The 72089-nt window shown below is 34.0% G+C and overlaps 4 protein-coding genes and 1 pseudogene across 4 annotated transcripts in view; 1 reads left to right on the top strand and 4 right to left on the bottom strand.

Annotated features, from left to right (window-relative positions):
- LOC109788799 (uncharacterized) overlaps nucleotides 1–500 on the bottom strand; it is a 1107-nt gene extending 607 nt beyond the window's left edge. Inside the window, exon 1 of the mRNA XM_020347626.3 lies at nucleotides 1–500. This exon is cut by the window's left edge and continues 607 nt beyond it. Within this exon, the coding sequence (XP_020203215.2) occupies nucleotides 1–418 (418 nt within the window). The 5' untranslated portion in view covers nucleotides 419–500.
- Nucleotides 501–25607: 25107 nt separating this feature from the next.
- On the bottom strand, nucleotides 25608–29171 carry LOC145955222 (putative disease resistance RPP13-like protein 1). Its single transcript, XM_083069932.1, has 2 exons — nucleotides 26174–29171; nucleotides 25608–26098 (listed from the first exon to the last, which is right to left on the bottom strand). Exons 1-2 carry the CDS (start codon nucleotides 29169–29171, stop codon nucleotides 25608–25610), a joined length of 3489 nt encoding a protein of 1162 aa, XP_082926058.1.
- A 17037-nt stretch (nucleotides 29172–46208) lies between these two features.
- On the top strand, nucleotides 46209–53600 carry LOC109811976 (uncharacterized). Its single transcript, XM_083067739.1, has 3 exons — nucleotides 46209–47819; nucleotides 48048–51723; nucleotides 53203–53600. The coding sequence occupies exons 1-3, from the start codon at nucleotides 46209–46211 to the stop codon at nucleotides 53598–53600; spliced, it is 5685 nt and encodes a 1894-aa protein (XP_082923865.1).
- Nucleotides 53601–58064: 4464 nt separating this feature from the next.
- LOC145954089 (putative disease resistance RPP13-like protein 1) lies at nucleotides 58065–61817 on the bottom strand (annotated as a pseudogene).
- Nucleotides 61818–64307: 2490 nt separating this feature from the next.
- Nucleotides 64308–69675, bottom strand: LOC109814643 (putative disease resistance RPP13-like protein 1). Its single transcript, XM_020379118.3, has 3 exons — nucleotides 65873–69675; nucleotides 65566–65628; nucleotides 64308–64774 (listed from the first exon to the last, which is right to left on the bottom strand). Exon 1 carries the CDS (start codon nucleotides 69512–69514, stop codon nucleotides 65942–65944), a length of 3573 nt encoding a protein of 1190 aa, XP_020234707.2. The 5' UTR covers nucleotides 69515–69675; the 3' UTR covers nucleotides 64308–64774; nucleotides 65566–65628; nucleotides 65873–65941.
- Between the last annotated feature and the right edge of the window lie 2414 nt (nucleotides 69676–72089).

Here is a 72089-nt window from a genome sequence, read left to right as displayed (position 1 = left end):
GGCACGGCAACGCCGCCGTCGCCTTCGGCTTCCACACGCAGTACGTCCCCGGCGGAACATTCTCCAGCTCGTCCTCCACCTCCGACGACGAGCACGACGGCGAGTCGTCCATCAGCAGCTTCCCGAGCGTGATCTGAATCGCCTCCTCGCCGGAGCTCCGCCGTCCTCCGTCGCCTTCCGGCGCGGCGAGGTCGCGGTCGAAGATCGGAAACGCCGGACTCGCGGCGTCGAGGAATACGCCTTCGGCGACCTTGCCGAACGCGACGAACTCGAAGTCGTCGTCATCGTCGTTTTGGCTGAAACGGTCGTCGTTTCGTGTGACCTGATCCGCGACGCGGTGGAGCGCGTCGGAGGAATAGGCGCTGAAGCTTGGACACACCAACGAGTCCACACTCTCTTCGCGTTCTTCTTTCTGCATTTTCTTTTCTAATTTTATTTTATTATTTTGGGTTTGTTTTGTTGTGGCGAGGAGAAGTGGTATTTATATAGTGAAGAAGATGGAAAGTAAATGATGACGCATTGTTTTTTTTGTTTTGGTTTTGTATTTATTATGATAATTATTATTATTAGTGATTAATTAATTGATTGTTATGTGGATGTTTCTTTCTTGTTCTGGTTCACTTCCCTCTTGACCGATGACCATATGGAATAATGAAACATGTTTACTCAGATCACTGCCTGCATATTGCCAAAGAAAACCTTTTTTTTTTTTTTGGTTTTTTTCTCTCTCCCTATTTTGTCGCCAAACTGTTGTCTCGCAAGTGTGTGTATATGTAATGATACACTTTTGCATAACATTAGTTAAATTTTTAACCAATTTCTCTCCATCTTCGATAAATGATGTGATCAAACATATTTTTTAACTAATAATTATACGATAATCATTTATATAATATTATATATATATATATATTTTTTTTTCTTCATTTATTGCGAAAGAGAAATGTTATTAATGATAAATAATGATAAATACAAAAATTGTTATAAAAGGAAGAAAAATAGAGAGAACAAATAAGACAATGTGAGATGGAGAAAAAAATCTGACTAGTGTAGCGGTTTCGTAGTTGGCCCATGGTTACCCACTGAACCCAGGATCCAGTACCCAGAATCCTTAAGCGCAACTAATTCAACCACCGAACCATTTCATTTTATATTCTTTCTTTAAGCAATCTATTGCTTTTGAAAGCTCTTCAGGAGTTCCAATAATGTTTATGTCATCTACATAAACTACAATTATGACAAATCCATTTTGAGATCTTTTAATAAATATACACGGACAAATTGGATCATTTTTATATCCTTCTTGTAACAAGTATTCACTTAGTCGATTATACCACATACGACCTGATTGCTTTAGCCCATATAGGGACTTATTTAATTTAATCGAATAATCTTCTCTAGAAATTGCATCGTCAGGCAAATTAAATCCTTCTGGGAGTTTCATATAAATGTTAGCATCAAGAGAGCCATATAAATATGCTGTAACTACATCCATTAGATGTAAATTAAGTTTTTCATGTACAACCAAACTAATTAAATATCGAAAAGTGTTTGCATCCACTACAGGTGAATATGTCTCTTCAAAATCAATACCGGGTCTTTGTGAAAAACCTTGAGCAACTAGTCTTGCTTTATATCTCACAATTTCACCATTTTCATTTCGTTTTCGCACAAAAACCCATTTGTATCCAATTGGTTTTACACCTTTTGGTGTACGTAGTACCGGTCCAAAAACTTTTCGTTTAGCAAGTGAGTCTAATTCTGCCTCAATTGCATCTTTCCATTTTGGCCAATCATTTCTTTGTCGACAATCGTTGATGGACTTTGGTTCTTGATCCTCAATATCATTTATTTCATTTAGCGCTATATTATACGCAAACACATCATCAATATTGACATTGTTTCGATTCCATCGTATTCCATTCATGACATAATTTATTGAGATCTCTTCATTTTCAATAATTTCAGGTACCTGAGTTTCTTCTGGAACTGGAATATGATTTATGTCAGAGGAATCTTTTTGAGTTTTTACATCCTCAATTTGGTCATTTTGCTCTTTAGCTCCCTTTTTTATTCGAGGATTCTTATCCTTGGAACCAATTGGTCTACCACGCTTCAGGCGTATTTGTGACTCGTTTGTAGTATTAACTTGTCCAACAGGGACTTCGACTCTTATTGGAGCATTAGCCGCTGGTACATATGACTTAGTCACCCTTTTTGGATCTGTGAATACATTTGATAATTGGTTGGCTAGATTTTGCAAATGAATTATCTTTTGAACTTCTAGTTTACATTGTTTTGTACGAGGATCAAGATGAGATAGTGATAATTCATTCCAACTAATATCTTTTTTCAACTGTTTTTGTTCTCCCCTTAATGTTGGGAAAATCAACTCATTAAAATGGCAATCGGCAAACCTAGCCGTAAATAAATCGCCTGTTAATGGTTCAAGATATTTTATTATAGATGGAGATTCATACCCAACATATATTCCCAACCTTCTTTGAGGACCCATTTTGGTTCTTTGCGGAGGGGAAATTGGAACATATATAGCACACCCAAAGATTCTTAAATGAGAAATATTAGGTTGCTCACCAAAAACCAATTGTAAAGGAGAGAATTTGTGATAACTTGTTGGCCTGATGCGAATTAATATTGCGGCATGTTAGATTGCATGCCCCCAAGTTGACATTGGAAGTTTTGATCTCATGAGTAATGGTCTTGCAATTAGTTTTAAACGTTTGATAAATGATTCTGCAAGTCCATTTTGTGTATGAACATGTGCTACCGGATGTTCAATATCAATTCCAATGGATATACAATACTCATTAAAAGCATGAGATGTGAATTCACCAGCATTATCCAAACGAATTTTCTTAATTGGATAATCAGGAAAATGAGCTCTTAATCTAATTAGTTGAGCTAATAATCTCACAAACGCCTGGTTGCGAGTTGATAATAAACAAACATGTGACCATCTTGTTGATGCATCAATTAAAACCATAAAATATCTAAATGGTCCACATGGGGGTGTATTGGTCCACAAATATCACCTTGTATTCGTTCTAAAAATAAGATAGATTCATGCCCAATTTTTGCTGGTGATGGTCTAATTATTAACTTTCCTTGGGAACAAGCGGTACATGAAAAAATATTTGATTGAAGAATCTCCCGGCTCTTCAATAAATGTCCGCATGAATTTTCAATTATTTTTCGCATCATGATAGTCCCAGGATGACCCAATCGATCATGCCAAACCTCAAATTTATTTTGATTTGTAAACTTCTGGTTTACAATAATATTTGTTTCAACTGTATTAACATACGTGCAATACAGTCCATAAGAGAAAGCAGGTAATTTTTCCAATACTTCCTTTTTATTCAAGTGGATTTTCGTGATATAAAAATATTCTACATTTCCTTCATTGTTGGTTTCAATATGAAACTCATTTAAACGAATATCCTTGAAACTTAATAAGTTTCTATAAGATTTAGAATATAATGCATTTTTAATATGCAACTTCGTTCCTCCCGGTAATAATATATTAGCTCTTCCGGAGCCTTCAATTATATTTGTAGTATCATATAACATTAATTTCTCGCATTATTGAATATGAGAAGACAAAAATTAATACATTAGAACATTCACTTCAGGGAATGAAATAATGCTAGTTAAAATTGTCTCTTGCATAAAAAATCTCAATATTTTATTTTAGTCTTCAAGAGACAATAAACTAACTAAGGATATTTCTTAATCCTTTATTTATATATATATAAAAAAAATATTACTACTTCTGGAGCAAAATAAATGTATGAAAAATATAATACATTTTTCAAATTGAGAAATCATTATAAAAATGACATTCTTGTTATGTATCTTTAGACATCAATTTAATATCAAAATCTACACTAATTTTTTTTTATATCATCTCATGTATATTATCTACAAATAAATGTTTCACGCAAAATAATTTTTTTTTAAAAAAATATATCACTAACACTTTATTTTATCATTTTAGGAAATGAATGATACAACACAATCATATATTCATTTGAAAAAAAAATCATAACTTGTTTATGCCTTTCGTTATAAAAAAATGAATCTTTCTCAATATACTTATTAAAAAAAAATCATTTAATAAAATATATTTATGTTATTGCTAGGTTGACTTTAAAGAGATAAAAAAAAATAATGCTAAAAATTAGGGAAATTATTCTCCTTATAAATGTTGTATCGAAAAATTAAGGAAATAAACATTGATCATAATTTCATTAAATTCTATATTTATGTACAAATCACAATCAAATTATAATTCAATGCTATCTCCATCAATTAAAATAATAGACGCATAACATTATGAAAACAAATAATATCAATTATATCAATAGGATTTGAAAACAAACCCTTTAAGATTCAATAACGTAACACATGAGTTCAATTACATGACAAGTTGCTTATTTCAATCAATTTAATCATGAACAATATCAAATTACAGATGTAGGAAAACTCATAATCTTTTCAAGACATCACACAAAACCTAAATAGGCTTGAAGACACGCTTCGCTAGTCATAATTTTTATATGTGCCTCAAATATCATTCAACATTACAATTATGACATTTACAAAATTATTTCACTTCCGGTGATGACCTCATTTATATCAAAGGATCAAATACAATGTAATATATTTATATCAAAATTTTCACTTCTGGTGAAATTTATTTTATTTTTCACTTTTCATATTATTTTCTCACTTCTAGTGAGAAAATTTATTCCTTCAATTTCATTTTTTTCATCATTTTCCCACTTCTGGTGAGAAAAAAAAATAATAAAATAAAAGAGGTTGAACATTCTTCTTTGATATTGTCTTCTAGACAGATTTCAAAAATGTATGAAGAATTTCTTTATTTAATAGTGTCTTCAGGACTACTATAATGTCTTCAAGAGTACTTTGATTCGTAACAATGTAAACAATACAAATATTTGATAAAATTCTTATTGTAAAAAATGAATAGCTAACCTTGAAATATTTGTCTTGAAAAATATGACTTTCTTCAAGAAAATTCTTCACAACTTTCTCTTGTAGTTGCAACACCAATAGATAAAAGACTATCATGCTGATAACGTGTTATAAAAGGAAGAAAAATAGAGAGAACAAATAAGACAATGTGAGATGGAGAAATGAATCAAACTAGTGTAGCGGTTTCGTAGTTGGCCCATGGTTACCCACTTTGTTATAAAAGGAAGAAAAAGTAAAGAGAAGAAACAAGACAGTATGATTAGATGAAGTGGCTGATATGGTTTGTTTTACAGATCGCCATGAAATGGCTGTATCACCACTTGTGAACAAATATCCTGTTTGTGATTTACCATTATGAGGATCCGACAAATAACCTGCATCTGCATAACCATTTAGTTCTAGTTTGGAAACATTTGAATATAATAACCTCATATCCATTGTACCTCTAAGATAACGAAGTATTTGTTTAACTTCATTCCAATGTCTTCGTGTAGGTGAAGAACTATATCTTGCTAACAAATTAACAGCAAATGCTATATCAGGTCGTGTATAATTAGCAAGGTACATTAGTGCTCCTATAGCACTAAGATATGGTACTTCAGGACCAAGTATTTCTTCATCCTTTCCTTGGGGTCTAAATGGATCTTTATTAACATTTAAAGATCTTACAACCATGGGAGTGTACAATGGATGTGATGTGTCCATATAAAACCTTTTAAGCACCTTTGTTATATAAGCTTCTTGATGCACAAGAATTCCATTTTCTAAGTATTCAACTTGCAATCCTAGACAAAACTTTGTCCTTCCTAGATCCTTCATTTCAAATTCTTTCTTTAAGCAATCTATTGTTTTTGAAAGCTCTTCAGGAATTCCAATAATGTTTATGTCATCTACATAAACTACAATTATGGCAAATCCATTCTGAGATCTTTTAATGATACACTTTTGCATAACATTAGTTAAATTTTTAACCAATTTCTCTCCATCTTCGATAAATGATGTGATCAAACATATTTTTTAACTAATAATTATACGATAATCATTTATATAATATTATATATATATATATATATATATATATATATTTTTTTTTTCTTCATTTATTGCGAAAGAGAAATGTTATTAATGATAAATAATGATAAATACAAAAATAATATTATACAAATTATTGTACAATTTTTAATTGTTTGTATAGACATTACTCTTTTGCATAAGTATTATTATTTTAGTCTCCGTAATTCCTAAAATATATTGTTATAGTTTTTGTTTATGCTTTTTTATCCCTCAAATTTAAAATATATATTTTCAATCTCTAGAATATTAAAAAAAAAGGTAGTATTTTAGTTCCCTACTTAAATGTTATTAACGAAATATTATTTATGTTTTTATCTGTATTAAAATAATATTTAGTCAGAAAAAATCACATCTCATAAACACAGATTAATTATTAATTATCAACTTAAAAAAAATTACGTGAACCATATATTTATGAAAAAAATTCAAGCCTATAAAAATTTAAAATCATTGTTCATCTCTACTTTATTGTCCATCATTAAGAATATTAAAGATATAAATAAAAACAATCAATACTATATTAGAAAGCTAAAATGACATTTAATATTTTTCCTTTTTATCATGATACCACTATTTTGATTTGATTTGATTCGTTAAAACTTAATTTTTGATTAGGTAACGTAACGAGGAGGGTAATGCACATAAACACATTATCTTAGTTTTCACATGAAACAAAGCATGGTTTGTCCTACTAATATTTTTGTGTCTTGGTGCAAGGTGTGTTCCACTAGAAAGGCATAATTATGAAAATAACGTTTTCTTATCTTTGTATTGGCTTAGGGGGAGAGAGACAGGCAAAGGTTGTGTGAAATAAATGTGTATGAGTTCGTGACTAATGGGAGTCCCGATCAAGAGCGGTGCGATATAAATTAGGTATGACACATGAAAATATGGCAAATTTTGGATGGCTGCTATATGCTTTCTAGATATTTTATTTTTAAGGCAAAGCATAAATTTAAGGGGTTGGTTGATGAGGGAACTTTCAATAAATACCTCATGAGATCAAACAAACGAGTACACAAAAATAGCTTGCCATGGCTTCTTTTATTAACAAATGTCATGTATTAGGTTTCTAATTAAGTTAATGTGTTTATTTTGCCAAAAATTTGGTTTAAGTTTTGTGATTGTGGTTGTTGTTAGTAGGGATGGCAACGGGGCGGGGCGGGTACGGGTTTTATGATACCCGTCCCCGTCCTTGCAAGTTAAACTCATCCCCATCCCCGTCCCCATACTCGTCGGGTATAGATTTTCATCCTCATCCCCGTCCTCGTCGGGTATCGGGTATACCCGTACCCGTACCCGTACCCATCAATTTTTATATTTTTTATTTTTTGTAAAAAAAATGATATTTTTAAATTTTTTATTTATTATATTATAATTATAATTAGGTTATTTCTTTATCTCATATTATAATAAATAATCACACATAAAAAAATATTAAATTTTTTTAATATAATTAAATTGAAAGTGAATATTAAATTAAAAATGAGAACGGGGCGGGTAAGTACATACCCATACCCGTACCCATACCCGATTTAATATATCGGGTTCTACCTGTACCCGTACTCGTACCCGGTCAAACCGGGTATTCTCCGTCAAAGTCGGGACAGGTTCAGGTATTACCCGCGGGTACGAGTATATTTGTCATCCCTAGTTGTTAGTTTCTTAAGTGTCCCCATATTTGCCTGCAAAATGTTTTTTTTTTATTAATTGTTGGAATATTTTAAGGTTTAGGAGCTTCATCAATGTTAATATTTTTATTCAAGTTGACTAATGTGTCACAAAAAATATCTTAAATTTTAATTTTTATATTTTATATTTTTCTTTTCTTTTATATAAGACTCAGTTATTCAAATCATTAAGATTAAAAAAATAGTTAATCTAATTGATATTAATAAATATGTTTTATTTTATATTTTTTTTCTCTCAAAATTACCCTTATAGTATCCCCTCTCTTTTTAATTTCTATAATCAATATATAAATATAATTATTATATAACACAATATGAATTCAATCTTATATAAAAAAAAACAAATAGATATTTCAAGCTAAATCTTATAAAGAGGAAGTAAGAACAAATTTAATATATATAAGTATTAAGATACGGTAACTTATGAATAAATAATCAATTTTTACACTATCAACCACCATTAAACAATTATTTTACTAATGATAAAAAATAATTATCCTGCTAAAACCAAAATTTATAAATAAAATAATTAAATGAATATTAGTTATAGAATAAAAACAGTCGAATAAATTTTGATAAATGTATGTAATAAGAGTTTATTTAATATATATAATGCTATACATTTTTTCATTATTTTGAATTATATAATGAAATTAATTTGTTATTATTTCAATTTTAAATTAATTTTTATATAAATTATTTTAGAAACTCTCTCATATTAGTTTATTTTAAAAATTTATTTTAATTATACATAAGTCAATTTTAACTTATGATTTTCTTTTTATATTTTATATTCTGTTATAAGTATTTATCTAAAAAGTCTCTAAATTTGACTATAATTTGATTAGTCGTGTCATGGTATCTTTGTGTTAATTTTCTAGTTGATGTCATTTTCTTTTTTGAAGTTAACTAAGATTATCATTATTAGTTATGCCCATAATTTTAGTCAGCAATCTACACATGCATCCACCCGAGTCCAGCAAATCCACATTTTTTTAATAAAAAAAATTGGAATCAAATTCATTAAACAATAAATTATCCAAAGCTTTTCCACTCCTTTTGCTTTCGGGGGAGGCAATAAGTTTTTCCACATTTGAAATAATTAGATTCATAATTGATCCACCAAACTTGATCGCTTAAGAGTGTATTTAGCATGTCAAATAAATTAACTTCTAACTCACTCAACTAATTTATAAGCTTATTTTCATCAAATTAAGATTAATTTTTAATCTACTTGATCAAATTAACATGTTTGGCAAATAGTCTTATTTTGTTAACTCATAACTAACTAATAAACTATAATCTACTTATTTTATCTAGCTTATATTGCAACACTTTTTCCTTTATTTTTATCTTTACAATTATAACATATGCTTCCTTACTTTTTTAAATTTTAATAAAACAATATTAGATCTTTAAAATTTTGGTAATAATTTAAAATTGATAAAAATAAATACAATTACTTAATAATATACTGAAAATATTTTTGTTCACAAAAACAAAACAAAAATTATAAGAAAAATATATAAGTACATCCTTTTATATTTTGTTAAATTCTAATTTTATCAAACACTTCTTATTTAATAAATCAACTTACAAGCTTTCAAGCAATAACTTATAAATATTAAGTTAATTTGTAAATTATAAACTAACTTCTAAATTCTAAACTAATTTATTAGTTAATTTTGTTAAGTATAACCTAAAAAGTAAAAAAGTTAGCAGCCATGTCACTTCTAGAAAGGTTGCTTCACTTCTGAGCCCACAAGAACTTCGTCTTTGACTGATGTAATGGGATCGAGTCTTTGTACTTTTAAGTTAAGGACCCTTTATCTTTTTTATTTTTTTCTTCAAAACAAAAATGTGCTTTTGTCATATATACAAATATTTTAAGAACTTCTTTAAAAGTTATTATTTTTAAATTTTGAAAAAGAAAAACAAAGTTTTTGATTCTTTAAAAAACATGATTATTATAATTCTCCTTCCTTTCACAAGTTAAAAAAAAATGTAGCTTGAGTACTTAAAAAGAACAAAATGAAGGGAGTTGAGAAAGACAAAAAAAAAAAAAGAGAAAGTATTATATATTTAATTAGTAACGATTTAAATTTGATTTACGTTCGTGTGTAAATTATTAATCGATTAGTTCAGTGACCATTCTCAATAGAGTATAGTTTCTTTCAATACGGCAATGGTGATTTAATTTAGAAGCATGCTAAGTCCGAAAACCAACCAAATTGTAGGTAAAAGGGTAAATTTATATATGAATTTTGAATTATCTCTTAAATTTGAGAGTATTTGATATAATTTTACAGTTTTTATAACATAATATTATATTTATAATAAAATTATTTATTTTAAAATATATTATAAAATATATCTTAATTTAAATTTTGTTTTTATTTTAATTTATAATTTAACTATATATAATAATAAAATTAATATAGTGTATTAAACTTGAATCAACTCAATCTTATCTTATAAATTTTTGGACATTAGTTACCTTAGATTCAAATTTTAAAAAATGACAATCAAGAAATCAAGTATGGTTTTAGATGAGGATAAACTAGCAGATTTTAAATTATCTCTTGATATAAATTTGAGAATATTTGATATAGTTTTACTGTTTTTTGTCTTGTTAATTAATGCAAATGTAACTTCTGTTTTTTATCCTCTTAATTTTTAGTTAAGTCTTGTTACAGTGTTTTTTTTTCTTTTTCCAACAATTCAAAAAATAAAAAACTATATATTAATCTATTACAATTAATCCATCTATATATTATGTATAAGTCATTTTTAATTTAAAAATGTTATTTTATTTTAATATGTTGAACTTGTGTTTCACATCCCATGATTCATTGACACAAGTTTTTTTATATGTTGAATTTGTGTTTCACATCCCATGATTCATTGACGCAAGTTTTTTTTTTTTAATGCTTTGTCGTGTAAAATTGCATCTCTCTTTTCATTTTCGTAATCAATTAATATTTTAAGTAGATATTCTTGAATATTTCTCATATCCCAAATTGTGGGTGACAAGAATATTGGGTAAGTGGGAAAATAAGTCAAAATACTTGGGTAGGATGCAATGATGATAATGAAGTTTCCACATACATACCACCATTACCATAGCTTGAATTTTGAAGTGTTTGATTTTAAGCCTCCAATCCATTGATTGATTCTAGAATCCAGAATGAATGTGCCCATATGGCATGGTGGACTTTCTCTAGAAGAATTAATATATATCCAATGAGTCTAACAATGTATGTACATCTTTTATATAAAATATTAGCAATATACGTCAATTGATGAGAATGAGTGAGTATCATTTGATTATTAAGCACTTGTTGGCATTTTCATATACTATAGATTATTAAACTCGAAAATCAAAACCTCGTTCAGAAAGAAACCAGAAAATTGAATAATGAAGCTAATGTTTGGCCAATAAATTTGAGGAAGGATCGATATTTTGATTTTTGACTGTGTCTATCTAGATAAATATCAAGATATGTATGTGGACACAAGGAGCGATAAAAATACATAAATTTTAACATCTTTTTTTTTTTTTTTTCCTTCTAATTATAAATTATAAAGTTAGAAAAAGAATTATTGTATAAGATATGAGACTAAATTTTATCATCATTAATAAACTTTAAGCAATGAAAGTATTCTAAAGAGTGTGTTATAACAACACTTAATTTATAATTTTATTTATAGTTGTTTTTGCCCTTAAAACATGAAACATTAGCTTAATGTATTGTTAATTTTTTTATTATTACATATATAAACTTATTATAAATAAATAAATCTAATGCTTTATCAAAACTTAAACTTAATTATTATAATATATTTAATTTAAACTCTTGTGTGTAATTTGAACATTCTTACCAAACCTTATTATATATACATATAACTTAAAATAGTTATCTTGGAAATAATTAGTTCTTTTAGGAATCATTATATGACAAGATTATTTTAAAAAAAATTCTTTAATGTTTTTAAGATTTTCTTTAATATTTTTATCTCTTTTAATATATCATTTTTTAATTATATTTCAATTTTTAAAATAAATTAATAATAGTCAAAAATAATTTTGTATGAAAATATAAATTATTTATACATTAATCGAATTAAAGTGTTTATATGTAAAAAATTTTACAACTAAGAATCAATTATAACAAAAATTAAAATTTATAGTATTTATTTACAAATAAAGTTTAAAAACGTACATTTTATTTTATCTTTTTTTCTTATGGTTTAAAAGCTCTTGCTTTATTATTTTATTAGTATCTCTTTAATGCATTAATTAATGTAGAAATTTGGTCATTTTTATGTCGGTTGATTTGAATAACTGATGTGAAAATTTTATTTCTAAAATCAATTTTTTTTTTTTTTTTTTTTTTTATGTTGGTTCAATAATATCAACACAAAATATTTATTTTAATCGATTTAGAGTACTTCTTTTACTATTGGTCTTTATTAGACTAAGATTTGATTATTAAATTGAACATAAAATTTCAATTTAAGATATTATTTTATTTTAAATCCTAAATGAATTAGGTGAGAAAGAGTTGTAACTTATTGGTTACAAATAAAAAAGAAAAATTAAGTTTCTTTTCTTGGTTTGGAACAAGAGATTTCTGAATCAAATGTTGAGCAGTTTCAATGTGCAGCAACATATACCAAAATCTTTCAGCATTGAATTAAAGGGAGAGAATAAAACGTGAAAAAGGAAGCATGGGACATTTTCAGGTTTGGTAAAGCTTGATTGCCTTCTATATCTTTGAAATAGTACTGTTGCAATTAATTAACCACAAGACCTGTGTACGTTCTTCAAAGTCACAAACAATTTAATAAAATTCTATATTTTCAAGCACAAAATTTTTAGAAGTAGATGTATGATAAGGACTTCTACACAAGATTTCACAAGAGATTATTTCTCACTTAACTTCTGATTCAACACATATATAATGACACATAATATTGTAGATAATATATATGAGTAACCACCTAATTTTTGCTATAAGTTTTTTTTTTTTTCTATTTTCCTTTTTGTTAAGGAGAGAAATTGTTGACATACCTATCAACTTAATTTCACAATATATATAATGTTCGAACTAACTAGCATTAAGTAAAAGTAACCGAAATTAAGTGTAAACTAGATTGAACTTCTGTTGAATATACACTTTTGCATTATTAGAACGAAAATTTCAAAGGACCTTCATCACTATATAAATTATAACTTGGGGGTTGTTTATTCTTTAATTCACACCAAGGAAACAATACTATTTTCATTAGAAATGGGATAAGAGTTTGACATGCTTTTATTTATTTATATTGATTATGTTTTCGTCCTTTTAAATTTGGGTTATATTTTTTTTCTTCCCAAATTTAAAACTAATTATGATTTTAGTTTTTAAAATATAAAAAATTATTGTTTTAGTCTTTTAAATTAAGAATAATATTTTTCCTTCCATTTAAAATTTATCTTTTTATTTTCTATAATTTTAAAAAATATTATTTTAGTTCCTAATATCAAAAAATTGATAGTAAAAAATTAAAATAATTCTGTAACATCAATTCATTTTATGTAATATTTTTCATTAACAAGTATACTAATAAGAGAATTTTGTAAGATAAATCCAGTAAGTGAATTTTATATAACAAATTTACTAATGACATTTGAACATAAAAACTAAAATAATAACTTTAGATATTTTTGAAACTAAAAATACAATATTTGAGAGACAAAAAAATATAAGACTAAAATAATATATATATATATATATATATATATATATATATATATATTAAAATTATAAAAATTAAAAATATAAATTTTAAATCTAAAGAATCCAAAAATTATCCTTTAAATTTAAAAGACTAAAAATATAATTAAATATTCACACTGATATTGGGCTCAAACAAAATTTTTTTTGGGTTCATTCGATTCTACCACTCCTCCATGTTTTCGATCTTTTTTGTTTTAGTTTTCCCAGTTGAGACTCAGCATATCACTCTCTCTTGATTGAACGTTAGTCAGATAATAATTTAGCAGTTAAGAAGTTTAATTTTTACCCTTTAAAATAAAATATTTTTAAGGAGTCTCAAGACACTATTAATTCTTCTAGAAAACACTTAATTAATTAAGCATACAATACTTTATCCTAATAAAAAAAAATAGTAAATTTATACGAGAAAGTGATATTATGAATGAATGATGCACTTTCCACGTGCATGCAGCCATTCCCTCACTAATCAGTAATTAGCAATGATCACGAAACAGAGAACGATGATAATCACGATGCAAATTCAACTCCCAAATCTTAAAAAGGGGAACTTTTATTATTTCAGATCATTAGTGCTTAGGTCAATGGCCCTAGCCTGGCCGGTTTACTTGATTAAAGCTTAACCTTCTTAGAACTATGATCTACCTTATATATAGTAAGATCTATTAAATATAACTATAAGTATATTTTTAAGTAGCTTAATAGACTTCCACTTAAATGTAATCATTGAATTTAAACTTTTATATATATATAACCTCCTAATAAATATGTAGTTTCAATTATTCACCAAATAACAAATATGTAATTTCAAAACATACTATAGTAAAAATTTAATAAAACTAATAATAGCAATTATATAGTTATATATATATATATATATATATATATATATATATATATATATATATATATATATATACTATTTTTGTTCATTATGTTGAGTTTTAAACTTTTTAAGTGGCCTCAAACGTGACATTTTTTTTCACTAAGATGATAATTCTCCAATGAGCAGCCTCCAACTTTGGTGGCCACATGAAATAATTTAGTGGGTTGTGTGGATAGGTACAAATTAAAATTAAATGATTATTTACTTTGGCCACCCCATGCTTTTTCTTAACAACCTTTGATATATGATGGCTGCATGACACACAACTTTTCCATGCAGCCTTATTCCTCGATCTTGTGTACTAACCCACTCGTGGAAGTGTGTTTTGTGTGGTATTATTCTAAGAACTAAGTAACATCATCAATGACATAGATCTTCCTATTTTATTCAATTATATTTTCTCTAATTTTTCTCTCCTACTTGAGTCTGATAATATAGAACTATAGAAGGATATTACATCCATTTACACAATTATAAATTATTATTTTTTTCCCATTCCACTCCATTGATCTAGATGATATCATTCCTTTAATTACTCTCCCTTTCGTCATGTACAGCTACACATGGATATTAATTCCTTTTTGTCATAGTGCCTTTATTTAATCTAATAAACCAACAGTATTTCATGACCCACACACTGACACACGATATATATATAAAATATATATTGCTTCTTCCATTAACAGATACATAGGCCTTTTCCGCGTATAACAATTATACAATTAATTAAGCTTTACATAACTAATCAACATCAGGTTAATCCTGTCTTTTCTAATTTTATACACAAAATATTATGTTTAACTCATGTGCACACTCCTTTGAGAATTGAGATGCATTCGTCTTTATGTATAAACTAATTAATCTATAAATATAGCTAGTAATCATATACTGTATATTAACTTTATTTATATAGTATATAGATATTATATATATAAAAGGTGAATTGAAAAGAAATTGATTTGTATATCAATATTTGGATCAGTAACATAATAAAAGCATAAGTCTCGATTTTTTTTTTAATTTTATCCATTAATCAGATATCATAAAAAAAAAAAAATTGTACATGACTTAAAAAAACCACTGATTAATTAACTATTTTTTTTTTTTGCTAAATTACACTTTTCTCTCGATAATATTAAACATGCAATTTTAATTTTTTTTAAATCTATAATTTTAGTTCCTTAATTTTATAAAATTCATAATTTTGGTTTTCTTGTTGAATGCTCATTTGTTAATAGCTAAAATTATAACGTTCACTATGACCTAACACTATATAGATGACATAATAAATAATATTTAATAAAATTAATGTTAAATTACACTTTTAATTCACATTTTTATTTCATTTCCACATTATTTTATAACTTTTATGAGATAAAAATGAGAACTATAATTAAAACTTAGCCTAAATATTATTAAATAATAATTATTATATCATCTACTTAATGTAAAATTACAACCATCATTATACTATTTTAATGATCAACGGATGAATATTCAACGAAGGGATCAAAATTACGAATTTTATAAAATAGAGGGACCAAAATTTTGAATTTTATATTATAAAAGATCAAAATTGTGGATCTTAAAATAAATTTTATTTAATTTATAATATAAGATATGACTTAGAGAAGAGAGGGACTTTGAGGACCTAAAAACTTCTTTTTCTTCTTATCAAAATTTTAAGAGAAGATTTATGTGGGGAAACTCTATTTTCTTCTTCTTTGAGGCTTTTTAGCTAGTGTTGATTCAAAGAAATTTGGAGCTAAGAATCCCATGGTGTAGTTGCGAAGCTCGGGTTGTTGGAGCTTGGAGCCCATTTCCTTCTCTTTCCTTTTTTCTACCTCGAAGTAGCTTAGAGTTCTTCCCCCGATTTCACTCCATTTTGAGGTAAGGAAAGTTGAAATTTTAGATTTTAGTTGAAATGTTGGGTTGTTGAATAAATTAAGAACTTATATTGATAGAATTTCCAAAATTCGTAGCTGTGAGGATGGATTTAAAGTGTGTTGTATGTTAGTTTTGATGTTCTTGATGAAAGGTTAAAATATTGATGATTTCTTTGAGTTGTGGTTGATGCATGTTGCTTTTCCTTTGATTTTTGAGTTGTATGTTGTAAAAATTGGAAGGGTTGAGGTTGCATGAATGGGTTATTGAATAAGTTGAGAGAAATTGGAGATTTGGGATGTTCTTCATTGATGCTGAAAAATCTTAGTTATAGGACTGAGCATGAGAAATTAGAAGTGTCTTTAGAAGGCTGAGGCTTAATGTAACGACCCGTCTGGCCGTCACACTGCAGAACTTCACCACACAGGAGTAGAATATACAAACAAAAAAGAATATAGATATATATATATCTAGCCTGAGGCTCAAAAAGTCAAAGTATATCTAATATTGACAAAATGTTACACCAAGGTAGCCTACACAAAAGATTAGCTCCAGTCACCACCTGTGACACTACTGCTACTCTCCAGCTTATCCCTGCTCTACTCCCATACATAATATGATCATCACAGTCCAAACCACATAGAAACATGCAAGGATAAACTAGTGAAAATAATCAACATATAGATATAAACAACTTACAACTTCAATAAAAGGAACAACATTTTCAACTGTTTAACATTCAACACATAACAACACCCAACTTAATCACAGCTCCACAACATCACAACAGATATGCAACTAAATCAACACAAAATCAACACATCAACAACTTATGCATCGTTACGCATTTCAACTCGGAGATCTCCTACAACATGGGTGAGCAGTCTAAGTGGTTAGGCCCTATCGAACCGACAATAATGCTAGGTAAACAACAAATTTGGCTACCAATCCATAATACGATAACGGTTTCTCAGACTTTGCCACTTAAACAAGGAAATATAGTACTCTGTTAGGATAGGACAGCTGGGTTTAGGCCTACCACGACATTAGCTAGCTTAACTAAGCCACCTATGGGATTAGCCTACTGACTATCCTCCAAATACTATAACTCTCCGATACTCGATTAGGAACTATCTCAAATCCACACAACTATCTCAAATCACCACAACTATCTCAATCCGCACAACAGGATGAGCAACTTCGAAAACATCTCCCCTAGTCCCAGTGATCAACAACTTGTCATCACAGCACAATCAACTTACAACTCAACAACACAACTCAGTTCAACAACTTAAACAACACACAACTTTTTAACTCATCATCTCAATCAACTTTTAACTTAAACAACGACTCACAACTTTAGCAACACAATTTAACAGCACAACAACTTCTCAACAGTGTTTAACAACATGTTTTAGCAATAAAGCAACTCATTCAAATCATACATACAATATTTCTACACAAATACACCATTATGGTTCAACACACAACTATATCTTCTCATCGTACCACATTATTCAATATTTTCTTAATCATGGAATCAAACACATTCACGCCCGGCGCAAGTAAACTCGCGCCCGACCTAAGCCTAACCCAAGAGCTCTAAAGCTCTTTCTCGCCTGGCGTGTGGATAGGCAGAGACTTCCAAGAGTCTCCCAAGCCCAGCGTGCCCAACTCGCGCTTGGTGCCAATCAAGCACTACAAGAAAAATCAAGATTATCTACGGAAAAATCCGTAGATAAACATAAAAATTCGTAGATAAATGTCAATTATCTACGGAAAAAAATCCGTAGATAAAATGGTCGTAGATAACGTTATCTACAGAATTTTCCGTAGATAACGTTATCTATGGAACATTATCTACGAAATTTTCCGTAGATAATGTTATCTACGGAATTTTTCGTAGATAATGTTATCTATGGATTTTTTCGTAGATAATGTTATCTACGGAATTTTCCGTAGATAACTCGTTTCAGGAAATTTTTATTTAATTTTAATAAATTTATTAATGTAATAACCCTCATATTTGGCCTCTCAAGGATGCTATTTCATTACCCTTCACTTTTCAACATGTTTTGTCCTTATTGCACATTTTCTGGGAAACTTCCCAGAAGGTCACCCATCCCTATACTACTCTAGGTCAAGCACGCTTAATTGTGGAGTTCTTATGAGATAGGCTACAGAAGAGCTAATGCATGTTATCAGTATAAGTAGTACAAATTAATTCATTTAAGTACAATCTCATACTTATACTATTTTTGGATCCCTCTCATTTTGGTATGTTTAGACCACTATAAAAATATAAAAATATATATAATAATTATATTACCAATAATAATAATAATTATATTATATTTAATTAATATTTATTTATAAATATACTTACTTGTATAATTAACAATCTACTTATTTCTATTTAAAATTAATATTATGATACAATTTAAATTAATTATTATAAATTTAAAAGTTTAAATAATAATTTATATATTTTAAAATTATAATCTTAAATTTTCAATCATTAATAAAATACTAATTTAAAATCTTATCTAATTATATCCTAATATTTTCATATCAAATTTAGAACCATATATTAGTATGTTATTTTTTTTATCATCAATTAATTTATAAAAATAAAAAATTTAAGATGACAATTTTTAATAATATTTATTTTAAAATATTATAATGAATTAAATAAAATTTTAAAATATATTTTAATCATAAATAATTTTAAAATATATTTTAATCAAAAATATATTTTTGGTCAATACGATAACTAAAAGTATTATGATAAATAATTAAACTAAAAAAATTAAATCTTATAATGATTATTTTTTTAATGATGCTAAATTAAATATTCTAATTATTTTACAATAAATTAAAATGAAAAGATAATAAAATATGTTAATTGATGTTTCAAATATGTAACCTAAGAAATTTATTTACGGGTGAAGTTATCTACGAAAATTTCCGTAGATAACTTATCTACGAAATAATCCGTAGATAAGTTACCTACGGATATTTCCGTAGATAACTTATCTACAGAAAAATTCATAGATAAATTATCTATGGAAATTTTCATAGATAACTTATCTACAGAAATTTCCGTAGATAACTTATCTAATGACAAATTTTAATAATATTTATTTTAAAATATTATAATGAATTAACTAAAATTTTAAAATATATTTTAGTCAAAACTAATTTTAAAATATATTTTAATCTAACATATATTTTTTGGTCAATACAGTGACTAAAAGTATTATACTAAATAATTAAATTAAAAAATTAAATATTATAATTATTATTTTTTTAATGATGCTAAATTAAATATTCTAATTATTTTACAATAAATTAAAATCAAAAGATAATAAAATATGTTAACTGATGTTTCAAATAAAATGTATTACCTACGAAATTTATCTACGGGTAAAGTTATCTACAGAAATTTCCGTAGATAAGTTATCTACGGAAATTTTCGTAGATAACTTATCTACGAAAATTTTCGTAGATAACTTATCTACGAAAATTTTCGTAGATAACTTATCTACGGAAAAATCCGTAGATAAGTTACTTACGGATGTTTCCGTAGATAACTTATCTAATAACTTTTAAAAATATTTATTTTAAAATTATAATGAATTAACTAAATTTTAAAATATATTTTAATCAAAAATATATTTTTTGGTCGATACGGTGACTAAAAGTATTATAATAAATAATTAAATTTTAAGAAAATTAAATCTTATAATGATTATTTTTTTAATGATGCTAAATTAAATATTTTAATTATTTTACAATAAATTAAAATGAAACGATAATAAAATATGTTAATTGATATTGCAAATAAAATGTTTTACCTACGAAATTTATCTATGGGTAAAGTTATCTAGGAAATTTTCGTAGATAAATTATCTACGGAAAAATCCGTAGATAAGTTATCTACAGAAATTTCCGTAGATAAGTTATCTACGGAAAATTCCGTAGATAACTTATCTACGAAAAAATCCGTAGATAAGTTACCTACGGAAAAATCCGTAGATAACTTATCAAATAACAATTTTAAAAATATTTATTTTAAAATATTATAATGAATTAACTAAATTTTAAAATATATTTTAATCAAAAATATATTTTTTGGTTGATACGGTGACTAAAAGTATTATAATAAATAATTAAATTTTAAAAAAATTAAATCTTATAATGATTATTTTTTTAATGATGCTAAATTAAATATTTTAATTATTTTACAATAAATTAAAATGAAACGATAATAAAATATGTTAATTGATATTTCAAATAAAATGTTTTACTTACGAAATTTATCTATAGGTGAAGTTATCTACAGAAATTTTCGTAGATAAAGTATCTACGAAAAAATCCGTAGATAAGTTATCTACGGAAATTTCCGTAGATAACTAAATATTATCTATGGAAATAATTCCGTAGGTAATATTCCGTAGATAACTAAAAATTATCTATGGAAAAAATTTCGTAGATAACTAAACATTATCTACGAAAAAAATTCCGTAGATAATATTCCGTAGATAATAATCATTTTTCTTGTAGTGAAGCAGAGACCTCACAAGGGTCTCACGCCCGACGCACACACTTTGTGCCCGACGCCACCCCAAGTAGAGACCCCCAAGGAGTCTCTATGCCCAGCGCGCGATCTGCCATACCAGCAACCCAAATTTTGGGCCACTATCTGATATCACGCCCAACGTGGTTCTCCCCATGCCCGACGTGATTCATCCAGAGACACCCTATTCTCAATCACACTCGGCGTGATTGGACCATGGTAGTCCCTGATGAATGCACGCCTGGTGCAATTTCAAACAGTCAACTTCAAAACTTTGAATTTTTTTTCAAAACCTGAAAATCAATCAACTCAAACACATGCAATCCATGAAATGAAATGCATAAATTTCATATAACTCCAAAACAACTGCAATTTCAACATGCAACCACTCAATGCATCAAAATCACCAAATTCCCAATTTTTCCCGAAACCTCGAAAAATTAGAATTTCCTCAAATCAATCAATGATTCTCAACATTCTTGCTCCAAATGAGTTCCTAAACTAACATACTACCAAGAAGTCTACAATCTAGCTTTCCTCACCTGAAGACTGGCTCAAAATGGCCAAGAAAAGGAAGGAGAAGAAGATTTTCCTCTGAACTCAACCCACGGGCTTCAATCCTCCAGAACCAGCTTCTCCCCCTGAATTTCAAGAAGGAAAGAAGAAATTAGTGACCTAGGGGAGAAGAAGATTCAAATAGAGAAGTTTGGGAGAGAAATGAGCTCACGGACCAGAGTCTTTCTCTCTAAAACCTCTCTCTAGGTTTCTTTGAAAATGAGCTTATGAGGCTTTGCTCTCAGAGAAAGCCTTAAATACCTTTCCCTCTAGTATCCATTAACCTTACACCAACTCACTACGTCACACTTAATGTGAGATTTTGCATTGAGTATCATAGTCAAGTAAACTCTTTTTCTAATTGAGTTGCTTGATTGCTTGATGAATGATTTGTATGTGGAAAGCTTGTTGTTTGAGTTATTTTATGGTTAAATGTCGATGAATAAATTGTAGGAATGTTGTATGATAAGGAGTTTTATATGTTGAATGTTGATAAGTTGTACGTTGGTGATTATGTGAGTTGTGAGTTGCTAGCTAGTTGGAAGGAGTTTTGTGTAGTTGTTTCATCCTTATATAGATGCGATTTAGTACATATTCTAGTACTTGTATGTATATGATCTTAAGTTAATTATTTTTCACTATTAGTAGTTGTGCCATTTATTGTAAGGACCATAACGAGTGGTTACATATATATTTTAAAATTAGCATTAGGAGCAAAAATAATAATTTTAGATTTTTCAGAGGTTGAAGTCAAAGAAAAAATATTTTATAAATATTAAAACCAAAATTTATTTATTTTACAAGGACAAAAACTATTTTTCTAAGACTGAAAATACAATGTTTATAAATTTTAAAAAGATAAAAAATATTATTTTTTTACAGAAATTAAAACCAAAATAAGTAAATATTACATCAACTAAAAACATATTTTAAAATAAGTATTGTTATAGCCTCCAAAAACAGAAGTCGAAAAACGCTCCAAATATTAAAAAATTATTATTTTTAATAAATTTATTATAAAATAATTATTTTATAATAAATTTATCAAAAAATATTAATTTTTTAATTGTTTGAACAATTTTTTGGTCTCGGAAGATACAACATTTTCCTAAAAATAAACTATCACTTTCAATGACAAAAGAAGGAAATAATTAATTTATAGAAAAAATACTGGTCCAAATATTGACATGTGTCCAATCAAGATATTATTTTAATTAGTTTAATTTATTACTACATTTCGGTATGAAGATTTACTTTTTATAATAAAAAAAAGATAAGAGAATAAAAAAGAGAGTACAAGATGAGAATGTGACAAAGAGAGATAAAAAAAAAATTAAAAATATACAAAGAGTTTCAATAAAATATGTAAAAAATGATATAATTCACTATGTTTTTCTTCATGTTTTTGGGTTTCATTTTTTAAATAGTGATAACTTAGACGAGGCAACAATTTCTAAAGAAAGATGACAGACACGTGCATTTTTTTTCGTTGTTGTTGTTGAGACCCAAGCGTGTTTGTTTCCAAGCAAATACAATTTGAAGTTGGAATATATGTTTAGAAGGATTTACATTTCACAACTTCCTTTGCTTCAATATCTCTCCCAGATGTAGTAGTTTTCCCTGCACTTGTTTAGGTAACTCATCTTCTTCAGATAACCCAATTTCAAGCCCTTCTACGTTAGCACTTGTTTTCTCTGCACAATAATATCTTGCTACGTTAGTACTAGAAACTGACTTTGGAAGGTAGAAACTGTCTTGTTTATAGATCTGCATGTTTAGATTAAAACAGGTGAGAGATCAAACCAATTTCTGATAAATTAATAGAGTTTAATCATATTGATTTAATAACATTCTGCAATCACATAGCCACATAGGATCAGCTATAATTTAGTATGCCAGGTGGCTGGTGTATTTGATGATAAAGCTGGCTATAAGGTTAACTCAAAAGGAGGTAAAATGGTTGAAAACAGTTTTCTTTCATCAAAAGGAGAAAATATTTGTAACAAGGAGAGGGACAGAGATTGGATAAGCATATTACAGACCTAGTACAAGCTAGTTTTGTTAATTAGTAGAAGTCATGTAGGAGTTAAGACACTTGTTTGGATAAGAGGAAATTGAAGGTGAATTTTATATCAAAGTTAAGTTGATACTGCTTTATGAAGCACTCCACAATCAAAGCAGATATATTCAGGCTCACGGAAACAGAAGAAACAAATGCTTAAAAATGATAAAAAGCATCTGGAGACAGTGGTGGCATGTTTGAGCGAAGAGGAACCTCAATGAAAGAACACTCTTTTTGTCCATTGGCTTTAGATGAAGAACCAAGACTTAGAAAACAGGCAATAAATATATACAAAAATAAAAGGTGTCGATCGATTAGTAATTATAGAAAAAGTGTTCATGGTTGAAATGTTACATAATTAAGCAAATGGTCAAAAATAAACTGGTAACATAAAGATCCTATATAGAGGAAATATTCTTTAATACAAAATAAGCAATCTCAAAAGAAAAAAAAAAATTTTAGTACCTTTAGGCAAAGTTTGGCAGAAACATTCTGATTGATAACACCTAGAGCGATAAGTGGAAGTGAAGTCAAGAAGGCATTGTAAAATGGCATGTACCAATCATTGTAAGCAGCTTGACCAGAGAAAGGAGCATATGCTTCAAAACCAAAATAGGGTAAATCTGAATGCAATGCTTTTATAGACAAAATAGCATATCTGCATAAAAAATAAAACAAGTTACCAGTGACAATATTGTGTGGATGAAGTTGCCTAAATTTTTATCTGAACTGGCCTAATGCAATTTAATGCATTCCAAGCACATGTAATGCTGTTAAAAAACAAACAGAAAATCATAAAATCATTTTCAGCAGGAGTTACAAACCAACACATGAAGGATTAAAAAATGAGAAAAAGGAAAAAAATTGAAATATTTTATAGTCTTCATTTCAGAATATTGAGGCAACTAAACTTGGGCAATGAAGGCATTGTGTGGCTGACACTAAAATAGATGGATGCAGGGTTTTACCATCATTCATATTCGCCTGTAACACTGGCCATGTAGTGACAACAAATGTTCCAGATAACAGAATTGAGGTATTGCAATTTGCAAAACAAGTTGCAATTACAACCTGTAGACAACAAATATTATTTTTGCAAGAAAGAAATCAGAATCTGGAATGCCGTCATTCAAATCCAACTAATTATTAGTTTATCATACATTCATTGGCATGTATGCGCAGAAAGAAAAAAAATACTAGAAAGATGCAGCAGAGAATCATGAATGACAATATGATTAGGTGACATTTATGTCTAAATATTAGTACTGGAGCTTCACTCATTAAACAAGTAATAAGCTGCAATGCTGCAACTCCTTAGAATAAATTGAATGCTCTGTAACTAATGACTAAAAATAATGTTATATGATTCCACTAAATTTCTAACCTTTCGACTTATTATCCTCTGTTGGGTTTAATTTTAGACATGACAAAATAAAAGGAAAAGAAGGAATTGTAAGGAAAATCGTGGGCCAGAATAATCAATTAGACTAACTTTATCAACATATTGTTGGTAATAGTTCTTACAATTACACATTAGACCTCGTTTAATAATATTTTCCAGCATTCCTCCTCTAGTTAATGCACAGATGTTATCACATTTAACTTGTTTCAGAGTTCATAAAAATGGCCCAACCAAAAAATTGAGTAAAAAGGATCAGCTAGCAAACCCAATTAAACAAGTACAGCCAACTTTGTTCTCACAAGGCTCAAATTTTCGCAGTTTTTAGGTGCAATCTATACAGCAGTTTGATTGTTATTAAACAACTTCATGAGGGTTTGTCAGCTGAACACACTTATTGTGAATATTCTTAAGGATAGGTGTTTATCCCAATTATAATCAGCCTGACAAATATTGCAGGATTAATCTAAGAAAAGAAGGAAAGAAAAGAGAAACATCTGATGAGAAAGTAGGTGAGCCATCCCTCCTTTAACGAATATTCACCAATTTAGGTGTAACAAGGAATTAAAACATTTGCAACAGACATGTTTTTATTTGAAAATCCACATAGATATTGTGAAGAATTAGCACCTATGAAGAATTGATGCATGTGCCATTTTGAACTTGTGGTTCATCTTAGTAAAATTTGAGGTTTTGAATGTGAGCAATCTTTCCCCAGTCTTCGCCTTCTGGTGTCTGGCAACGCTGGTTGAGCAATGGACAACTCTCAACTTCAAGGGTTGAAATGGATTTAGGAAGACCCTCCTCTGGTAAGTATTGGAGGTTAGGGCAGTCCCTAAACACCAATTTCTTAAGAGAGGAGAGGTGGCTGAGACCCTTGTAGTTCAGTTTTTTAAGAACTGGGCAATTCCATATTTCTAGAGAAGTAAGAGACAGTGGCAAAAAACCTTCATCAGGAAAGGACTCCACATCCACACGGTCAATACACAAGCATTGAAGAGTGGTGTTGGCTCCCAATGCCCCTTTCAATGAGGCCATAAGTTTGAAGCAACCATAGAGTTCCATGCTTCTTAAGTTTGGTGGCAAACCTCCATCTGTGATCATCTCCACTTTTGGGCAATCATCAATCCGTAGGTCAGTAAGAGATGGAAGTAGGATGTGCATGCCTTTAGACAATAATTTCAAATTCTTTGACCCCCAAATTGTAAATTTAGCTAGACAAGGTGCTGATAATCCTTCACTGGGGAATGACTCAAATTGAGGGCACCAAATAACTTTCAGATCCTTAAGATGAGTATGAGTGTGCTCCTGTGAAATCATTTGTAGATTATGACAATAGCTGAGTTGAAGTGAACATAGTTTTGGAAAGGAATCTAGAGGAAAGGTTGTTAGAGAGTCAGAGCCTGAGATCTCCAATGTTACAACGAAATCGTAGCAACATGTCATGGGAATTTTCATATTCGAGCAACGATAAATGCTAAGAGAAGTATTAGATACAGTGTGCCGATTCCTCTCGAGTGAAGCTTCCATGCTATGTCCACTAATAATGAGTCTTTCACATTTACGAAGAAGTACATTCTTTACTTGAAGTTGATCAGATAGCCCTTTCAGCTTGGGACATTCCACTATATGAAGAAATTGAAGACATGGAAAAACAACTTTACATTCCCATTCTTCCCATTCCTTCATATTGTAGAACTCTAATCTTTCCAAGGATGTAAATGAAGAAGAGTTACTCCCATAAAATTCAGCACCAATACTCACTATCCCATCAAGCCCTTTAATCCTCAGCTCCTTCAGAAATGGCAAAACTCCAAAGGGAGGCAAGAGAAAGCAATATTTACAGTCCACCATCCATAAGGACACCACATTCACATTCAATAACCAACTTGGAAATTGTATACCGCCATAGTTACGGATTGTCAAATTCTTCAAGTGTTTAGAAGGTTCTAGATTCTCAAGCACTTCCTTTTCTTTGCTTGGATCATCATGGACGTGGTTCCATTTCCATTCTAACTTTAGCCCCACAAGGTTCGTTTTATTTTTAAAATCTGCTGCTAATGCATGTATTGGATTCACAACATTTTGTAGCTCCTCGATTGATAGCTCTCCATGAAGATTGAGTCCTCCTAGCTGTTGGATACCAAACTCGCTACTTTTTCCAACACAAAATGAGCTCAATACTTGAAGATTCTTCAGTCTTCCCAAATGCCTTGGCATCTTTTTCAGGTAAGTATCTTTAAGTTCAAGGCAACGCAAATTGATAAGTTGATACAAATTCGAGGGCAGCTCCTCCAAATTATCACAATTGTTTAGCTTCAGAATTTGCAAGTTATACAGCGAACATGTTGAATCAGGTAGTTTTTTTATCTTAGTACTTGAAATGTCTAATGAACGGAGTTGTTTAAGTTTGCCTACAGAATCAGGCAACTCTCCAAGGTCAGAACAATCAAACAAAGATAAGACGCGCAAGGATTTAAAATTGGAGAACAACTCATGTAACAATATCTGACATTTCCATTCAGTATATCCCCTTAACCCTGTTGTTGGGATAAAGGTATGCAACCTTTTAGCATTATATGAACTTTCAAACCCGTAAAAAATTGGAACTACATTGATTACAAGTGAAAAATGACGGGTTATTTTTGGCATACTCTTTGTTTTATCAAGTCCAAACCTGAAACAAATGTCTCCACAGACATATTTTGCCAAATCATTGAGAAGGTCATGCATGACAAAACGCGTGTAGTTTGTGCAATATGATTGTTGTTGAAAGAAAGACCTAGATGATAAATCATCAAAATATTGCTCACCAACTTCTTCGGGACTCTTGCTTTGTTGAGGACATTGCAGAAAGTTTTCAGCCATCCACAACTGAATTAAATACTCCTTATTAAACTCGTAATCTTTGGGAAATAATGCACAATAAGTAAAACACCTCTTGAGATGAGAAGGAAGGTGAAGATAGCTCAAAAATAGAGCAGGGATAATTTTACTATCTTCTTTTGGTAAGTCCCATATCTTGCTTATTAAAACACTTTTCCATTCCGTAATAGATGATTTTGTACGTAAAAGACTTCCCATTGTTTTCAATGCCAGAGGCAATCCTTTACATTTTTCAACTATCTTTAGAGCAATTTCCTCCAACTCGGCATTCAACTGTGGGTCATTATCTTGGAATGCATGTTTAGCAAAAACTTCCCAGCAGTGTTCTTTTTGTAATTGCTTCAGCTGATGCACTCTACATGACCGCACAGTGGAAGCAACTTTTTCACTGCGTGTTGTGACAAGAATTTTACTTCCTGGAGCCCCATAATTAAGAGGAGTTTGTACAGCTTCCCATTTCTCTTGGTCTTCGTTCCAAACATCATCCATAACAAGAAGAAATCTCTTCCCTGACAATACTTCTTTCAATCTTCCATGAACTGTTTCTAGGTTTTTTTCGGTAGCTTCTTTTGATTTAGTGATTATCTCTAGAATTGCTCTTGTCAACTTCAAAACATCAAAATAATCCGAAACACAGACCCAAGCTTTGATATCAAATTTAGCCTCTTCCATCTTTGGGTCATTATATACATGTTGGACGAGCGTGGTCTTACCCACCCCACCCATGCCAACAATAGAAAATATTGTTAAGTGGTTATGATTGTCAGTTTCAGATGCAATCCAATTGAAGATAATTTCTTTGTCATCATCTCTGCCGTAAATAATGCTTTCAACCATCAATGATGTTGATAGCAATTTCTGTGACACTTTACTACCTGATCCATCACCAGAATAAGTAGCTTCTCTCAATCCTAGATAACTCCTTTGGTTCACAAGATCTTCCAGTTTCTCAAGGACTTCTTTCAACCTCGAGTCAATTTTCCTGTTAAATGAATTGAAAGTAGTATTGAAGAAATTGGGTACCTTGTGAAAAAAGGTTTGAGGTTGAGATTCAGCTTCCACTTGGCATCTGGCGAGTTCATAGTCTATTTCGTCCAAGAGATCCTCTGCATCATGCACAACATCTTTGACCTCAAAAAGCCAGTCTCTGACAAGTTGATTTTCAATCTGCTTTAGTTCTGCATCATCAACCACAGCAATGATGAATCGCAGCTTCACCTTCAACTTGTTCAGCAGCTTCTCATCAAGTTTCCTTCCACGAAAGAAGTCTGCAACTCGACGAGAAGCCAGCCTGTCAACTGCAGTTTGGAGGAAAGCAGAAAGAAGAGCACCACCAACAAATTCTGCTGCCATGGTAGGAATAGGAAAGGGAGTGGATGAATGGAAATCAGTAATTTAAATTGTATCTTATAGCAATGAATAACTGAGTGTACTGCGAGCTCATAGCGATGGCTTTACTTTGGGGTTAGTGAGCATACTTTTCTGTGATAGCCAGTCAACCAATAACTGTTGAGTCTTTCGGACAATAGAGAAATTCATGGCTGCATTCCATCAATGTATCACGAGTTTTGATTCCCTCATTCACAGTTTATGCTGTCTTGAATTTATATTGTTAGATTAAGATAAGATAAAATATGGGTCCTACGATATTCATCCAACAGTTCTAATTAGATGAATGCATGGATGTGTGTATGGCTTGACTGTAGAGAATTTACATCACTTTCTTTCACAGCTGTATTCCATGAATGAATGTCTCACAGTCAACCGATAAGAGTCTTGAGTGTGTGTCACATCTTTATTTTATTGGTCTAGCACTGTCATCAAATTGTTGTTGGATTTTCTACTGTTTCGAAAACTTCACGTAACTTAAACATATTAGGAGTGTGAATGATTTTGCTTTTATATTTAGGAAACAATACTATATCAGAATAAATAAATCACCTGTGAAATCTTCATTGGTATATTTCCCAAATTTCTAATATGAGTAATATTCAAAAAAAGGAAAAAAACTTTTCTTTATCAAATATAATATATGCATGCAATTTATTGTATGTATTAACATCCACCCTTTATTTACTTAATTGATTATAATGTAATAGATTTCATCTTAAAATCAGTTGGCTTTAAGCAAAATTATCTAACAGATGTATAAACCGCATTCGGAGGATTGAGGTAGGTGATATGAAACTTCTTAACACCCCTCTCCATAGATGCATGCCAAACTAGGTGATGTCCACCAGAATAGATAAACCAAGAAGAGGGAGGGGCTCTAGGCTCTAATACCAAATTAGATTTTATTGGGATTATGGAGATCTTACGAAATCGGGATTATTGAGATCTTGCTGAATCTTCTATTTTATAATTATTAATTTAGTATCTTCCATATTTACTATAATTATCTTGTCATATTTGTTAATATAGGATAGCAATCTGTACAGATTATATTTAGGAATAGTTACCTCGTAATTAACTAGAATTGAGGCAACAATTCCTGAACACTGTGTATACATATATATGTCTGGACAGCAATAAAGCAGAGCAAGAATTGCATCACGAATTCTTCTTTATAGATTTCATCTTAAAATCAATTGACTTTAAGTGAAATTGTCCAACAGATACATAAACCGCACCCCAAAAATTGAGGTAGGCGATATTGGACTTCTTAACACCCCCCTCCACAGATACTTGTCGAACCAAGCGATGCCTATTAGGATACACAAACTAAGAAAATGGATTCTAAGCTTTGATACCAAATTAGATTTCATCTTATTACCAATTGGTTTTAAGCAAAATTGTCCAACATGTACATAAACTGCACTCAAAGAATTGAGGCAGGCGATATGAGACTTCTTAACACAATGAAGTATTTAAGCCAGTTTAGTATGTTTAGTCTGTTAGTAATTTTAATGTGATCAAGATCAAGTATTTTGTTCATCATATGACAATGAAAATAGTCTTTTAGTTGACATTAATATATCATGACCCTTGTAGACAGAGTGAAATGTCCATCATGTTTTAAAAGTTGTTTATGAATATATATATATATATATATATATATATATATATATATATATATATATAAGGAGAGATCTGTTTATTCCAAGAGTAAGTCTACCTAGACTTATTCTGTTCAATAACTCATGTTCTACATCAACTTTCAATGATCCAACCGTTCAATTTAAAGTTCTTAATGCATAGAACAAATCTGCAAATTTTTAGAAAATTTGAAAATCATTTGATACTTTGTTTCATTAATTCAAATCAATGTATAAAATGATTTTATGATTATCCGTCAATTTGAACTAATGAAACAAAGTATCAAATAATTTTTAAATTTTTTAAAAATTTGCATATTTGATCTATGTATTAAGAACTTTAAATTGAACGGTTGGATCGTTGAAATTTGATGTAGAACATGAGTTATTGAACGGAGTAAGTCTATGTAGACTTACTCCTAGAGTAAACGGATCCCTCCTCTCTCTCTCTCTCTATATATATATATATATATGAGGAGACATCCATTTATTCTATGAGTAAGTCTACCTAAACTTACTCCGTTCAATAACTCATATTATATATCAAATTTCAACGATCTAACCTGTACCGGAAGGGTCCTATCGGTCACGTGGACCAACACGTGTCATTCTGTCAAACACCCACGCAAATTGAACCATGTCCACACGAACCTTGACGTCAACATCGGCTCGGCATACAACCGAGGGCTGAGAAGAGTTCGCTAGTAACCTCGGCTCGGTTGAAGACTGATAAGGATAGCACCACGATGCGTCTCCATATGCCACGTATCGGCTCGGCCAAATGCCGGTAGATCTTGAATAACCGAACAACTTCCTGTCAGCCCGGCTAACGGCCGAAGACACCCAACATTCCGAACGTTTACCCGTCGGCTCGGTAATGGGCCGAAGGATAAAGCAGGATTACGGCAATAACCACGATTAACAAGGACAAACACATGATTAAGACATAATCAGCCGATTAGCATCGTATTACCTAATTTGGTAAACCTCAGAAGAGGCCCATCAAAGGTAGTATAAATAGGTCATTTATATCGAGGTACGTCACTGTTCATTTTATTATCCTAGAGAATCGTGTTTGTCCTGACTTGAGCGTCGAAGTGCCTTTTGCAGGTACCTCCCCCTTCTCTGAAGTGTCAACCCGAAGCTCTCGTTCAGCCCTCCAGTTATTAGAAGATTACGAGTGTGCCCTCAAACAAGTACACAACCATTGAATTTAAAGTTCTTAATGCATAGATCAATTATGCAAATTTTAAAAAATTTGAAAACCATTTGATACTTTGTTTCGTTAATTCAAATTGACGAATAATCATAAAAATATTTTACACGTTAATTTGAATTAATGAAACGAAATATCAAATAGTTTTCAAATTTTTTAAAAATTTGCAAAATTGATCTATACATTAAAAACTTTAAATTCGACGGTTGAATTGTTTAAATTTGATGTAAAACAAGAATTATTAAACGGAGTAAGTCTAGGTAGACTTACACCTATAGTAAACAGATCCCTCCTTTCTCTCTCTCTCTCTCTCTCTCTCTATATATATATATATATATATATATATATATATATGTATGCATATATAGGGAGAGGAAGAGGAAGGATCCACTTATTCTAAGAGTAAGTTTTCTTAGACTTACTTCACTCAATAACTCATATTTTACATTAAATTTGAATGACCCAGTCGTTAAATAAAGAGTTCTTAATGTGTTGATTAAGTCTGCAAATTCTTAAAAAATTTGAAAATTAACTATTTGATATTTCGTTTCATTAATTCAAATTAATGAATAAACATAAAAATATTTTATACATTAATTTGAATTATTGAAATGGAGTATCAAATAGTTTTCAAATTTTTTAAATTTTGCAGACTTAATCTATACATTAAATTTTTTTAATTCAATAGTTGAATCATTAAAATTTAATGTAGAATATGAATTATTAAGTAGAATAAGTATAAATAAACTTACACTTTAAATAAGTAGATATTTCCTCATATATATATATATATATTGTAAGATAATATTGTAAGATATCTATTACATTTTTCATTAACAAACACAAGGTCCTTTTTTGGTACAACAGTTACACAATCTTTACCTAACTAATCTACATCAGGTGACTGCTACACAACTCCTGCCTCTGCTATCTTATAAACAAATGGAAAGCGAAGGAGGAAAAATAAAAAATTTAAAAAATTAAAAAAAAGCTATATGCAATGCTCACCACTTCAACGCCACTTCCCAACTCAACAAGAAACCAAATACAATTTCAACCTCTAAGAATGTATGTTTAGAAAAAATTTACATTTCACAACTCCCTTTGTTTCAATCCTCTCAGATGTAGTAGAAATAGGGTAGAAGCACACAAATAACCAAAAGATTACAATCTCTTCTGATTTAGTGATCAAGAAGAAGATGACTAAAGAACTAAGGACTCTGTTCATCATCCGAGAATCTGGGGCCAGCCAAAGAGGTTGCCTCTACTCCATTTAGATATGAAAAGGGATACTGTAGAGAACATAGTGTGATTAATTAAAAGAGGATCTCGAGTTCCAGTTAAATCATTTATTTAAATTCGAGGCCCAAAGGAAATCAATAGACATATCATGCATACATTAGCTTGGGAAATTTTTTAATCATATTGTTTGGGTTAAAAAATGTGAGAGATCAAACAAGTCATAGTTTAAACATATTAATTTATTGACATTCTGCAGTCACATAGGATCAGCTATAATTTGTTTATGCTTTCAAGAGAGGCCTAAGCACTCATTGTATCAAAGATTTATAATAGTGTAATAAAATTAAATGCAAAAAGCTTCCAAGGTCATATACCTTTGTTAGAGACTCCTTGTCCCTCCTTTTTTTCAAGGATATGGCATCTTGTGAATCAAGAATGATCACTATCTATTTCATATCTTGCTAAGTAAACTTACAAGCATACCTGTAAAAATAAAAATGTAAAGAAAACTAGCTTAAACTTTATGAAACTTAGAAACAGAATCCGGAACAAGGCTTTTTTTGGTTATGCCCTATGTTGAAACTTGATTTTTTTTTTCCTTTGCAAGCTTTTCAATACATTCAAGAACCTGTACTGTAATGTAAACAGAACAAACTTTATTAACTAATGAAGAATGTAACTAGTGGTGTTAATAACTGATTTTTTGGGATCATTTTTCCCTGATTTATGTGGCATATTTATGAAGCTTGAGTTTACTTTTTGTTGTCATAAACTTCTATAAAGTAATGTAAGTATGAACTAAGAAGAAAGAGTATGGGTAAGAAAACAAACTTACCTGACAAGCTAAAGCCTAAAGGAAGATGATGCCACCATAACTCCCACTGACTTAGTTTTCTCTACATAATGGATGCCACATGCCGGAAATTTTACACTTCACTGCCTCCTCTATTTTCTCTGTTTCCTAAATATAAGAAACACATTTGGTTGGAACTCAATTTGAATAGTGGATATTGAATACAAAAATTATTGCATGTTACGCAGAATATTAAAAAAAACTTAATATGCACAAAGAAAGTGGTTGATCCATCCTCCATAAACAAATATTCACTACATGGTTTTATTGTGATCAATATAGGGGAATGTATTTCAAAAGCTGCAGAGATATTGTGGAGAATTGGAACCTGATGAAGAGGTAGACATATGAGAGCAGTGCTTGCATGATTTCAAACTAGTGGTTCATCTTACTAGAACATATACAGGATTTTAATGTGAGCAATCTTTACTCAGTCTTTGCCTTCTGGTTTCTTGCAACGCTTTACAAGATTTGAAGACAGGTGTTGGCTCCCAAGGCCCCTTTCAATGAGGCAACAAGTTTGACACTTGAGAATTCCACACTCTCAAGATTTGATGGCAAAGCTCCATCTGAGAATATCTCCACTTGTGGACAATCCTCAATCCGTAGGTTATTAAGAGATGGAAGAAGGATATGCATGTCTTTACTCCCAAAGTTTTAAACCAAAAAATCTTCGAAAGTTGACACTTGTTGACAATCACACTAACTCTATAAAGTTTTTTTACACAGAGAATCAATTATATTTCTTAATAGTGCTATGTCAATTATTTATTTAATGAAATAAAAATAAAATAAGATAATTTAAAAAATAATTAGTTGTCAATATAAAATTTTTTATACTGATAATGTATAGATGGTTAACTCTTTTTTAACAGTAAAATATACATTTAATTAAATTTTTTCCTTTCCAAATTTATCCCTACTCCCACACCCCACACGACCGCATACATCAAAAAAGACTTTTGTTTCTGATCTAACTATCGAAGAAGCCTCTCTCATGGATGAATCAATTGCGAAATGCATAGGGATAATCAAAAGTGTTGAGTCTCATGTGATAATTAGGCCTACTGCTAGTGAGCTCTTAACTTCTATGTGGGTTGAATTTTAAATGATAAAAACAACTAAATTTTAAAATTTTAAATACCAGTTAAAACAAATACTTTAGTTAAATTAAAATTATTCACTAGTGTCAATTCTTTAATGATTCGGAGGATAAGTCCCGCACTTTATTTGGGAGGATACAACATTTCGCACTGTATATATGTTTATTTAGAAAATAAAAAATATATATTTTAAAAATAATAAAAATCGGATGATAGAAAATGATTCGTATTCGGAGTAATTGCAACGGTACACGTGCAAGATTTAGATTTAGGTCTTCTGAGAATACACTTTTAAAATATATATATATATATATATATATATATATATATATATATATATATATATATATATATATATATATATATATGTGTGTGTGTGTGCGCGTGTGAGAGAGAGTTAAATAAGTTAATAAATTTATATAATTAGACTTTTTTATATTATGATACATGTAAAAATTTGGATTATTAAAGTTTTTTTTAGTAATAATTATTCTTTAGTTTTTTTAACTTTTTTTTTTAAATTTTAAAAAATAAAATTTGTTTAGGATCCTAACTGAAATTATAATTAAAAAAATTGTTTATTTTTCTCAATTTCTTTGATGGTATTTAGTGATTCTTTATTTTAGATTTTCTATTTAAACTTTAAACTTTTTTATGAATTGATTGATTTAATAAGATTTTTTTTTTCTCTTTTACGTTTTTTCTCCTCATCGAAAATCGTATTTCTCTATCTTGACTATCTCCAACAACCATCTAACTATGTGGTTGGACAAGGATATAATAATGATAGAATTAATGTAACATATCACGTAACAACATTGCTAATCGAATAAAAAAAATGTATGATAAAGCTAATTTTTTAAACTTTGATAAATTGTTTATTTTGATGGTTTGTTACATGCATGAATAACAACTTTCATTCAATACAGTTAAATATGTTAATTATAAAATGAAAATTTAATATGATATTAGAAATAATAATTTAGCACCAACTAGACATACAATAACTAAAAACAAGTATTGTCGTTATTGACTCTTAATATGTATTTATTGATAAAAACAAGATATTTTTAAGTTGTAAAGTTGTGTTGATTTAAGTTAATCGTTTATGATGATATGTTATTTTCTTCCACAAGTTTACCCATGTTTTTTGATGTGTTGACTACTATGATCATACTTGATATGTGAGCAAGTAAGATTATGTTTGAAGGTGTGCTTTGTGGATGATTATGCTGGAGATGACACCTTTGTTTTGTTGAACTATTTTGATACATGTATGTGGAGACACATGCTTGACTAGTGCTAGTATTTTGTTGTATCCTATACATATAATTATTGCATGAATATTCAGGTATTGTTTGCATGATAACCTTACGCTAGTAGATGTCTATGCTTTTCACTGTATTGTAGTTATGTCGTATCAAGTGTGTGACTTATAAGATCGTTACACAAATAGTTCATCGACATTTTTTCCCTTTACAAATAATAAATATATAATAGAAAAAAAAAATTGTTAATGAAAAGTAACAACCTAACTCAAATAAATATTTGTTCTCCAAAAATATTTTATATTTTAAAGAAATGAGATTTTTTTATTTATATGAGATGTTAATAAGTGTCATTTTTGCTTAGAGTATTTAACTCCTTTAACACTTATTTAACTAGTTTTAAAAGGCCTCTAAAAAAACTAATTTTAAAAGGAATTTAAGTTTTTAAACACTAAAATATTGTAAGAATAAAAAGATGGGTAAATAGGTTAGTTTGTGAAGAGTTGATAGATTTTGGACTAATGAACCCTTATTTTTCATGCAGATTAGATCAAGTCTCAAGGCCTTCAAAATTTACAAAATCGCTCAGCCAATTTAGATGTACTCTGCAGATCAGAGACAGAGAGCAAGAATTTGTTGCAAAGAAAATCTGCTCAAACATTTGGAAATGCTTGAGCGGATTTGGTCTAGAGGAGAAAAAAATTTGGATCCAAAAAGGGCACAGGTCAAACTTTAGTTTAGTGTAACAATTATAACCAGATACATTCAAAGCTTAAATGAGAACCAAAATAATGAGCTTGCCATTCATTGGTATAAAGAACACAAGAATGCAAATTACCCAGTATGCATCATAGCATGACTTTGAAGATACAATCCTCCGTCATATTTTTTGTCAACAGAATAGGTTACTTTAACAGATATAGAATAAACATTTTCTAACCAGATTGAAAGATGTAAAGAACTAATTCCTACTTCCTGATTTGTTGCACTGCAATATGCTTTATATCAGAAAGTAATGCTTCCCACCAATATGGATGCCAGGGGAACTGTGACAATAGACACAAATAGAAAACCTACAACCCATTTCCAACTTCCCTCAACAAATCCAAATGAGGCAATATACCTATCAAAATGTTATTAGTATTTGTTAATAGGAGTATATATAGATCAAATAAGTTCTCACTTTGAAAGAAAAATAAAATAAAGCAACAGAAGTGTTAAGTCTCAATTATTCTCTTTTTGGACAAGACTTATTGAACAATTTCACTTATCCTTTGCACCATTGCATGATAATTGCTCTCTTTTTGATTCAATTTTGTGCAGATATAGCTAACCCAGAATTTAGCTAACAATATCCTAATACATCTCATTTTTGTGCAGGTATTGAGCTAGAGAATTAAGGATTAAAGATCCATAGGATTGGAAATCTAAGGAACTAAGGAGCAGAGAAGAGTGACTGCGCCGGGCGCAAGATGACCCGCACCGGGCTTGAACAAAACAGAGTACCTCACCTCTGCAAGTATATCTGCGCCGGGCGCGAGACTACCCACGCTGGGCGTGATCGAGACAGAGAGTAACTCAAACTCTCTGGAAGACATTGCGCCGGGCGTAAAAGGAAATTGCACCGGGCGTGTCCTGAGGCAGAGAGTGCTTAACTTCCCTCGAAGGTCCTGCACCGGGCGCAAAGACTTATGCGCCGGGCGTGTAACCCTAATCTGACTCTCCAAGCTCGTATTTGAAAAAAATTTTGAGGGCTTCTTCCTCATTCACACATTGGACGCGTTTTAGGAGCTGTGGAAGGAATTTCCGGAGCTTGGGGCCGTTCGTGTGTGGGTCTTTCCTTCGGTTCTTCATTTCTCTCTTCCATCTCTATTTTTGCTTTACCCTCATTGTTTTGAGTGGTTCTACCCATTGATTTGTTGGGTTAGATGTAACCAACGAATTCTATTGTAATCCTTACGTTTTAATGATATATATACATGTTGTTTCATTCATTGTTGTGTATGTTTCGATTCTTAATGCTTGCTTTGGATTGATTCTCCTTGCATGATATAGGTTCCATTGGGTATTGGAAAATAACCTTTGAAACTAGCTCTGAGACAAATGCCTAGTGAGAAATGTATCTAGGAATGGAACTTGACCCATTAGTAGTCTTAAACCCTAGTCCGTAATGCGGGTGTAGATATTGGATACTCAAGGAATTGATATTCAATATCCGCACCTAGGCTCTTGCTCTAAGGGATTAGGTTTGAGTAAACTTATGGGTTGACTAAGCAATGTATGTAACAAGAGATTAAGGATTCATTAGTGTGACGTTCGGTGATATCTAACCCCACAATCTCACAAAATCATAATACCATTTCTACCCTTTTCCACTCAACCAAATATTTTTATAATTAACATTCCACTAGTCATACTCTTCAATTCACATTTACATGACAAACTACAAAATTGGAATTATTCTTTAGTCACGAATAGTCAATAAATGCTTATTTTACCTACTAACCCCTGTGGATGCGATAATTTTACTACTTGAACGGCCGTATACTTGCCGTGTTTGAGTTCGTTAATAGAACAAAAGTGATTTAAAGTGATAAAAAAAGTATTTCAACAAAAATCTCAACAAGTTTTTGGCGCCGTTGCCGGGAATTAGCAAGGCAATTTAGTATTTATAGCTATTTGTGACTTGTTATTGTTATTTTTATGTTAGCAATGAATTCTTGGAGCTAACCTGTGCACTCTAGTCTTTCGCTTTTTCTTGTATGCAAGGTACTATTCGAACTAGATTGACTAATCTTTCTGAGCCGTTGTTGAGCAATCATGAGGTTGAACACAAGGCAAGGAGGAACAATAGCAACATGAGGAAAATGAGAATTAGAGCAATTCAAGTTGGTCACAGTCAGGCTCGGGACAGTAAACAAGCGCTTCCTAGGAGGCAACCCAGAGATCTGAACTTTGTTTATGTGTTTCTCATCCCATTCGTGTTTTAGATTTCAGAACTAATGTTTGTTATGCATAGTTGTTTTATGTTATATGTTGTTTTGTGTTATATGTTGTTTTGTGTTATATGTTAATTGTTAGAATCATGCTTGAGTGGGTAAATATAGGGTATCTATTGTTTGGAGTGTGAGGAATGAGGCAACTCTGTTTCTAGGTGGAGATAAGGCCTTCTCTTAAAGGAAACTTAGGCAAATTGACCATATAAGTGGCTACACGCCGAGCGTAACTCTTTTGTGCCTGGCCAAGTATTCAATTTTTGGTCTCTGAAACCACCACGCCAGGCGCGCTTAATTCACGCCTGGCGCGATATCAAATTTAGAACCTCTCGGACTTTTACTGATACTAAGCCTGACGCATCTGTTTTGCGCCCGGCGCATCTGTTTTGTGCCCGGCGCACAACATCCCTGACACCCAATATTTATCTATTTTCAATCATGTTTCTTTATGTTCTGTTTGTGTGCTTTATGTTGCATTGTCATAGTCCATTTCCGTGTGCATCCATGTTGTGCTTAATTTTGGTCTAAGGATATTCTCCATTTTGTTATAGTTGCTTGGTCATCACTGTGTATACTTTTTTTTTGTGCTCACCAATTTTCATGATTACACTTCGTGACCACTCCCAGTTACCAGTTCCTCTCTACCGCGAACTTTCATGCATATACTGGTTGGCCTGGGGACCAGACCCCTAAGTTTGGGGTAGTGAAGCTGCTGATGCTGATGGCGTTAATGATGGTGGAGCAGCTGCTGATGATGATGACCAGGCTTTGTAGATGGATGTAGATGGAGCCTGCCTTAGTCCATTTTTATGTTTTCGTTGCAGTTTATTTTTCTGTCTTTTATTTGTAGTTGTTTAACTGTTCTTGTTTCAGAACTCTTTTATATTTAGTGTCTTTTTAGTGATTACTCTGTTGGTTCTTTTTGTGAATATTCTGCTTTAGCACGGTTTTTAATCTAGATGATACTTGCTTTGCTTGTGGTCGATTCTAGATTGTGGTTTGCTTGATGTTTGTGGTGCGTGTACCTTAGACATTTTCAAGTCACGTTAGATCTTTAGTTCATGACTAGTTGCATACGGGTTTCAATGTTGATCATAGAATTGAGCTGAGTTTGATAATTTGTGGATGCATAACCGGGTGAGGTTTGAGCCTAAATACTGATGAGTGAACTACGCTTAAGTCGCATGATAGACTTTGCTTGAGTTTCCCTGGTGGTTTGCTTATGTTGTGCACTTATATGATCAAGGCATTCATATTTCCTTATTTTGTTAACCATCTAAGTCAAAAAGTCATCTCCACTTTTCACTTGACCCATAGTTTCCTAAGCCTAAACACCACACCTTCCAATTATCCCAAATTGTGAAAAAAATTAACCATAACCTTTGCTTTGGTTAAGAGAGCAAATTGATGACATCAAACAAGTTTGGGGAAGTTAAAGAATGAGGAATTTTGGGAAGAAAAAAATATGTGGTCAGCCATTCAAAAAAAAAAAAAGCAAAACAAAAACAAAAATATTAAGATGCAAAAGTGTAAATATGCATCACATAAAGGCTATGGCTTGGATCCGGTTAAGGGCATGTGCCAAAATGTTGTATTGGGGTATGGAGAGGGATATCATTGTAGAGATCTTAATTGCTCTCTTAAGCCATAGCATCTTCAAACCTTGAAAAATCATGAGATTGCGACTGCTTAACCCAAATTGCCCTAATAAAGACCTTGTGATAAGTGCTTGCATTTGCTTTACCATTGGTTCTATTAGGAAACGAAGAGCAAAGTTGAATTATGTGGCGTGAGTAGTAGACTTGAGAGAAACACTCACCATGATACACTAGTGTGCATAGAGAGAAATACTTTCCTAGTGAGGATGCATACACAGATAGTCATTAACTTTTCTTAGCTCTTTGATCTCTTTTGAAACCTTTGTTTGCACCTTGTCATGTTCCATTGCAATAATTATGACTGAAATTTCATCTAAGGTTCATGCTTGCGAAAAGAAAATCCAAGTGAACTAGGATTTAGGAATTTGACATACATGCATTGCTTGTTATCGGTTAGATTAATTACTTGTTGCTTGAGGGCAAGCAAGGTTCTAAGTTTGGAGGAGTTGTTAAGTCTCAATTATACTCTTTTTGGACAAGACTTATTGAACAATTCCACTCATCCTTTACACCATTGCATGATAATTGCTCTCTTTTTGATTCATTTTTGTGCAGATATAGCTAACCCAGAATTTAGCTAACAATATCCTAATACACCCCATTTTTGTGCAGGTATTGAGCTAGAGAATTGAGGATTGAAGATCCATAGGATTGGAAATCTAAGGAGCTAAGGGCAGAGAAGACTGACTGCGCCGGGTGCAAGATGACCCGCGCCGGGCTTGAGCAAAACAGAGTGTCTCACCTCTGCAAGTATATCTGTGCCGGGTGCGAGACTACCCACGCTGGGCGTGATCGAGACAGAGAGTAACTCAAACTCTCTGGAAGACATTGCGTCGGGCGTAAAAGAAAATTGCGCCGGGCGTATCCTGAGGCACAGAGTGCTTAACTTCCCTCAAAGGCCCTGCACCGGGCGCAAAGACTTATACGCCGGGCGTGTAACCCTAATCTGACTCCCTAAGCTCGTATTTGAAGAAATATTTGAGGGCTTCTTCCTCATTCACACATTGGACGCGTTTTAGGAGCTGTGGAAGGGATTCCCGGAGCTCGGGGCCGTTCATGTGTGGGTCTTTCCTTCGGTTCTTCATTTCTCTCTTCCATCTCTATTTTTGTTTTACCCTCATTGTTTTGAGTGGTTTTACCCATTGTTTTGTGGGGTTAGATGTAACCAACGAATTCTATTGTAATCCTTACGTTTTAATGAAATATATACATGTTGTTTCATTAATTGTGTATGTTTCGATTCTTAATGCTTGCTTTGGATTGATTCTCCTTGCATGATATAGGTTCCATTGGGTATTGGAAAATAACATTTGAAACTAGCTCTGAGACAAATGCCTAGTGGAAAATGTATCTAGGAATGGAGTTTGGCCCATTAGTAGTCTTAAACCCTAGTCCGTAATGCGGGTGTAGATATTGGATACTCAAGGAATTGATATTGAATATCCACACCTAAGCTCTTGCTCTAAGGGATTAGGTTTGAGTAAACTTATGGGTTGACTAAGCAATGTATCTAACAAGAGATTAAGGATTCATTAGTGTGACGTTCGGTGATATCTAACCCCACAATCTCACAAAATCATAATACCATTTCTACCCTTTTCCACTCACAACCAAATATTTTTATAATTAACATTCCAGTAGTCATACTCTTCGATTCACATTTACATGACAAACTACAAAATTGAAATTATTCTTTAGTCACGAATAGTCAATAAATACTTATTTTACCTACTAATCCTTGTAGATACGATAATTTTACTACTTGAACGGCCAGTATACTTGCCGTGTTTGAGTCCGTTGATAGAACAGAAGTGATTTAAAGTGATAACAAAAGTATTTCAACAGATATAGAATAAACATTTTCCAACTTCCCTCCATAAATCCAAATGAGGCAATATAACTGTCAAAATGTTATTAGTATTTGTTAATAAGAGTATATATAGATCAAATAAGTTCTCACTTTGAAGGAAAAATAAAATAAAGCAACAGAAGTCAACTGAAAACCAATGGAAGCCAAAAGTACACAAAAGAAAAAGGCTATTACAAATGAAGCACAATAGGACTTTTAAGGATCAACTGAGGCTTCAGTTACATGGAGTGATGTGTACTTTGGTGCAACTTCCACTCATTTATTATAAGTGTCTTGTCTTCATTATATTTATCTTTTCTCTTTTTAATCCTCACAAATAATTCTCTCATTCAAGTCCCTTGTCTTCATTTGTAAGGAACACAATCTTATAAAAGGATAAGGAAAATTAAAGGAGAACAACAATATGTGTAGAGTGATAGAAATATATGTGTGGGTGAACATTAAATCTTTAGAAGAAAAACTTTGAAAACAAGATGGATGCAAGGTATACGACCGTCGATATTCACCTATAACACCATCAACACTTGCGAAGTACCAACAACAAAACGCTCCAGAAAACAGAATTGAGCCTTCGAAAAATCACTTGTTTTACTGCCTGTAGACAACAAATATTATTTGAAAAGAAATCAGAAGCTAGAACACACTAATTAAAACCTTATTGATGATTAGTTTATCATACATCCATTGGCATGTACATGCAGAAAGAAAAAGGTTCTAGAAAATGCAGGGGAGAATCAATAATGCCAAATTGCCAATATGATTAGGTAACAGAGTTATGTCTAAAATTAGTACAGAAGCTTCACATATTAAAAAAGTAATATGCAACAACTTAGTTGACTATATCTAGATACAGAGAATATCTGTTATTTATATCACATACAAATTAAAATTGCACACCCATAATACTCTATCTTTTTGTTTGCGAGAAGAATGGCAACATATGACAGAAGCACAATTAATCGCCAGATCAGAGAAAGACCTTAGCAAAACCTTGTTGGGAGAATAATCCAAGGACATCCCATCAACTATCTAGTAAAACAGGGTTAGAAGAACTTTCTTTATTTATTTGTATTAGAACTTTGTTTCGCAGATTTGGTTTTGCAATATTCCCTCTCAAATTTGCTTCTTAATGCTTTCAAGTGAGGCCTAAGAAATTCTTGTACCAAAGATCTATAATAGTGGAGAATCAATAGTGGTCAATATCTTTTGATGCATCCAGAAACCTGTACTGTCATGTAAAGAATAAACTTCATTAACTAATCAAGAATGCAACTAGTGATGTTAATATCTGAATTTTTTGGGTCATTTTCCTGCAGTTTCAGTAGTCTATTTATGAAGCTTGAGTTCATTTTTTTTTATCAGAAACTTCCTTAAAATAATGAAAGAAGTGTAAACCAAGAAGAATGTAGAAAGAGTGTTGAGATACAAACAAGATCCCACATTATTAGAACAAGAGGAGAAATAAAAGTTTATAATGTATACATATAATTTATTTGTAAGAGGCCTTTTAAGTGATGATTGTTAAGTCTCAATTATACATCTTTTTGAATGAGAATTATTGTACAACTCTACTCATTCTTAGCACCATTGCAAGATAATTGTTCCCTTTTTGACTCATCTTTTGTGCAGATATAGCTAACCCATTTTAGCTAACAATACCTTAATACACCTCATTTTTTGTGCAGGTATTGAGCTAGAGATTTGAGGATTGAAGATCTTTTGGATTGGAAACATAAGGAGCCAAGGAGCAGAGCAGAGTGGCTGCGCCGGGCGCAAGATGACGCCGCGCCGGGCTTGAGAAGAACAGAGCAGTGGACTTCTGGAAGTCATACATGCGCCGGGCGCGAGACTCCACCACGCCGGGCGTGATCGAGGCAGAGAGTACCTCAATACTCTCTGGAACGAATTGCGCCGAGCTTAATAGAGAATTGCGCCGGGCTTGCTCTAAGGCAGAGAATGCTTGAAAGCCTCTGGAAGACACTGCGCCGGGCGTAAAAGTAATTGCGCCGGGCTTATAATGAGGCAGAAAGTGCTCAGAAGACTCGGAGCCGGGCGCGAAGACTTATGAGCCGGGCGCGAAACCCTAATCTGACCTCCCAGGCTCGTATTTGAAGCCATTTTCGAGGGTTTCTCCGACATTCACACATTGGACAAGTTTTAGGAGCTGTGGAAGGGATTCCCGGAGCTTGGAGCTGTTCATGTGTGGGTCTTTCCTTCGGTTTCTTCATTTCTCCCTTCATCTCTATTTTGTTTTGCCCTCAATTTTGAGTGGTTCCACCCATTTTGTGTGGGGTTAGATGTAACCAACGAATTCTAGTGTAATCCTAACGTTTTCAATGATATTTATACATGTTGTTTCATTCATTGTTGTGTTTGTTTCTTTACTTAATGCTTGCTTTGGATTGATCACCCTTTGCATGATTTAAGGTTCCATTGAGTACTGGGAAATACCTTTGAAATTAGTTCTGGAACATATGCCTAGTGGAGATTGTATCTAGGGATAGAGCTTGACCCATTAGTAGTCTTAAACCCTAGCCCATAATGCGGGTGTAGGTATTGGGTACTCAAGGGATTGATATTCAATATCCGCACCTAGGCTCTTTCTCTAAGGGATTAGGTTTGAGTAAACTTATGGGTTGACTAAGCAATGAATTTAACAAGAGATTAAGGATTCATTAGTTTAACGTTTGGTGAAATCTAACCCCACAACCTCACAATTTCACAATATCATTTCTAACCTTTTCCACTCACAACCAAATGTTTGTATAATTTTTATTCCAGTAGTCATGATCTTTAATTCACATTCACATGACAAACTACAAATTGGAATTATTCTTTAGTCACGAATAGTCAATAAATGCTTATATTATTTTCTAATCCCTGTGGATACGATATTTTTTACTACTTGAACGGCCGGTATACTTGCCGTGTTTGAGACCGTTGATAGAATTAAACTGATTTACAATTATAACAAAAGTACTTCAACGGAAATCTCAACAAGTTTTTGGCGCCGTTGCCGGGGATTGGAAAGACAATTTAGTATTTATAGCTATTTTTGACTTGTTCCTTTACTTTTATTGTTAATTTTGATTTTAGCAAATGAATTCTTTGGGCTGACTTGTGCACTCTAGTCTGTTGTTTTCTCTTGTATGCAAGGTACTATCCGAACCAGAGGTACTGCTTCTTCTGAGCCATTGTTGAACGATCCTGAGATTGAACGCACTGCAAGGAGGAATAACAGCAACAGGAGGAGAAGGAGGACTAGAGCAAACCCAGTCAGCCAACCAACCAATCAGATCCCTGAAGTTCTTGTCTCTGACATTCCTGAGTTCAACATGGAAGGTGAAGGTGACAATCATAACCGGAGGCGCACTATAGGTGATGCTTTCACCTACACTAGCCCGAGGGAATTCTCTAGCATTGTGAGGCCTAACAGGAATGACAGACTAGCAGAGATGAAGCCTGCACTCCTACAACTTATCAGCTCTCACCAATTTTCTGGCCTGGACCATGAGGACCCACATACTCATCTCTACACTTTTTATGAGTTGTGCGGTTCAGTTGGAGTTTCTGGGGCTGATGAAGAGGCGCTATTCATGAGGTTGTTTCCATTTTCTCTGAATGGGAAGGCTAAGGCTTGGCTTCATTCTCAGCCAAACCAAAGCCTAGCCACGTGGAGGGATGTGGAAACTAAATTCTTAGCCAGATTCTTTCCCCCGTCCAAGAACACTGAGGCCAAAACTGCTATTGCTACTTTTGCTCAAGGTGCAGATGAGCCACTATGTGAAGCATGGGAGAGATACAAATCACTGTTGAGGAGGTGCCCCAACCATGGTTTTGAGGTAGAACATCAAGTGCAAACCTTCTGCAATGGTTTGCAACCTCAAACCAAGATGATATTGGATGCTTCTTTTGGAGGGTCAGTCATGTTCAGAACTGCTGAAGAGGCTATCACAATCATTGAGTCCATGGCTTCCACAGACTTTAGGAGCCAGCACGGTAGAAGCTCTTCACACAAGAGAGGAGTTTTGGAGCTGAGTACCCAAGATGCGGTGTTAGCTCAAAACAAGATACTTTCCCAACAAATTGAAGCCTTGAACCAACAAATGGCCAAGCTTCCTCAACAATTTCAAGCTATGCACGCTAATAATCCTCCTATGCAACAAGTATTGGCATGTGATTTTTGTGGAGGTGACCACCTTAATGGTTTTTGTGCCGGTTCATCTAATTCCCAAGGTGAAGAAGTGAATTATATGGGGAATCAAGGGCGGCAAAATTTCTCTCAACACCCCTATCCGCAAAATTCAAATCAGGGGTGGAGAAATAACTATGGTGGAAACAAGCCAGACATGAATGCTTCATCAAGTAGCAGGCCTCCACATCAACACCAACACCCACCTTTATATGAAAGAACCACTAAGTTGGAAGACACATTGCAACAATTCATGCAATTGTCTATGTCCAATCAAAAGAATACTGATGCTTCAATTAAAAATCTGGAGATACAGGTGGGCCAAATAGCAAAACAGCTGGCAGAGCAACAAAAAGGTTCTTTCTCAGCCAACACCGAGCAAAACCCGAAAGGGCACTTGAATGTTGTATCTACAAGAAGTGGTCGGGAATTTGTGGTGAAGGAGAATGAGAAGAAAAAGGAGAGCGAGGAGGTGAATGATATGAGTGTAGAAGATGATGCTAGTGTTGATGAAGAGATCATCTTGGAGGGCCCAGGAGCGTTGAGAAAGAGTGGAGGAAGCGAGTTGGTTGATGAAAATAAGAAGAAAAATGAAAATACCAAAAAGAATGAGAAAGAGAAAGAGATTGAAAAAGAAAAAGAAGGAGTCAGTAGAGAAAAAAATAAAGCACCCTTGGAGGAGAGGAGTATAGTGAAGGTACCACCCACCAAGAGCTTACCGTATCCTCATGCACCTTCAAGAAGCGATAAGGAGAGGCAATATGCTCGGTTCTTAGAGATTTTCAAGACCTTGCAGATTAACATTCCGTTCTCCGAGGCATTAGAGCAAATGCCTACATATGCCAAGTTCATGAAAGATCTCCTCACCAAGAAGAGAAAGTATTTTGAAGAGGAGACTATCACATTGGAGGCGGGGTGTAGTGCCATTATCCAGAAGATGTTGCCAACAAAATCCAAGGACCCTGGTAGTTTCACTCTTCCAGTCACTATTGGGAGTCTAGCTATTGGGAAGGCCTTACTTGATTTGGGGGCTAGCATCAATCTTATGCCCTTATCTATGCTTCAGAGGATTGGTGATTTGGAAGTGAAGCCAACTCGCATGACTTTGCAGTTAGCTGATCGATCTGTGAAGTATCCTCACGGCATTGTGGAGGATGTTCTGGTGAAGGTGGACCGTTTCTTGTTTCCCGCTGATTTCGTGGTGATGGATATTGAAGAGGACATTGATGTACCTCTCATTCTTGGCCGACCATTCATGAAGACTGCAAGAGTTCTAATTGATGTGGATGATGGGAAGCTTAAGGTGAGAGTGAATGATGAAGAGGTCAATTTTGATGTGTTTGATGCCATGCACTACCCCAAGGACAAGAGCAGTTGCTTCCGGGTTGATGTAATTGATGGCCTTATTGAAGATACAAGGAAGCATATCTCTTTTTCTACCCCTTTGGAGAAAGTCCTAATCAATATGGTTGAATACCTCCATGAAGAAGAAGATAGAGAGATTGAGGCATGTTTGAAGAGCCTTGATTCATATAAGGAGGTGACACCGGATTCAGGGCATATGAAAGATTTGAAGGAGGAAGGAGAGGTGATTACCCCGAAGCTTGAGTTGAAAATACTCCCTTCTCATCTCAAGTATGTGTTTCTAGAAGAAGGTGGAAGCAAGCCGGTTATCATAAGTAGCTCCTTATCCACATTGGAGGAGGAGAAGCTTGTGAGAGTTTTGAAGTTCTATCAAGGGGCAATTGGTTGGTCTATTTCTGATCTCAAGGGAATTAGCCCAGCCTATTGCATGCATAAGATATTTATGGAGGATGAGTACAAGCCGGTTGCTCAACCACAGAGGAGGCTTAATCCTGTGATGAAGGAGGTGGTGAAGAAGGAAGTGATGAAGCTGTTGGATGCCGGCATGATCTACCCCATTTCTGATAGTGCATGGGTGAGTCCTGTGCAAGTGGTTCCAAAGAAGGGTGGCATGACGGTGATTCGGAATGAGAAGAATGAGCTAATTCCTTCTAGAACGGTCACGGGGTGGAGAATGTGTATTGATTATCGGAAGCTCAACAAGGCTACCAGGAAGGATCATTTTCCACTTCCATTCATGGATCAGATGCTTGAGAGATTAGCTGGCCAAGCTTATTATTGCTTTCTTGATGGGTATTCAGGCTACAACCAGATTGTGGTGGATCCGGAAGATCAGGAGAAGACCGCTTTCACTTGTCCTTTTGGTGTCTTTGCGTATCGGAAGATGCCATTTGGACTGTGCAATGCTCCTGCAACATTTCAACGATGCATGCTAGCTATATTCTCCGACTTGGTGGAGAAGAGCATTGAGGTCTTCATGGATGATTTCTCCGTGTTCGGGTCTTCATTTGACGAGTGCCTAACCAATCTTGAAGTGGTGCTTAGAAGATGCTTGGAGACCAACCTTATCCTCAACTGGGAAAAATGCCATTTCATGGTGACCGAGGGGATAGTATTAGGGCACAAGATCTCTCACAAGGGCATTGAAGTTGACCCAGCCAAAGTGGAGGTAATAGAAAAACTCCCTCCACCCATCAATGTCAAAGGTATTAGGAGTTTCTTAGGGCATGCTGGCTTTTACAGACGATTTATAAAAGATTTTTCAATGATAGCCAGACCCCTAAGCAATCTCCTAAACAAAGACACTCCTTTTTGCTTCAATGATTCTTGTATGAAAGCTTTTGAAACTTTAAAAGTTAGACTCACCTCTGCACCCATAATCACTGTACCAGATTGGACACTAGATTTTGAACTCATGTGTGATGCTAGTGATTATGCGGTTGGGGCAGTCTTAGGCCAAAGGAGGACTAAACTTTTTCATGCTATTCACTATGCTAGCAAAGTTTTAAATGAGGCACAAATTAATTATGCCACCACTGAAAAAGAGTTGCTAGCCATAGTATTTGCATTGGAAAAATTTCGGTCCTATTTGATTGGTTCCAAAGTGGTTGTGTTCACAGATCATGCAGCCATTAAGTACTTACTCACCAAGCCGGATTCCAAACCAAGACTCATAAGGTGGATTCTTCTGCTTCAAGAGTTTGATCTGGAGATAAAAGATAAGAGTGGCAAGGAGAATCTGGTTGCTGACCACCTCTCAAGGCTTATAAATGATGAGGTGACCCTGAAGGAGAAAGAAATCTTGGAGGAGTTCCCTGATGAAAAATTGTTCACGGTGCAAGAGCGGCCTTGGTTTGCGGATTTAGCAAACTTCAAGGCAGCTGGCGTTATTCCTGAAGATTTCACATGGCACCAAAAGAAGAAGTTCCTCCGTGATGCTACCTACTATGTATGGGATGACCCTCACTTGTTCAAGAGTGGTTCAGACGGCTTATTGAGGAGGTGCGTCTCAAGAGAGGAGGCCAAGAGTATTTTGTGGCACTGTCACAACTCTCCTTATGGAGGGCACTTCAATGGAGAAAGAACAGCTGCCAAAGTGCTTCAAGCTGGATTTTACTGGCCGACACTCTTCAAAGATGCCCATAGTCATGCCAAACAGTGTGACAGTTGTCAGAGGGCCGGAGGAATCACAAGAAAGCATGAGATGCCCTTACAAAATATGCAGGAGGTTGAGGTGTTTGATTGTTGGGGCATAGATTTTGTTGGCCCACTGCCTTCTTCCTTCACAAATGAATATATTCTTGTGGCAGTGGACTATGTCTCAAAATGGGTTGAAGCTATTGCTACACCCAAGGCGGATGGCAAAACAGTAGTGAAGTTCCTCAAGAAGCACATATTCAGCAGATTTGGCACCCCCAGGGTACTTATCAGTGATGGAGGTTCACACTTCTGTAATGCTCAGTTGGAAAGGGCTCTAGAACATTATGGAGTCCATCATAAGGTTGCTACCGCCTATCACCCTCAAACCAATGGGCAAGCTGAGGTCTCTAACAGAGAGATCAAGAGGATTCTGGAGAAGACTGTGTCAGCTTCAAGGAAGGACTGGTCTACAAAGCTTGATGAAGCTCTATGGGCTTATAGAACCGCCTTCAAGTCTCCAATTGGTCTCACTCCATTTCAGTTGGTGTATGGAAAAGCTTGCCACCTTCCTGTAGAACTGGAGCACAAAGCTTATTGGGCTTTGAAGCTGCTGAATTTTGACCCTCTCAGCACTGGTGAGAAAAGGAAGTTGGAGCTGCATGCTCTTGATGAATTGAGGCTACAAGCCTATGAATCATCCAAGCTTTACAAGGAAAAAGTCAAGAGCTATCATGACAGGAAAATTCTGAAGAGAGAGTTCAGGGCAGGCCAGTCGGTACTTCTGTTCAATTCCAGGCTCAAACTCTTCCCTGGAAAACTGAGATCAAAGTGGTCTGGCCCTTTCAGAGTCAAGGAGGTGAAACCCTATGGTGCCATAGAAATTGAAGATTCTGAGGCACAAAGAAGCTGGGTTGTGAATGGACAGCGGTTGAAACCCTACTTGGGTGGAGAAGTCGAAAGACTCTGCTGTATCCTTTCTTTTAGAGACCCTTGAGGTCTCTTCTTGTCAGGCTCGGGACAGTAAACAAGCGCTTCCTGGGAGGCAACCCAGAGTTCTGAACTATGTTGTTATATGCTTTCCAGTCACTTGAGTTTTAGCCTTTAGTATGCATGTGTTCTAATTATATACTATATTCGTTTTTGTGACTTGTTTTATGATTGTGCATAGTCTATGATATGTATGTTGTATTGTGTTGTTTGTGTTTGATATTATGTGTTAAGTGTGAATCATGCTTGAGTGGACAGATTTGAGTTGAATATGTTAGGAGTGTAAAGAGTGGAAAAGCCTAGGTGTAAGCTTAAATAGAACTTTTCACGCCGGGCGAGATATATCCATGCCCAGCGCACCAAAGTCATTTGGTCTCTGCCAACACCCACGCCGGGCTCAATCTCTAATTGCGCCCGGCCCAAACTTCATTGTGGCACTGGAACGACCAAGCCAGGCGCATTTATTGGCGTGCCGGGCGCATTAATAGTTAGGTGCTCCAGGGGGTAGGCAGGCCCGGCGCGCTTAGCGCATTCACCACTGGAAGGTCTGAGCATTAATTGCGCCGGGCTTACCATCTTCCATGCCCGGCGCATTAAATTTTGGCACGTAGTAACCCTAATTGCGCCGGGCGCAGAATGGCACCGCCCGGCATCATACCAGATTAGGCCAACCTTTGGTATTCTACTGATACCAAGCCCGGCGTGACAATTTAGTGCGCCCGGCGTGACGGTTCAGATGCCCAATAACCTCCCTCCATTTCAAACAGAACCTCGCACTTTCCCCCTTTCTCTCCACTCTCACGCCCCACTTCTCCCACTTTCTCTCCACTCTCACGCCTCCTCCTCTTCCATCTCATTCTCCGTCTTCCTCTCCCAAGGGCACGTTCAATTCACGCTCTACATCTCAAGGGAACATCTAGGCTTAGTTTCTTCGCCTTCTTCATTCTCTACTCCACTCAAGTAAGTCCTTTTTTCTTCCTTTTCATTTTCTTTCGTTCCTCTTGGTTTTTCTGTCTTGTTTTGTAGCTTGTTCTTTCCGTTTTCGGTTTTTGGGGTCCTAAGGTTTCTGTTGACCCACATTGGGGGTTTAGGGCTAGAATGTTGTCATATGTATAACCCCTGGGTGCATGACCGCCAGGCGCACCGAACCATGCTTGGCACAAAACGAGTTAAATTTTCCGTTTGACTTCAAGCCCAGCGCATGAAATCCTATGCCCGGCGCCCTCTGTTTTGAAATTTTAATTCTTCTGTGGTGCGCCTGGCGCAATTCTGTTTTGCGCCCGGCACGCGAGTCTCCAGAGAGATATTATGTTGTCTCACGCCTGGCGCAAATTTGATTTGCGCCTGGCGCGAGTGTTTCCAGAGAATTTCTACACTCCCTGCGCCAGGCGAATGAAATCCTATGCCCGGCGCAAATCACATCTGGACCCTTCTTTTCACTGTTTTTAGCTTCTTTTTAGGGTTTAGTTTCAGTCTAGGGCTAGTTTCCTTTTTAGTAAATTGCACTGGTCATCCTTATATGTTTTATGCTCATGTCTGTCTGCCTGGGATTTCTGTTGTGTATTTTCTGCAGATGGCTTCCTCCAGTAAGCGCTCTCGTGCAGGGAAATCGGGTCAGCCCTCGCGCCGACCGAGTCGACCCTATTCCAACCTCTTTCTGACAGAACGCAATGAGAAGCATTTCGAGGTCACTAGTGCTCGAAAATTTATACTGGAGAGGCGGGTCGAGCTGGAGCCAAATGAGGCTCCCGAGTTTCAAGATGAACTGCGCAGGCGCCGATGGGAAAAGCTCGGTTCCTATCCACTTCCGGCTAACATAGCTGTGGTCAAAGAGTTCTACACTAATGCTCTGAGATAGGAGGGCCTTGCCCCATTCACTAGCTATGTTAGGGGTGTGCATGTTCCCTTTGACGCTCGGACGATCAATGAATTTTTGGGGACTACACTGAGGGACGATGAGCAGAATGAGTACGGCAACTACAGCCACACTACTATGGATCCTGATGTGGTTGAGGCTGCCATATGTATGCCAGGACGTGGGTTCCACAGGAACCGAGCTCAGCAACCTCTGCACGTGAAACGCAGGGATCTTCTACTGGTGGTTAGAATTTGGTCAGCTTTGGTGCATGCTAACATTCTCCCGTGCTCCCACGTTTCTGACCTGCATTGGACCCGATCCATGCTTATGTACTGTATCATGACTCAGAGGACCGTGGATCTGGGGGGCATTATTTGCATGGAGATCGCTGGCTGTGCCAACTCCGCACCTGGCTCAGCACTAGGACATCCATCCCTCATCACCCAGTTGTGTCAGCTTGCCGGTGTGGATGTCCACTCACCACCTTTTGAGGGTCCTGGCAGGGCCATTGACAGCAGATACATCTCTGCCTATTGCCAGGACCGCGCTCCACCAGCAGTCCCTGCCCCCGAGCCTATTCATGCTGCTGGGCCCCAGGAGGACGTGCCTATGGATGATGCTGCTGTCCCAGACCCTCCCCTCACTATCCATCAGCGTTTTGACGCCTTGGAGGGTCGCATGACCACATTCATGCAGCGCCAGGAGGACCGCCTCGATACTTTTATGCAGAGGCACGAGGGCCAAATGGAGTCTCTCCACCGTGGACAGACCTTCATGTTTGATGCATTCAGGAGTTTCACGCTGCACTCTGCCCCTGATTACCAATTCCCCACCACCGCTGATTACCATTCTTACACGGGGTGGCCTGGGGACCAGGCCTCTTTCTTTGGGGGGGTGGAGCTGCCGAGGATGCTGGTGTTGCTGCTGCTGCTGAGGAGGGTGGAGCTGACCCCGGACATGATGATGACCAGGCCCCATGATGGATACGGAAGGAGCTTGACTTAGCTACTTTTTATTGTTTTTCTTGTCATTTATGTTTTAGTCTTTCCATTTCAGTGTTGTACTATTCATGTTTCAGAACTCTGCTTTAGTTATTATATTTAGTTTCTGTTGGTGATTACTTTGTTGGTTCTTTTTGTGAATATTCTGCTTTAGCATGGTTTTTAATCTTGTTGATACTTGCTTTGCTTGTGGTTGATTCTGGATTGTAGTTTGCTTGATGTTCATAGTGTTTGTACCCTAGACATTTTCAAGTCACATTAGATCTTTAGTTCATGACTAGTTGCATACGGGTTTCAATGTTGATCATAGAACTGAGCTGAGCTTGATAGTTTGTGGATGCATAGCCGGGTGAGGTTTGAGCCTAAACACTGATCAGTGAACTACGCTTAGGTTGCATGATAGACTTTGCTTGAGTTTCCCTGGTGGTTTGCTTATGTTATGCACTTATATGATCAAGGCATTCATATTGTTCCTTATTTTGTTAACCTCCTAAGCCAAGAAGCCATTTTCACTTCTCACTTGACTCATACTTTCCTAAGCCCAAACACCACACCTTCTACTTCTCCCAAACCATGAAAAATGAACCATAACCGTTGCTTTGGTTAAGAGAGCAAATTGATGACATCAAATAAGTTTGGGGGAGTTGTTAAATGGGAAATTTTGGGGAAAAAGGAAGTATGTGATCAGCCATTCAAAAAAAAAAAAAAAAAAAAAAAAAAAAAGAGAGAGATAAAGCAAAACAAAAAACAAAAATATTAAGATACAAAAGTGTAAATATGCATCTCATAAAGGCTAATGGCTTGGATCCGAGAAAGGGCATGTGTGCTAAATTGTTGTATTGGGGTATGGAGAGGGATATCATTGTAAAAATTCCAATTGCTCTCTTAAGCCATAGCACCTTCAATCCTTGAAAAACCATAAAACTGCTAATGCTTGACCCTGCTTGACCCAGAATTTCCCTAATAAAGACCTTGTGATAAGTGCCTGCATTTGTTTTACCACTGGTTTCATTTGGAAACGAAGAGCAAAGTTAAATCATGTGGCGTGAGTAGTAGATATGAGAGAAACACTCACCCTAATACACTAGTGTGCATAGAGAGAAACACTTTCCTAGTGAGGATGTATACACAGATAGTCATTACTCTTCTCAGCTCTTTGATCTCTTTTGAAACCTTTGTTTGCACCTTGTCATGTTCCATTACAACAATTGTGACTGAAAGTTCATCTGAGGTTCATGCTTGCGAAAGGAAAATACAAGTGAACTAGGATGTAGAATTTGACACACTTGCATTGCTTATTATCTGCTAGATTAATTACCTTTTGCTTGAGGACAAGCAAGGTTCTAAGTTTGGGGGAGTTGTTAAGTCTCAATTATACATCTTTTTGAATGAGAATTATTGTACAACTCTACTCATTCTTAGCACCATTGCAAGATAATTGTTCCCTTTTTGACTCATCTTTTGTGCAGATATAGCTAACCCATTTTAGCTAACAATACCTTAATACACCTCATTTTTTGTGCAGGTATTGAGCTAGAGATTTGAGGATTGAAGATCTTTTAGATTGGAAACATAAGGAGCCAAGGAGCAGAGCAGAGTGGCTGCGCCGGGCGCAAGATGACGCCGCGCCGGGCTTGAGAAGAACAGAGCAGTGGACTTCTGGAAGTCATACATGCGCCGGGCGCGAGACTCCACCACGCCGGGCGTGATCGAGGCAGAGAGTACCTCAATACTCTCTGGAACGAATTGCGCCGGGCTTAATAGAGAATTGCGCCGGGCTTGCTCTAAGGCAGAGAATGCTTGAAAGCCTCTGGAAGACACTGCGCCGGGCGTAAAAGTAATTGTGCCGGGCTTATAATGAGGCAGAAAGTGCTCAGAAGACTCGGAGCCGGGCGCGAAGACTTATGAGCCGGGCGCGAAACCCTAATCTGACCTCCCAGGCTCGTATTTGAAGCCATTTTCGAGGGTTTCTCCGACATTCACACATTGGACAAGTTTTAGGAGCTGTGGAAGGGATTCCCGGAGCTTGGAGCTGTTCGTGTGTGGGTCTTTCCTTCGGTTTCTTCATTTCTCCCTTCATCTCTATTTTGTTTTGCCCTCAATTTTGAGTGGTTCCACCCATTTTGTGTGGGGTTAGATGTAACCAACGAATTCTAGTGTAATCCTAACGTTTTCAATGATATTTATACATGTTGTTTCATTCATTGTTGTGTTTGTTTCTTTACTTAATGCTTGCTTTGGATTGATCACCCTTTGCATGATTTAAGGTTCCATTGAGTACTGGGAAATACCTTTGAAATTAGTTCTGGAACATATGCCTAGTGGAGATTGTATCTAGGGATAGAGCTTGACCCATTAGTAGTCTTAAACCCTAGCCCATAATGCGGGTGTAGGTATTGGGTATTCAAGGGATTGATATTCAATATCCGCACCTAGGCTCTTTCTCTAAGGGATTAGGTTTGAGTAAACTTATGGGTTGACTAAGCAATGAATTTAACAAGAGATTAAGGATTCATTAGTTTAACGTTTGGTGAAATCTAACCCCACAACCTCACAATTTCACAATATCATTTCTAACCTTTTCCACTCACAACCAAATGTTTGTATAATTTTTATTCCAGTAGTCATGATCTTTAATTCACATTCACATGACAAACTACAAATTGGAATTATTCTTTAGTCACGAATAGTCAATAAATGCTTATATTATCTTCTAATCCCTGTGGATACGATATTTTTTACTACTTGAACGGCCGGTATACTTGCCGTGTTTGAGACCGTTGATAGAATTAAACTGATTTACAATTATAACAAAAGTACTTCAACGGAAATCTCAACAATGACTAAAAGTAAAATCATGAGGGTGTAAACTTCAAAATGGACAACATCAATACCAATATGTAGAGATGTGTGTTTAAATACTTAATAAACAAGAAAATTGAAAAAAGTATCTCCTCAAACAGATACAAAATATCTTCGAATACTTGTTGCACAACAAAATATAATATCCCTCTTGATAAATATATATTCCTCTCATACAAATACAAATCCAATAACCCTAACAAAATTTACCCCAATACTCTTAATAACATAGTACTCTTTAACTTACAAAATGGATGCCACATGCCAGAACTTTTGCACTTCACTGCCTTCGCTATTTTCCTTGGGCCCTAATTATAAGAAAAACATTTGGTTGGAATTCATTTTCAATAATGTGAATCGATACTAGATATTTGTGCATGTAAAACAAAATATTAAAACATGGTTAATCAAATATTAATCAGTTGAAGTGTAATTTGTTATGCTATTGTTTGGTAAATGGTAACTAGAGAGTTAAATATTTACAATAAACAAGACTGTATTTCAAAAGTTGCATGCAGAGATATTGTGGAGAATTGGCACCTGAAGAAGATGTAGACACATCAGAATTGGTTAATGTTTAGTTTTGAACTCGTGGTTCATCTTAGTTTACAATCTTCAAGTTTTTAATGTGTGCAATCTTTATCCAGTCTTCACCTTCTGGTTTCTTGCAACGCTTATTGAGCAACGGACAAAGCCAAATTTGAAGGTTTGAAATGGATTTGGGAAGACCCTCCTCTGGCAAGCATTCGAGGTTGGGGCATAAATAAATGTACAATTCCTTGAGTGAGGAGAGGTGGCTGAGACCCTTGTAGTCCAATTTTTTAAGATCTGGGCAATTACTTATTTGTAGTGAAGTAAGAGAGAGTGGCAGAAAACCTTCATCTAGAAAAGACTCCACATTCATTTTTTGAATGGACAATATTTGAAGACAGGTGTTGGCTCCCAAGGCCCCTTTCAATGAGGCTATAAGTTTGAAACTTGAGAGACACAACCATTTTAGATTTGATGGCAAACCTCCATCCGAGAACATCTCCACTTGTGGACAATCCTCTATTTGTAGCTCAGTAAGTAATGGAAGCAGGATATGCATGCTTTTAGGCAATAATTTCAAATTCTCCAACTTCTAAATTTTAAATTTCTCTAGACAGGGTGCAAATAATCCTTGACTAGGAAATGATTCAAATTGAGGGCACCCATCAATTTGTAGGTCCTTGAGATGATTATGAGTGTGCTCCTGTGAAATCATTTGTAGATTACAACACTCGCTGAGTTGAAGAGAATACAGTTTTGGGAAGAAATCTAGAGGAAAGGTCGTTAGAGAGTGAGAATCCATGATCACCAATTTTACAAGGAAATCATAGCAACATCCCATGAAAGTATTCACATTGGGGCAAAAATAAATGTTCAAGGCTTTAAGATGATTATGAGTGTGCTCCTGTGAAATCATTTGTAAATTAGGACAACTTGCGAGGTCAAGCGAAACAAGTTTTGGGAAGACATCCAATGGAAAGGTCATTAGAGAGTGAAAGCATGAGATTTTCAATGTTACAAGGAAATCGTAGCAACATCCCATGGGAATATTCATATTCGGACAATTAACAATTTTCAAGGATACAAGAGAAGTATTAGATATGGTGCATCCAATCCCTTCAAGTGGCAATGCTTCCATGCTGAGACTTTCACACCAACGAATAACTATTTCCTTTAAATGAAGAAGATGCTCTGACAGTCCTTTCAGCTTGGGACATCGCTCTATACGAAGATATTGAAGACGTGGAAAAACAGCTTTACATTCCCATTCTGTCATTTTGGAGAAGTACAATCTTTTCAAGGATGTAAATGAAGAGTTACTCCCATAAAATTCAGCACCAATACTAACTATCCCATTAAGCCCTATAATCTTCAGGTCCTTTAAAAATGGCAAAATTCCAAAAGGAGGCAAAACAACGCAATATTTACAAAACTCCAAGCGTAAGGACACCACATTCACACTTGATAAGGAAATTGGAAATTCTGTACCACCATAGTTATAGATTGACAAAGCCTTCAAGTGTTTAGAAGGTTGTAGATTCTCAAGTACTTCCTTCTCTTTCCTTGGATCATCAGGGATGTGGTTCCAATTCCATTCTAACTTCAGCTCCACAAGGTGTGTTTTGCTTTTAAAATCTGCAGCTAGTATATCAGAGGGATTCACAATATTCTCTAACTCCCTAATTGATATCCCTCCATGAAGATTGAGTCCTCCTAGCTGCTTAATACTAAACTCACTACCTTTGCTAACACAAAACGAACTCAATACATGAAGATTCTTCAGTCTTCCCAAATGCATTGGCATCTTCCTCACTTTAGTATTTATAAATTCAAGGCAACGCAAATTAGTAAGCTTATGCATTCCTGATGGCAACTCCTCCAAATTCTTACAAAAGTTCAACTTCAGTATTTGCAAGTTATAGAGCAAACATGTTGAATCTGGTAGTCTTTTTATGTTAGTTCTTGAAAGATCTAACGAACGAAGATGTTTAAGTTCACCTAGAGAGTCAGGCATGTCTCTAAGGTTAGCACAATGGGACAAAGATAATAATACATATAAGGATTTAAACTTGGAGAACAACTCATGACTCGAAATCTTGCATTGCCAATAAGTACGAAAATCCCCTTTCCCCTCTATTGGAATAAATGTATGCAACCTCTTAGCAGCATCATATGAACTTTCAAACCCATGAAAATGTCTAAGGCCATTTACTACAATTGAAAAATGACGGGTTGTTTCTGGTATACTTTTTGCTTTATCAACTCCCAGCCTGAAACAAATATCTCCACATACATATTTTGCCAAATCATTCAAATGGTCATGCATGATGAACATTTCTGATTTACTTGATCGTTGAAAGAAAGATCTTGATAAAAGATCATGAAAGTATTGTTCACCAACTTCCTCTGGACTTTTGCTCTGTTGAGGACATAGCAAAAAATTTTCAGCCATCCAAAACATAATTAAATCCTTCTTTTTAAACTCGTAATCTTTGGGAAATAATGCACAATAAGCAAAACATCTCTTGAGATGAGAAGGAAGGTGATGATAGCTCAAAAATAGAGCAGGGATAATTTTACAATGTTCTTTTGGTAAGTCCCATATCTTGCTTATCAATATACTTTTCCATTCTGTAATAGATGACTTTGTACTTAAAAGACTTCCAATTGTTTTTAAGGCCAAAGGCAATCCTTTGCACTTTTTAACTATCTTTGTAGCAATCTCCTCCAGCTCAGCATCCAACTGAGGGTGATCATCTTGGAATGCATGTTTAGCAAAAACTTCCCAACAATGTTGTTCTTGTAATTGTTTTAGTTGATGCACTTTACATGACTGCACAGTGGAAGCAACTTTCACACTGCGTGTGGTGACAATAATTCTACTTCCCGATGCCCCATAATTAAGAGGAGTTTGCACATATTCCCATTTCTCTTGGTCTTCATTCCAAACATCATCCAAAACCAGAAAAAATCTCTTCCCTGACAATTCTTCTTTCAATCTTCCATGAACCATTTCTAGGTTTTTTTCAATAGCATCTTTTGCTTTAGTGATTGTCTCAAGAATTGTTCTTGTCAATGTAAAAACATCAAAATCATCTGAAACACAAACCCAAGCTTTGATATCAAATTTAGCCTCCTCTAACCTTGGGTCATTATATACATGTTGGGCAAGTGTGGTCTTACCCACCCCACCCATGCCAACAATAGAAAGTATTGTTAGCTTGTTACGATTGTTAGTTTCTGATGTGAGCCAATTAAAGATCATTTCTTTGTCATTATCTCTGCCGTAAATAACATTTTCAACCACCAAAGATGTTGATGGCAATTTTTGTGACACTTTACTACCTGATCCAGCACTAGAATAAGTTGCCTCTTTTAATCCTAGATCACCCCTTTGGTTCACAAGATCTTCTAGTTTCTCAAAGACTTCTTTCATCCTTGAGTCAATTTTCCTGTTAAAAGAACTGAAAGTAGTATTGAAGAAATTTGGTACCTTGTGAAAAAAGGTTTGAGGTTCAGATTCAGCTTCCACTTGGCATCTGGTGAGTTCATAGTCTATTTCATCCAAGAGATCCTCTGCATCATGCACAACATCTTTGACCTCAAAAAGCCAGTCTCTCACAAGTTGATTTTCAATCTGCTTTAGTTCTGCATCATCAACCACAGCATTGATGAACCGTAGCTTCCCCTTTAACTTGTTCAGCAGTTTCTCATCAAGTTTCCTTCCACGAAAGAAGTCTACAACTTGAGGAGAAGCTAGTCTGTCAACTGCAGTTTGGATGAAAGCAGAAAGAAGAGCACCACCAACAAATTCTGCTGCCATGGTAGGAATAGGAAAGGGAGTGGATGAATGGAAATGAGAAATTTGAAGTGCAGCTTATGGCAATGAACGACTGAGTGCAAAGCAGGATTACTATACTGATGAAATGAGTAGAAAGCTATTTTTCTTTCCTTTGTTGGCCAGTCAACCATGATAATACAGATATTACAGCTATATTCCAGGCATGAATGACGTGCTATGATTCCTTGCATTCACATGCAGTCATGTATCATGACTATTAGATTAAGATTAAATGCTTTGAATAATAATGGATATTTTTTTATTTACTAACAAAATAATATGATTTTCGGATCTTCATGTAACAGTTTTTGAATACTTAAATGCGTGAATGTGTGAATGAAATCTGGATCGATCTAAAGAGGTTTAATGGCCAGTCAACCAATCACATGAGTGTTTATGACAACACAACCGTTCACAACATGGGTTGTGAGTCACTTTCTCTCCAAACCACATGGATCCTTCAACATTGCACCTCATCCAAATTGAGAGACTTGTATCTCATTAAAAATAAGATAAATATTATAATTATGAGTAAAGTATATTATATTTTAATTTTAAAAAAAATGTTAGTAGATATATTTTGAATATTTAAACACATATAAAAAGTTAGGGGTATTATTATAAACTTAAATTATATATACAAATGTATCAGAATATATATATATATATATATATATATATATATATATATATGTGTGTGTGTGTGTGTGTTAGAACTACTTGAAACCCAGAATTCGAAAGCTACTCGAAAGTTATATCTATGAAACTACTCGAAAGGAAGATAAAGGTCGAACACTTACCAGGGTCATATCAGAAGCCTTATTTGTTCACGTGTGAGATGGGTCGAAGAACATTAATCGAATCGAACAGAGAAGTGCTCGAAAAAATAGATGGAGGAGGTTACTAGAGGTTTCTTAAAGTGGTTTGAGTAGTTATCTTAAAGCAGTTAATAAAACATGGATCGAAGAGGTAAAAAATACGTGGGGCAAACGGTTACGAGAGGTTTTTATTTTAATCCACGTAATGGGCTTAGTGGACAACAGTTATGTACCCATAATACGTGTACACAGAAATAACTACTCTTGAGGATTTCTATAAATAGGAAAGGCATACTCCTTTACGAAGGTCGAAAAACTCATACTTACACGAGATTTTCAAGCATTCTCTGCCTACACATATGGCTTCCATGCGAGGAATTATCTTTGGGTATGATCACTTCTCGGCCATTTTTATTTTCTCTTTTTAGGATTAGAATTAGTATAGCATTCTTTTTCATTCAATCATAGTTGCAAGTACTCAAATGCTAAAATGTTGTAATAGTTTGAATATTGTGAATGATGATATGTATTGCTAGTATCTCTATTGTTCATTCTATTTCTCTGCGCATTTATGTACATGAATATCATTATTTGGTAATCATTAATGAACACGTAGCAACGGTTAATCTCTAAAATACTCTACTCCATTGTTACTGCTTCATACCTCATTTCGTAAAACACGTTGAATGCCTAAATTGAAACAATGTCCGTGTGCTAGTTCGAATAAAAAGAATCCGTAAACGAGTTTCATCGTAAACAGTGTGTGTGTGTTTGTGTGTGTATGTGAGGAGAACCTACTTGCTCCTTAAAGAGTTATTATATTTAATAACTCATGACCTATATTGAATTTTAACAAATTTGTATTGAATAAATCAAGTTTATAAACTTTTACAAAATTTAAAAACTATTTGATTCTTCCCTTTATAGATTTATATGCAACTCCAAATAATAAATATAGCATCATTTGATTGCAAGTTAACATTTGAAAATATCTCGAAGTTTTTAATTAAGCCTATGCAATTTTTCTACTAAACTAATAAAATATCCGAGTATCACCGATTTCTGATTTGATAATATTTAAAACAAAAAATGTTTTTCTTAATCAAATATAATATATGCATGAAATTTTGTTCGATGTATATCCTTCCCTATAACCATTAGGATCACTAGTGGTAAAGGTTGGAATAGCATATCCAGAATGTATGTTCGAACATGGTGTTATTATTGTAATTGATGAATCAAAAAAAATATCCTTCCCTTACTCACTGTGATAAAAAAAAATATATCCCTCTTTTATCCACTTAATTGATAATAATGAGGTAATTAAGACAGTTAAGTATGTTTAGTCAGTTACAATTTTGACATTACTATATCATGACCCTAGTACACAGAGAGTGAAACGTGCATTATGTTTTAAATGTTGTTTATGAAGCTTCCATCAGATAATAAATATCATACAGAAAATATATTGTAAGATATCTAATGCTTTTTCCATTAGCAAATACAAGGGCCATTTTTGTTACAACAATTACACAATCTTTACATAGCCTATCTACATCAGGTGACTGCTACACAAGTCCTGCCTTTGCAATCTTATAAACAAATGGAAACCGAAGAAGGAAAAGTAAAATCAATAACAAAACAAAACAAAAGCTCCATGCAATGCTCACTACTTCAATGTCACTTCCCAACTCAGCGAGAAACCAAATACAATTTAAAGTTCTAAGAATGTATGCCTAGAAAAATTTTATATTTCACAACTCCGGTTGCTTCAATCTCTCTCTCAGATGTAGTAGTTTGCCTTGGACTTGAAACTCATCATCAGATAGGCCAATTTTAAGCCCTTCTACTTGTTTTCTGTGTATAATAGCAAGGTACTTTGGTAGAGACCAACTTTGAATGACCTATATGAGAAATAGGGTAGAAGCGCATAGACTACATCTAAAAGAGTAACCAGCCAATATAGACCACATGGAGCACTTACTTCCACAAAAGCAAGACAGAATTGATGGTCAAGAAGAAGATCACTGAAGAACTAAGGACTCCATACAGCATTCAGCCGAGAATCCAGGGCCCGCTGAATAGAATGTCCCCTAGTCCCTCTAGATATAGAAAGGGATACTGTAAACAGATAGTAAAATTAGCACAGGGTCACGGCTTTCAACTAATCATTAATTTAAAATCAAGAGGTACAAAAGAAACCAGAAGACACATAATGGAAACATTAGCATAAGAATTTTATAGAGCTGCATGTTTAGATTGAAACATGTGAGAAATCAAACAAATTTCAGTCAAATGATAATTTAATCATATTTGCTTTTATGACATTCTGCTTCTGTAGCTACATAGGATCAGCTTTATTCTGATTAAACGTATACAGAATACTTAGGTGAATTTTATATCAAAGTTAAGTAGATACTTGATAATGTTTTATGAAGCATTCCACAACCAACGAAGATATAATTCAGGCATATGGAATCAGGAGAAATAAATCCTTTAAAAACATTAAAAAGCATCTGAAATCAGTGGTGGCAATGTTGCATGTTTTCAGTGAATTGAGAAACCTCACTGAAAGTACACTTTGATTTTAATAAAATAATGAACAATACTTTATTAAAACTAAAATTAATAACATGGTTGATTGGGTCTTGCGTATACATATTTATCCCCAACACAGTCATCTAAACAGAATAAACTTCATTAACTAATCAAGAACATAACTAGTGGTGTTAATAATGGGTTTTTTCGGGTCACTTTTCTTCCAGTTTCAGTTGTCTACTTATGAAGATTTAGTTCATTTTTTTTCTTCTCAAAAACTTCTAAAACATAATGTTAGAAATGCGAACTAAGAAGAAAGAAGGAAGAGTGAGCAACAAAACAAATTTACCCCAAAACTCCCTATAATACTCTACGTAATATGGATGCCACGTTCCAAAACTTTTCCGCTTCCCTGCCTTCACATTTGTCCTAGTGTCCTAAATACAAGAAACACATTTGGTTGGAATTCAATTTCAATAGTGGATATTGATAATAGAAATTATAGCATTTAAAACAGACTAAAAATCAATTTGATGCATGAAGAAAGTGGCTTTAACAAATATTAATTTAGGTGTAATTTGTGTTGATGTTGTTTGGTAAATGTTAACTAGGGAGTGAAATATTTGCAATAAACAATATTGTATTTGAAAATCTGCTAAGATATTAGGGGAGAATTGGCACCTGATGAAGAGGCAAAATATGAGAATTGTTGCATGTGTAATTTCAAACTTGTGGTTGTGGTGCATCTTACTAGAAAATATTCCTGTTTTTAATGAGAGCAATCTTTTCCCAATCTTCACCTTCTGGTTTCTGGCAACGCTGTTTGAGCAATGGACAATACAGAATTTGAAGGGTTGAAATGGAGTTGGGAAGACCTTCCTTTGGTAAGCATTGGAGGTTGGGGCAGAAATAAATATTCAATTCCTTGAGAGAGGAGAGGTGGCTGAGACCCTTGTAGTTCAGTTTTTTAAGATCTGGACACTCATGTATTTGTAGAGAAGTAAGAGGGAGTGGCAGAAAACCTTCATCGGGAAAAGACTCCACATCAACCTTCTGAATAGACAAGATTTCTAGAGAGGTGTTGGCTCCCAAAGAACCTTTCAGTGAGGCAATAAGTTTGGAGCAATTTGAGAGATCCATTCTTTTCAGATTTGATGGCAAACCTCCATCTGAGAACATCTTCACTTCTGGACAATCATCTATCTCAAGCTCAGTAAGAGATGGAAGAAGGGTATGCATGCGTTTAGGCAAAAATTTCAGATTCTTAGATTTCCAAATACTAAGTTTCGCTAGCAAGGGTGCAGATAATCCTTCACTAGGAAATGATTCAAATTTGGGGCAGTCATTAATTTTCAGATTCTTGAGATTATTACAAGTGTGTTCCTGTGAAATTATTTGAAAATTACAACAGTGCCAAAGTTCAAGTGAATGGAGTTTTGGAAACACTTCTAGTGGAAAGGTCGTTAGAGAGTGGGAAGCTGAGATCACCAATGTTACTAGGAAATCGTAGCAACATCTCATGGGAATATTCATATTTGGGCAATCATAAATGCGCAACACTTCAAGATATGTATTAGATACTGTGTGCTGAATCCTTTCTGGGGACAATACTTCCATGTTTTGTTCTCTAATTTTGAGCCTTCCACATTCACGAATTTCTACATTTTTTACGTGAAGAAGTTGAACTGGAAGACCTTTCAGCTTGGGACAATCCACTACAACAAGAAACTGAAGACGTGGAAAAGCAGCAGCTTGACATTCCCATTCTTCCCATTCCTTCATATCCAAGAACTGCAATGTTTCTAAGGATGTAAATGAAGAAGAGCTACTCCCATAAAATTCAGCACCAATACTTACTATCCCATCAAGCCCTATAATCGTCAACTTCTTGAGAAATGGCAAAACTCCAAAGGGAGGCAACATAAGGCAATATTTACAATGCACCAACCGTAAGGACACTAAATTCACATTTGATAACCAACTTGGAAATTGTGTACCGCCATAGCTATAGATCGACAAATCCTTCAAGTGTTTTGAAGGTTGTAGATTCTGAACTATTTCCTTTTCTTTCTTTGGATCATCAGGGATCCGGTTTGAATTCCATTCTAACTTTAGCTCCACAAGGTGAGTTTTATTTTTAAAATTCACTGCTAATGCATCCGAGGGATCCACAATATTTTGCAACTCCTCAATTGACAGACCTCCATGAAGATTGAGTCCTCCTAGCTGCTTAATACTGAGGTCACTACTTTTGCCAACACAAAACGAACTCAATACTTGAAGATTCTTCAGTCTTCCCAAATGCTTCGGCGTCTTCTGCACTTGTGTATTTACAAATTCAAGGCGACGCAAATTAGTAAGGTTATGCAACTTTGTGGGAAGCTCCTCCAAACTGAGACAATTGTTCAACTTCAAAATTTGCAAGTTATAGAGCAAACAAGTTGAATTGGGTAGTTTTTTTATGTCAGTACTTGAAAGGTCTAATGAACGAAGATGTTTAAGTTTGCCTAGAGAGTCCGGAACATCTCTAAGGTTAAAACAGTGGGACAAAGATAAGATGCGTAAAGATTTAAACCTGGAGAACAAGTCATGTATTGAAATCATGCACCCCCAATCAAAGAAAAAAAACCCTACCTCCTGCATTAGAATAAATGTATGCAACCTTTTAGCAGCATAATATGAACTTTCAAACCAATCGAAAGATCGAAGGTCATTGAATCCAAATGAAAAATGACGGGTTGTTTTTGGTATACTTTCTGCTTTATCAATTCCCAACCTAAAACAGATGTCCCCACATGCATATTTTGCCAAATCATTTAGAAGGTCATGCATGACAAAAATTTCTGATTTGCTTGACCGTTGAAAGAAAGATCTTGATAATAGATCATCAAAGTATTGTTCACCGACTTCTTCTGGACTCTTGCTCTCTTGAAGACATTGTAGAAAATTTTCAGCCATCCACAATTGAATTAAACCCTCCTTGTCAAATTTGTAATCTTTGGGAAATAATGCACAATAAGCAAAGCACCTTTTGAGATGAGACGGAAGGTGGTGATAGCTCAAAAATAGGGCAGGGATAATTTCACTATCTTCTTTGCGTAAGTCCCATATCTTGCTTAGTGATACACTTTCCCATTCTGAAATAGATTTCTTATGTAAAAGACTTCCAATTGATTTCAAGGCCAGTGGCAATCCTTTGCACTTTTTAACTATTAGTGCACCAATCTCCTTCATCTCATCATTCAACTGAGGATAACCATCTAGGAATGCATGTTTGGCAAAAACTTGCCAGCTATGTTCTTCTTGTAATTGCTTTAGGTGATAAACTTTATGAGACCGCATGGCAGAAGCAACTTTCTCACTGCGTGTTGTAACAAGAATTCTACTCCCTGGAGCCCCAAAATTAAGAGGAGTTTGTAAAACTTCCCAATTCTCTCGTCTCTCGTTCCATACATCATCCAAAACGAGAAGAAATTTCTTCCCTGTCAGTTCTATTTTCAATCTTCTATGAACCATTTCTAGTTTTCCATTGTCATATTTTAATCCAGTGAATGCTTCAAGAATTGTTCTTGTCACTGTCAAAACATCAAAATCATCTGAAACACAGACCCAAGCTTTGATATCAAATTTAGTCTCTTCCATCCGTGGGTCATTGTATACATGTTGTGCCAGCGTGGTCTTACCCACTCCACCCATGCCCACAATAGAAAATATTGATAGCTGGTTATGACTGTCAATTTCAGATGTCAGCCAATCAAAGATCATTTCTTTCTCGTCATCTCTACCATAAAAAAAACTTTCAACAACCAAAGATGTTGACTCCAATTTCAGTGGAACTTTATTACCTGATCCAACACCAGAATATGTAACCTCTTTCAAACCAAGATCATCCTTTTGGTTCACAAGATCTTCTAGTTTCTCAAGGACTTGTTTCATCCCTGAGTCAATTTTTCTGTTAAGTGAACTGAAAGTAACATTGAATAAATTTGATACCTTGTGAGTAAAGGTTTGAGATTCAGATTCATCTTCCACTTGGTATTTGGAGAGTTCATAGTCTATTTCGTCCAAGAGATCCTCTGCATCATGCACAGCATCTTTGACATCAAAAAGCCAGTCTCTGACAAGTTGATTTTCAATCTGCTTAAGTTCTGCATCATCAACCACAGCATTGATGGATCGCAACTTCACCTTCAACTTGTTCAGAAGCTTCTCATCAAGTTTCCTTCCATGAAAGAAGTCTAAAACTTGACGAGAAGCCAGCCTGTTAAATACAACCTCAAGAAAAGCAGAAAGAAAAGCACTGCCTACCAATATTTCTGCCATGTTAGGAATAGGAAAGCTAGTGGATTAATGGAAATGAGTAATTTGAAGTGCATGCATCTTGAGCTAATGAAGAAGGATGGCTTTTTTAAAGGATGGATAATATCTTTTTCTTTGATTGTCAGTCAACCAATAACAATGTAAGAAATTTCTTCACGGCATCCCCTAATTGAGTTAGAGTCAAATTAAGCATGATTTTTCTTTTATATTTGGAAACATAAAAAAAAAAAAAAAAGGGGAATAAATAAATCACTTCTGTCATCTGAATTGGTATTTTTCTCAAAAGAGGAGTGTTATTAAAACTTTTTTTTAATGAGTTAAATTTCTTGAAAACTACAAAATTAAGAGAAAATAATTAAATATAGACTAGAACTCATTTTTTACTACTAGAATTTCTCTTATTACATGCGACTTTTCCTGCAAATTTTTCATAAAAATTTGCAGGAAACGTTATTCCTGCAAATTTTCTTCCAAAATTTTATTTACAGGTAATACCTTCGTGGATAATATTTTTTTGCAAATTTTACCATGAAAAAAAAATTTCTATGATTATTAAAATTGTAACAAAATTTGTAAGAAATATCTGTAAATTATTTTTCGCAAATAAATTCGCAAAAAATTTCTATGAATATTTTTTTGCAAGAAAATTCGTAAAAAATTTCTACGAATATTTTTTTGTAGGAAAATTTATAAAAAAAAATGACATTTTTTTAGTATTGTTTGTGATTTTTAACAAATTTCAGACAATAAGAAAAGAGTGTGTTGGTAACATTTTTCATTTCCAAATTTTCAATATAACAACCCTGAGATCAAATTTATCTATGGTCATTATAATATTCAACTGCTTGGATATTCTGACTTGATAGGATTTCCTATAGATATATATATATTGAAAGATTCCTATAGCTATTCTGAATCAAATAATATGCATGCAAATTTATTTGATGTATTAACATCCATCTTTTTACTAATTCACTTAATCGACTATAATGAAATATTTAACCAAGTTTAGTACGTGCAAGATTAAGTACGTCTTTAGTCTTTAGTAGATCAAATTTAGGCAGGTTAGTTGAATGGAACCTAACTACCCTAGACTTCTAAACAATGCAAAAGAAACTAGAAGAAAAAACTGCTTTTGTACTAATTCACTTAATTGACTATAATGAACTGCTTTTGTTCAACATCATCAGCGAGAGTATCAATCACTATTAAAAGAGGTATTATTTTTCTGCGAATTTTTTTATAAAATATATATTCACAAAAAAATTTTGTGAATTTTTTTACAATAATAATTTTACAAAAAAAATTTATGAATTTTTTTGTAAAAAATAATTTACAGATATTTCTTATAAATTTTTTATGAAAAATAATTTATAAGAATTTTTTGCAAATTTTGCTACAATTTCAATGATCATAGAAATTTTTTTCCATGGTAAAAATTTGTAGAAAATATTGTAAGAATTTTATTTTGTTTCTTGCAAAAATAAATTCACAAGTAAAATTTACTAAATAGTAGAAAAATTTCGCAGATAACTTTTTCTACGAATTTTCCTACCAGTTTTAATTTGCAAGAAAAATCAAAAAAAATATTTAAATTTATAAGTTTAATATTTAAAAAAAAAACTTTAAGTCTCACATCGATTGAAAATAAAATAATTAAAGAGTATATAAGTTGGGGCAACACTTACCTTACAAGTTGATTTGTATGGTTAAGCGTTCGACTTATAATCTACAATCTTAGAGTTTAAAAGATTATGTATCATGTAACACCCAGCAACCCGCATGTGGATATTGTCTGCTTTGGCCGCAGCCCTCACGGTTTTGCTTCTGGCAATGGCACTCATGCCACCCCAAAACGCGTCCACGCAAGGAAGGTATCCACACCCATATATATGGCATGCTTCGTTCTCCTTCCTAACCGATGTGGGACTTCACAATCCACCCCCCTCATGGGAGTCCAGCGCCCTCGCTGGCACACCGGCCCGGGTCCAGGCTCTGATACCAAATGTAACACCCCAGCAACCCGCATGTGGATATTGTCCGCTTTGGCCGTAGCCCTCACGGTTTTGCTTCTGGCAATGGCACTCATGCCACCCCAAAACGCGTCCACGCAAGGAAGGTATCCACACCCATATATATGGCATGCTTCGTTCTCCTTCCTAACCGATGTGTGACACATCGGTTAGGAAGGAGAACGAAGCATGCCATATATATGGGTGTGGATACCTTCCTTGCGTGGACGCGTTTTGGGGTGGCATGAGTGCCATTGCCAGAAGCAAAACCGTGAGGGCTACGGCCAAAGCGGACAATATCCACATGCGGGTTGCTGGGGTGTTACATATCACATGTTAGAGGCGTGGAAACAAATGTTTCAGATGAATTCATTGTGAGCATTTGAAAGTTGAAGAATTAATGATAGAATTTGTTAGTATATGATAGTTGTCAAGGGAATAGTTGGTGGAATAATAGAAACTTATTTGTACTTAGAGAGTAGTAGTAGTGGTGGAAATTGTTGTTGTTGTTGTTACAATGAAGTCCCAATTTGCCTATTTATAGGCATGATGCTCCATCTCTAGAT

The sequence above is a fragment of the Cajanus cajan genome, chromosome 2, assembly GCF_000230855.2.
Source record: "Cajanus cajan strain Asha chromosome 2, NIPB_CcT2T_4, whole genome shotgun sequence".
In the NCBI taxonomy this organism is placed as follows: Eukaryota; Viridiplantae; Streptophyta; class Magnoliopsida; order Fabales; family Fabaceae; genus Cajanus; species Cajanus cajan.
Note: the sequence above shows the minus strand (reverse complement) of the source record. Positions and strands in the feature narration are given on the sequence as shown.

Excerpts from the sequence above, each read along its gene's own strand:
- LOC145955222 (XM_083069932.1), bottom strand. The coding sequence starts at position 29,171 with ATGGCAGCAGAATTTGTTGGTGGTGCTCTTCTTTCTGCTTTCCTCCAA. Across the intron at positions 26,099-26,173 it reads TCAATTTGAGTCATTCCCCA|GCATGCACATCCTACTTCCA; the intron begins GTGAAGGATTAT and ends TATTGTCTAAAG.
- LOC109811976 (XM_083067739.1), top strand. The coding sequence starts at position 46,209 with ATGCAAGGTACTATCCGAACCAGAGGTACTGCTTCTTCTGAGCCATTG. Across the intron at positions 47,820-48,047 it reads AGAGTGGAGGAAGCGAGTTG|ATTAACATTCCGTTCTCCGA; the intron begins GTTGATGAAAAT and ends AAGACCTTGCAG. Across the intron at positions 51,724-53,202 it reads AGAAGTCGAAAGACTCTGCT|GGTTTAGTTTCAGTCTAGGG; the intron begins GTATCCTTTCTT and ends GCTTCTTTTTAG.
- LOC109814643 (XM_020379118.3), bottom strand. The coding sequence starts at position 69,514 with ATGGCAGAAATATTGGTAGGCAGTGCTTTTCTTTCTGCTTTTCTTGAG.